General features: G+C 36.3%; 7 protein-coding genes and 2 long non-coding RNA genes across 14 annotated transcripts; 1 reads left to right on the forward strand and 8 right to left on the reverse strand.

Moving 5' to 3' along the window:
* Positions 1-2,638: 2,638 nt before the first annotated feature.
* On the reverse strand, positions 2,639-6,606 carry LOC133861725 (F-box protein CPR1-like). Its single transcript, XM_062297523.1, has 2 exons — positions 6,010-6,606; positions 2,639-2,963 (listed from the first exon to the last, which is right to left on the reverse strand). The coding sequence occupies exons 1-2, from the start codon at positions 6,423-6,425 to the stop codon at positions 2,738-2,740; spliced, it is 642 nt and encodes a 213-aa protein (XP_062153507.1). The 5' UTR covers positions 6,426-6,606; the 3' UTR covers positions 2,639-2,737.
* A 2,101-nt stretch (positions 6,607-8,707) lies between these two features.
* On the reverse strand, positions 8,708-12,351 carry LOC133860071 (receptor-like protein Cf-9). Of its 2 annotated transcripts, none has more exons than XM_062295717.1 (2): positions 10,473-12,351; positions 8,708-10,400 (listed from the first exon to the last, which is right to left on the reverse strand). In XM_062295717.1, the coding sequence occupies exons 1-2, from the start codon at positions 12,130-12,132 to the stop codon at positions 8,875-8,877; spliced, it is 3,186 nt and encodes a 1,061-aa protein (XP_062151701.1). In that variant the 5' UTR covers positions 12,133-12,351; the 3' UTR covers positions 8,708-8,874. The 2 variants fall into 2 exon arrangements, with proteins under 2 accessions (XP_062151701.1, XP_062151702.1); XM_062295718.1 differs by having other exon boundaries at positions 8,708-9,305; positions 9,399-12,351.
* A 1,946-nt stretch (positions 12,352-14,297) lies between these two features.
* Positions 14,298-16,972, reverse strand: LOC133859547 (uncharacterized). The gene is made up of 2 exons (XR_009898771.1): positions 15,364-16,972; positions 14,298-14,657 (listed from the first exon to the last, which is right to left on the reverse strand). It is a non-coding gene; the product is annotated as an uncharacterized LOC133859547 (long non-coding RNA).
* Positions 16,973-26,056: 9,084 nt separating this feature from the next.
* Positions 26,057-27,369, reverse strand: LOC133861181 (F-box protein At3g07870-like). The gene has a single exon (XM_062296903.1). It carries the CDS (start codon positions 27,242-27,244, stop codon positions 26,072-26,074), a length of 1,173 nt encoding a protein of 390 aa, XP_062152887.1. The 5' UTR covers positions 27,245-27,369; the 3' UTR covers positions 26,057-26,071.
* Positions 27,370-32,715: 5,346 nt separating this feature from the next.
* On the reverse strand, positions 32,716-33,888 carry LOC133861950 (F-box protein At3g07870-like). The gene has a single exon (XM_062297782.1). It carries the CDS (start codon positions 33,886-33,888, stop codon positions 32,716-32,718), a length of 1,173 nt encoding a protein of 390 aa, XP_062153766.1.
* An 18,806-nt stretch (positions 33,889-52,694) lies between these two features.
* LOC133861154 (uncharacterized) lies at positions 52,695-56,105 on the forward strand. 5 transcript variants are annotated; one of them, XR_009898965.1, is made up of 6 exons: positions 52,695-52,968; positions 53,147-53,172; positions 54,128-54,253; positions 54,372-54,427; positions 54,509-54,660; positions 55,307-55,664. XR_009898965.1 is itself a non-coding variant. In XM_062296872.1 (5 exons), the coding sequence occupies exons 2-5, from the start codon at positions 54,217-54,219 to the stop codon at positions 55,750-55,752; spliced, it is 318 nt and encodes a 105-aa protein (XP_062152856.1). In that variant the 5' UTR covers positions 53,143-53,172; positions 54,128-54,216; the 3' UTR covers positions 55,753-56,103. The 5 variants fall into 5 exon arrangements, 3 of the variants coding, with proteins under 3 accessions (XP_062152856.1, XP_062152855.1, XP_062152857.1); XM_062296872.1 differs by lacking the exons at positions 52,695-52,968; positions 55,307-55,664 and adding an exon at positions 55,680-56,103 and having other exon boundaries at positions 53,143-53,172; XR_009898964.1 differs by lacking the exons at positions 52,695-52,968; positions 53,147-53,172 and adding an exon at positions 55,680-56,105 and having other exon boundaries at positions 53,595-54,253; positions 55,307-55,383.
* Positions 56,106-56,687: 582 nt separating this feature from the next.
* Positions 56,688-58,160, reverse strand: LOC133861965 (receptor-like protein 35). The gene has a single exon (XM_062297798.1). It carries the CDS (start codon positions 58,158-58,160, stop codon positions 56,688-56,690), a length of 1,473 nt encoding a protein of 490 aa, XP_062153782.1.
* Positions 58,161-58,213: 53 nt separating this feature from the next.
* Positions 58,214-59,848, reverse strand: LOC133861970 (receptor-like protein 6). The gene has a single exon (XM_062297801.1). It carries the CDS (start codon positions 59,846-59,848, stop codon positions 58,214-58,216), a length of 1,635 nt encoding a protein of 544 aa, XP_062153785.1.
* Positions 59,849-61,956: 2,108 nt separating this feature from the next.
* LOC133861419 (uncharacterized) lies at positions 61,957-64,081 on the reverse strand. The gene is made up of 2 exons (XR_009899010.1): positions 62,635-64,081; positions 61,957-62,319 (listed from the first exon to the last, which is right to left on the reverse strand). It is a non-coding gene; the product is annotated as an uncharacterized LOC133861419 (long non-coding RNA).
* Between the last annotated feature and the right edge of the window lie 3,345 nt (positions 64,082-67,426).

The raw sequence follows: 67,426 nt of genomic DNA on the forward strand, positions 1-67,426 counted from the left end.
ACTCATTGTATTCAAATCATTCAATAAAAGAGCATAATGTAGCCCTTTGGGCTTTATCTTGTGGATGTAGGTCATAGACCGAACCACGTAAATCTCTTGTCTCTTTTATTTTATTATTCCGCATTTTATTTCTTTTAAATTAAGATTTCTTACAGTCAAGTCACTAGCAAATAAAATCGTCGAGTCAACTCAGTTAGAAAATAACACACTACAAAAATAATAATCTCAATTATTTTTCCTTCCAAACTTAAATTTATACCTTGAGTTTGAGAGGATATTAAAATCCAAAAGATTTGCTTGCCGTATTTATATGTATCAAATATCAATATCCGTAGATCTCCTTACATTTCTTAGCACACACTTCACTTACGACCCATCATACACTAAAGAGATACGTTAACTGCACAATTGTTTTGCACGACAATGTTAATGTGTTTAGCATTTTTATTTTCATTTAAAAATAAAAAATAAAAAAATACTGTACACATCAGCATTGTTGTGTAAGAGTTGTGCAGCTAACATATCTCTGCACTAAATATCACATGAAACACAATTATACACAAATCATATAATCATAATATAGCTACGTCAAAAGTTGAGAAATATGCATGGAAACTCCTAGATCAGTTGTGTCGTTGAAGCACCATTTTGGGACTTCAATGATCAATTGGTTGGACCTAGTCGCAAAGATCATGAAATCCAAATTTTATGAGAATACTATAATATAATAGTTATGTTCTTGAGATTTGTTAGATGTAATCTTTCTTTAAGGTGTAATACGATGGAAATTCTCACAACAACAAAAAAGACTTTCAGCAATGACAAATATTTTCACTAAAATCCTTCAATGGCCAACAAATTTTGCCGCCATGTTATCGACATATGTCCATTGCAATTCACAGATGGGCAACATTAAGTAATAAAAATATCGTTAAAAGAGCACAAAGGCATAACCCAGGTAGAAAAAAAAATATGTCAGAACAAGAAAGAATATCAAAGAAATCATGAAAATTAAGCATATTAAGATCATGTAAAACAACTATCCAATGGTGAAGAGAATTGACGAAGAAAGAATTTATTTTCACCACTGTCATCTCATAACCTTTGTTCCAATTATGTGGGAACCACGTACGTCGTCAGACGTTACGTCTGCTCTTGTAACTCTTTTTTTATTGCTTCTGTTTTTTCCTTAAGCTGTTGTAACTCTGCTTCTACTTCTGTATCAAGCTCTCTAAATTCAAATACCAATTTTTCTATCAATTGTCTTTTTAAAAATCGGGCTAAATTATTTTTAAACTCATTTAAAATAGGCCATAATAGAGACCCAAAAAATGCTCAAAAGACTAAAATAGGCCCAAAAAGCTCATTATCTAATATGCAAATAGCAGATACTAACCGCATTTTATAGATACGACTACGGATATTACAAATAACCACATCCGCATGTACACTCATACCCAATATCACATACTGGGGAGTAATATTACTCTTCACACTATTTTGACAACGCTGATATGGCAAGTCCACCTAGGCATGCAACGTCAACCATTTAAAAAATTAAAAAAAAAAAAATTTGGGTGAAAGCAATTCGTCTTGAGAAACTACACTTCCCCCCACTGCACACCATCGGGTACGCCGCTGACGATTGGTAGGTGAACTCTCTCCATCCCGCATTGCCAATTTTTTGTTATATGAGTTATAGAATGTTAGAGATGAGGAGGAAATTCAGGAGGAGGCTTAAATCATATTCAATTTCTGTTTCTTTTCTGTTTCTGCTTGTTGCTATCATGTTGTGTTAATGTGTCTCTTTAATTTGCTATCATGCGACTATGAGGTGTAAATGATCAAATCGTAATTGCATGTCTTTTTGCCTGAGGATTATGGCATGTTAATTTCACAACTCAGCTAGGGCAGTCTATCTACTTGTGACTTTTCCTCAGACTAATTATCTTAATATAATGGTGATGAAAAACTATGATATTAAAGAGTTTACTCCTTGAAATTTGAACTATGGAAAGGAGTCAATAATTATTAATTGTTCATTTCCTTGAATTAGCTGCATTACTTTTATTGACTCTGGCAGAAACAACCATTTTCATGTATTGAAGGTGGGCTGTTGATATATTCCTATGTGCAATTGATAATTATTGAGCAACAAGCCTGGATGTCCCACTAAAAGAAAAAAGAAATTAAATCTGCTGGAATATAAATCCAGTGGATTTTCTTGCTGCCCTATTCTTTTATCTTGTTCATTTTGACATCATTAGCAAGGACTCAATCAGATAAGTAGAGCTTGCTACCCTGCAATTAGTCCAACCTCGATCTGTTTGATGAATCCAACTTTTAGAAAATTCTAGTCTTATCTCCTTCTCTTTGTCAAGAACCCGAGGAAACCAGTTTGCATCCACATATTCATTGGAAAATGATTCAATTGATTTGGGTTGAATTCGTTCACAATGCCTTGGGGAATATAAGCTGCTACTGTGATTGTCAAAATACATTTTCACCCACAAATTAAGCATATTAAGATCATGTAAAACAACTATCCAATGGTCAAAGAGTATTGACGAAGAAAAATTTTAGTTCCACTACTGTCATCTCATAACCTTTGTTCCAATGATGCGGGAACTGCGTCATAAGACGATAGATATGCTTTTGTAACTCTTTTATTATTGCTTCTATTTTTTCCTCAAGCTCTTGTAACTCTGCTTCTACTTCTGCATGAAGCTCTCTTAATTCAAATTCCAATTTTTCTATCAGTTGTCTTTGTGGGGAATCCATTTCCATTTGAGAGTGAAATTGTCTTGCTATGGATGTCACTTCTTCCCTCAACTGTTCCTGCCTCTTTTGTTTCCGTTTTATATCCTCCAACTGGCGGTATATTTTTTTCCTTCAACTGTTTTTGCCTGAAAATCTCTCTTTTAGCCTCCTCGCTTTTCCGTTTCATCTCCTTCAACTCACAGCTGAACTCGCTCACCCAGATTGATGATAATGAAGATCACAAAAACTGAAAGAGTTAGTATTTTATATAATTATATTATTCGAAAGGGCAATTATGATTAGTACAAACAAAGAATGAAAACATTAATAGCGATTCGCTTACACGATGTGCTACTCTAGATAGGTATTTGATGCATTCACAAAAAGAAAAAGACTTCCAAATATTGAGCAAAAAAAAAGGTTAACATGTATTTTTTGTTACAAAAAGTGGGTGATTTTTTAACCATTAGCAATGACATGAGATTTGCTTCATTGCAAATATTATCGTAGCTAAAACACAATAATATTTTTATTTTTTGTTAGTGCCTTTTAATGCTTGAGAAAAAATTTCCATGATAAATAAACGAAGTTCATTAAAAGCGCAAGGGGCACAACTTAAATACACAGAAAGTATATATAAAAAAAAAAATTAAAAAAAAAAAAAAAAAAAAAAAAAAAAATCAATAGATCAAGAGAGAAAAAAAAGAGTATCTACAAAGTAAAAATTAACAACAGTAAGGTATATACCTAACTAGATTCAAGCATGTACAACATGTATCTTAAAGTAAAATTTTATATCATGAAAATAAGATTTAGACACTTTTTTTTTTTTGGATAAGTAAGAAAATTTTATTAATAACGCAAAAATAAGATTTAGACACTTATACTGGGAAAGAACAAGTAAAGAGTAAATGTATCATTATGAAATCAAGAACAAGTAAAGAGTAGATGTATCATTATGAAATCAATCAACTACCTGGATTCATAAGAATATAATATACCAAGTCTGAACACTTCAAATAGACAATATGTAACCACAAGCATCCACAAATATGCTTTATCAGAAGCAATATATCTACTACAACACAAAGCTTATAGTGCAGTCGCTGATAGTATAACGGCAATAAAGATGTGTAAAAAGGAGTGGCGCTAATAAAAAAAATATATATAAATTCGAAAATCATTGAAAGGAGAAATTTGATAAGATAATACATGGATAGCTCATGGAATCATAAGCTAGTCTTTTTACTCAGAAACATATTACAGTTGTAAAGGAGTCAGGATGCACATCAATAACACTATTTCAACCCTTTTTTCCCTTTAAGTTTACCAATGGCACCCCACTACTTCACTGCAACAAAGAGTGAGCCCCACTTATGTAGGAAGTAACCTCAAAGACTCAATGAGCAAACATTATATTTAAATATATTAGAATATTCTAATTTTAAGGGTAGTTTAGTAATTTTACAGAATTGTGACAGTTTTAAAATTAGAAGTTATTCGGTTATTTTGGTAATTTGAGGAGTGTACACATGTCCGAGGTTTACCTGACAGAGATGGATACATGAAGTGACCCTACCCTTGAGGGGTTCCTAGTCGTCAAAAAAAAAAAAAAAAAATTGAGGAGTGTGTAGCTTATTCTATTCTTGTTTGGGCAACGTCTGAATATTATTTTGTTATTTAAGAAATGCTTTCCTTCTCTAACTAGGAAGTTTTATGGTGCGTTTGGGTATTGAATTTTGAGAATTAGAATTGAATTCTAATTCTTTTTACAAATATCGAGGTAAAAAATTGTGTTTGGATGTTGAATTTTGAGATTGAAAAATATTATCTAAGGACTTCACTGCAATACATATATCTGTCTTCTCATGTTATTTTGACAGCAAAACCTCCATAATAGTTAACACTATTCTTCAAAAGCAAAAACCCTTCAAATCTAAAGCCTTTTGGCCCACCTATATCGATCACGGGAAACCCAAATCTCCAAATAAAAGGTCTGTCCTACATCAAGTACAAATTACTGACCTCTTGCTAGAACAAAATGTACATCTGAATTAACAGAAGATCTCTATGCTTACACATAGAATGATTCAACAAAAAAACTGATTTTAGCCACCCAAGTAACAATGAGGAACTAGCATTTGCCATGGGTTTAGAAACAGAGAGAAACTGAATTACAGAATTAAAACAGCTAGATCTTGAGCAGAAGGAAAACTTATCAAACCATGTAAATTCTGGCCATGTATCCTGTTTTGTTATCAATAGATTTGAAATGAGTTAACAAATTTACAGTGTATTGTAAATTTCAACTTAACAAATAATTTTTTGATGTTTCAAGAACAAGTGAGACCAACGACAATTACAACCTAAAAGTTACTTATTTATTTATTTATTTATTTATTTTTATAAGTAAATAAAGTTTTATTGAAAGAGTAAGGCGTTCCTTAAGTACACTGAAAGTATACAAAAGGAAACACCTAAGTAAGCATAGAAAAACGGAAAAAAAAAAAAAAAAAAATCAGAATAGCTAATCGACAAGGGTGACAAAAAGGCTACCGTCCAAAGTTACAGCGTATGAAAAAACGAAGTTACTTTAAATTTTATATCATTGAAAGATTCTTAAGAAGCATATAGATGTTACAACTCAGAATGTTGCAGGAAGCAGCCATTGAAAACTTGAAAAAGGCAAGGAAAACCCAAAGGTTAGCATCGGTTATTGTCGGATGACCTCTCCTGCCACCCTTTTGTTACATGGGGTGGAGGTGCCATCAACCCTAAGGTTATCTTTGTCTTCTTCTTCCCTACTATAATCACAGATCTTATCTGCAGCCTAGAGCAAGCAAGACCTTATAACTGGAAAAATATACAAAACCCATAAATTGCTAATCCGTTTCCACCAATCCTAACCACAAATTCTCCACTAAATAGCACCTAAATTAACTATAGGACCAATTTAACACACCATTAGTAAACCTTTTTTATTTTTTTACAACGAAACAGACCCAAGTAAATCAAAAGTAGTGCCAAAAATAAAGACATTAAGATCATTAAAGCTCAACTAAATGAAGGCAGTTTTTTTACCTAAAGTTGTTACTGTTATCCGTTGAATCCCACGCTCAATGAAACGTATTATAGTTAATCAATCAAAACCCATTAAACACACACACATTTCCTAGTATAAAGCATAAATAAGATAGAATTGACTAAGAGCATCTGATGCTAAGACTTTGAGGTGAATTACGCTTTTACCTATTTTTCCTCTTCTTGGTCACCCTACGTCTGGAAACTAAATTCGCTTGGTTGAGTAAGACAAGGTTCTCCCTGTATGTGTCAACACAAAATGTGTGCATATTCTTCTGCATTTCCAATTTTGTAGCTTGTTGGCTTTCAGGGTCGTACGAGAAGAGCTCCCAATAATAAACTTCTTTCCTAATCTCCAATATTATATGACCATTCTTCCTGAAACCTTGCACATTTTTCTCAATTCCTCCGACTATATCAATAGTGAACTGTTTCACCCAAGAATCAACCACACCATACTCTTTCATCACCCATATGGAACAAGAAAACCTTTTCTCATCATAACATAACAAAGCTAGTGATCCGCTAAATACACAAGTAACAATATCGGTGTGCGAGCGGGTCATATTATGTTGAAAGATCATCTCGCGAAACACTTCATCACGCAGATCAAACGACAATACAAATCCAATCCCAGTCCCATTCCGCTGACCGAGTGCTGCAAAATGGACAGAGCCTTTTAAGCAAGCTTTGGGTTTCCTCCAATCAGTAAAATTAGTCGAAGGCGTTAAAGAGGCACTGCTTAATCTCCAGGAGCATGTGCTAACAGAGCTTCCTCAACCGGAGCTTCCTTGGTCGAATGATGAATTACAATTCTCACCACCTTATGATCGTTGGTCCGCGGATCAAATCCGAAGGCTTCGTGACAAGTAGAGCCACTGTGCTTCCTGGCCGTAATGCAGGGTTTTGGAAGATTCCAACATTTTCGAATCGACGGGTTCCAAAGAACATAGCGCTCTTGTTCTGAAAGACATATCAAACCATTCTCAGATGCAATTAACCGAAAATGTTTAAGACTACGGCTCTTTGTTGGGAAATCAAATTCCGCACACTCCTCGAATGCTTCATTATCGTAGAACAATTTGTAGTGCTCTTTATCGAGAGCTCTATTGGCGCTAGAAGAGCAGTGTCTGACTATTAAGAGATTGTTGTTGTTTGGGATCGATTGATTGAGATGGGAATGAACAAAGGCAGGACTTGTGATGAGAGAGTTCCATGATTTGGAAACACACCTGAATCGGATTAGGGATTTCACGGGGAGTCTCTGGAGGATGTCGACCACCACTTCGTCTGGAACATACTCCGACATTGCTCTCCTTCTTCCTCTTGGCTGCTGCTGTGACTGTCAGTGACTCTGGCAGTTAAAAGCCACCGGCCCTAATTTTGTTTTTCCCTCTCTATCAATGCGGTTTGTGATCTTCCCCCCACCCCACCCCCACCCACTTTTTTTTTTTTTTTTTTTTTTTAAGGGTCTGGGTTTACGATTTAAAAATAGTGATTTTAAACTGTACGATTTAAAAAAAAATGATTTTTAAAAATATAATTAAGCGTTTGGCAAAATCGCAGTTTGATCTTTAATATCTTCGGTTAGCCGTTTAAAATACTGCGTTTTCAAAAAAACACCTAATTGCCTACGATTTGAACAAGCACTTTTCTGCGTTTTCAAATCGCAATTTTTTAAAAAAGCAGATTCCAAACGGTTTATTTTTTGTGATTTGGTTAAAATCGCACTTTTTCTCTACGAAATCGCAATCTCAAACGCACCTTTGTCCTATGCGGTTCATTTCCTATCTTACCTCGTTTATGTTTATGGTACGTCGGTTCAGCTTCTCGTCTAAAAATTAATTGAAATTAATTCAACACTTTTAAAAAGTAGACGTATTTTATGTTTAATTAAAAATAAAAATTTTAAGTAATAAAAGTTGAAATAAAATAAAAACTTAAAGTAATAAGGAAATCAATTTAAAATTTAGGCAAAATTTAAAAATATTATTTTTAAAATTAAAAATCTAATAATTAAATTTAAATCAGATAAAAATTTAGAAACTAAATATGATTTTTTTGAGAAATAACATAAAGGGGAAAAGGAGGAGGATGTTTAATATTTTTAGGCAGTGGATTTGTGAGTCATGGGCTCCATGAATTAGTGACCTCCGTTTTATGAAGCGTGATCCCTAGCCAATTGAGCTACCCCTTAAAATTAATTGAAATTAAGTCAACACTTTTAAAAAGTAGACGTATTATATGTTTAATTAAAAATAAAAATTTTAAGTAATAAAAGTTGAAATAAAATAAAAACTTAAAGTAATAAGGAAATCAATTTAAAAATTCGGCAAAATTTAAAAATATTATTTTTAAAATTAAAATTCTAATAATTAACTTTAAATCAGATAAAAATTTAGAAACTAAATATGATTTTTTTGAGAAATAACATAAAGGGGAAAAGGCGGAGGATGTTCAATATTTTTAGGCAGTGGATTTGTGAGTCATAGGCTCCACGAATTAGTGATCTCCGTTTTATGAAGCGTGATCCCTAGCCAATTGAGCTACCCTTTAAAGACGTGAACTAGTATATATCTAATGCATGGTAAATAGCACACGATGGAATATGGATCAGCAACATTTTGCTTATGATCAACTAAAAAGCTTAGGCATTGAAGCATGAAACCATATAAAGAAGTTAAAGAAACTATAAATAATGCATTTAAGACAACTAATAATTAATGTAAAGAAAGAAAAAAGTTTCCAAGTAGAGATCAATTATTAACTTTTAAAGCCACAGATAATACTCTTACATAAAAGGGTGAGATAAAATGGATTTTCCGACCATTATTAACTTACAAAAACAATATAGAAAGAGTATATATATAAAAGATCTTACCAAAGCATTTTACATACAACATCGTAATGGTACGCTAATTCAAAATACACAAAACAACACAGAAAAATAAGATTACAAGCAAAAAAACACACGGGTATAATAATAATATATTGCTTTGGGAAGGCATCATGTCCAGAATGTTCTATTTAATTTCAGCGTCTCCTCCTACTCAATGGCCTTATTCGGAAGGTCTTCATTAACCAATTATGCTTCCTTGCGATCACAATGTGCCCAATTATTACTCCAACAACAAATCCAAATCCATATCCAATTGCAACTATTTTCCAACCAAATTCAAATAGTGATTTAGAGTCGTGACTTTCTTGAGAGATGGAAGGTTGAGAAGGCATCTCATCAGAATTCTCACATTTCTTTGTCAATGGTATTCCACACAATCCTGGATTCCCTTCAAATGAATTGTTTTGAAATGTATCAAATTGTTTCCCTCGTGGTATAAGTCCTGTGAGCATATTATGAGAAACATTGAAGAATTCTAAGAAAGTAAGCTGTGTTAGCTGTTGTGGAATCTCCCCCGACAACATGTTTTGAGAAAGGTCCAATGCTTGAAGCTCCGTAAGGCTCCCTAAAGATGGTGGGATGTGGCCGGTAAGAGCATTATTAGAAAGATTGAGCAAATGAAACCCCCTTAAATTTTCAATAAATTTTGAAATCTCACCGACAAATCTATTTCTTGAGATATCAACAACCATTAATAATTCTTGGACCTTCTCATAGAACATAATCTCGCCTTTGTTTGTCACTGTCATGGAGTAATCATACTCATAAGTCGAGTAAGCAGTCATTGAGTATACGTGAATATATGTCAAATAATTTGCAGTCTCGGATGTTTTTGCATTACAGTTGCCAAAAAGTTTTAGTGGTAGCTTTCCAACAAAATTGTTGTGAGAGAGGTCAATGATTCGCAACTTTGGGAACATGTATTCACTCTTAGAAGTCCTTATTGGGCCATGGAATTTGTTTGACCGCAAATTGAGAACCTGTAAATTCGGAAGATTTTCCAACCAAGAGGGAAATCTGTCATTGAATTCATTATTGCTTAGATCTAGGACCTTGAGCATCGTACACTTGGCCAACGATCTCAATAAATTCCCTTGGAATTTGTTTTGACTTAAATTTATTATCTCCAATTGGCCCCCTCTAATCCAAGTTTTTGGAATGCTTCCTTGAAATTTGTTCCTTTGCAAATCAAGTACTGATAGAAAAGCACCAAAGTTGTCCAAGCATCGAGGAAGTGAACCGCTTAAGTTGTTACTAGCCAAATCAAGAACTTCAAGAGAACTCAGATTGCAAAACGATTCTTGTATATTTCCGGTCAATGAGTTGTTTGAAATAAAAAAATGTGAAGTACTGATTGGTAGAATAGGAAGTGATCCTTGGAGCGAATTGGATGTGAGATCAAGAAATTGTAGATGAGTCCATGGAAGAAAAGTTGGTTGTTGACCAAAGCTTGTGAACAAGTTGTTAGAAAGATCCAGATATTGTAGAGTTGTAAGCCCAAAAGTAAGTATTGGGCCACTTAACCGATTGTTGTTCAGTATAAGGATCTCCAATCGTTTCCCGTTCATAAGCTCATGATGCATTTCACCGTGCAAAAGATTATAGCTAAGATCAACAAACAACAGTTGTGGTAAGTTTAAAACCTCAAAAGGGACTGGACCTGTCAATTGATTGTGGGAAATGTCTAAAGAAGATAGTTGAACAAGGTTTCCAAGAATTAAAGGGACTGGACCTGTCAATTGATTGTGGGAAATGGATAAATAAAATAGTTGAACAAGGTTTCCAAGAATTAAAGGGAATGGACCTGTTAATTGATTGTAGGAAATGTCTAAAGAAGATAGTTCAACAAGGTTTCCAAGTGAATGCGGAATATTACCCACGAAATAGTTAAAGGAAAGGTAAAGATGAGTGAGTTTAGTGAGGTTACCAAGTGAAGATGGAATGGACCGCGAAAAATTGCAACCCGGCATACTCAAGGAAGTCAGGAAGCTAAAGTTTCCTGTGGAAGCGGGTAGCTCACCTGAGAAACTCGTGTATCCCACATCCAATGTCTCAAGCGGACTACTCCATGTAAAGTCAGGCAAATAACCGGTGAGGCCTTCATTGTCATTTACATCAAGATGCTGTAAATTTGGTAGCTTAAAGATGCCTTTTGGAAATTCCCCGTACAAACCACAATCGCCAAGAATGAGGGACGTTAAAGAAGACAAATTTGCCAAAATATTAGGCACCGTAGAGCTCATGTTCACCTCACTCAAATCAAGCTTTTGTAGGCTGGTCAAATTTGCAACTAGGCTTCTGAGGATGGGCTCTTTGAGTTCCAAAGTGATCTGGTGGTCAAAAGAGTACATATAATTGTAGGACAGGTCGAGAGATGACAAGTGCGACAATTGTGAAATTTCTGATGGGATTTGACCAGAAAAACCACATCTACTGAGACCGAGGTGCGTTAAAGAAGACAAATTTGCCAAAATATTAGGCACCGTAGAGCTCATGTTCACATAACTCAAATCAAGCTTTTGTAGGCTGGTCAAATTTGTAACTAGGCTTCTGAGGATGGGCTCTTTGAGTTCCAAAGTGATCTGGTGGTCAAAAGAGTACATATAATTGTAGGACAGGTCGAGAGATAACAAGTGCGACAATTGTGAAATTTCTGATGGGATTTGACCAGAAAAACCACATCTACTGAGACCGAGGTGCGTTAAAGAAGACAAATTTGCCAAAATATTAGGCACCGTAGAGCTCATGTTCACATAACTCAAATCAAGCTTTTGTAGGCTGGTCAAATTTGCAACTAGGCTTCTGAGGATGGGCTCTTTGAGTTCCAACTTTATCAAGAGGTCAAAAGAGTACATATAATTGTAGGACAGGTCGAGAGATGACAAGTGCGATAATTGTGAAATTTCTAACGGGATTTGACCAACAAAATGAGACCTATGGAGATCGAGATCTATTAGTTTTGAAAGATCACGTACCTGGGATGGGATATGAGAGCCGTTAAAGTGATTGTAGGAAAGGTTAAGGCTTTGGAGGTGAACAAGGCGAAAAAGGCTGCTGTTGGAGTTAATAGAACCTTGCAGACAGCTGTTACTGAGGTTGAGGCCAATTACATGACCAGTGTCCTCATTGCACTCTACCCCATCCCATGAGCAGCAATCATTTTTGTCCCCTTCTACTGTCCAAGACGCAACATTTTTTTCACAATAAGGAGGTACAAAAGGAGAAGCAGACTTGTTTATGACAAGGCTTTCCTTGAATTGCAACAAGGCGGAGCTGTCGTCGTGATGGCACAGGGGTTGCAGAAAAGGAGAAGAATGGGTGAGTACAAGATGCAACAGTGAAAGCACGAAAAGGAAGGGCATGAAAATGAAGAGAGAAAGAGGTAAACCCATAATTAATGTTGTACTACTGTTTTTCTATTTGGTCTTAGATATGCTTGGAAGTGAAGGTAGGAGATGGAGCTTTAATTTATAGGCTGCACAGAAGTTTTGTGCACTTACTATGAAACTTGGGCAGTGGGAAGCTTTACTCTATTGAAGTCAAGAGTCATCTGCGTGTGTTATAAGTCTCAATTGAAGTCAAGTCGTTTGCGTGTGTGAGGGGATCTTAGATCGATCACAAGTAACGAGCAATCTCATTATAAGATGGTGTTACCGTTTGTCCTCACCGTCCAATACTTTGAGATATTTGTTATGAATTGAAAGACGATCAGATGTCCAAATGGAACATACGGTTGGAGGGACGAGAGATGAATCATTTATGTGGTGTTTCACACTCAAGTAGAACTCCTCCTCTGCCAATACAAGCATGGTCCAAATGACTCCTCAGTCCTCATCCACGAAAATATCATGGAAAATAAGGTAAGATGATGGCCCATGTGTTTATTCAACATATATGACTTTATTTATCAAAAAAAAAAACATATATGACTTTATGTATTTGCAGAATTGGGACCATGCATGTAAGAGCCCAAAAAAAAAAAAAAAAAAAAAAAAAAAAAAAAAAAGACCCATTCAACTATCATATCAACAACGTGTTCTTCGCACTCTTCTGAGCCATACGATTAAATTTGACTCAATCTTTATCGTTGGTTTTACTTTCATTTCATTTAATGCCTCCAACCAATTTTCCTCATGTCCCTAGCATGTCCCTAGCTTGCTCCACTTTTGCGCCTTCCAAACGTTTTCCTATGACTTTTTTAAGCCGTCCAATTCTTGCTAGCTGTCAAACTCTAGTCTTTTAAGCATTTCAATTTCAGTCGTTAGATTGAACCTTTTAATCATAAACCTCCGAACCTTATCATTCAGCATTTAATTTTACTCCCATTTTATTAAAACTAGCGCGTAACCCGTGCTATGCGCGGAATTCTTCCTTCTAATTTAGTTTCATAATAATAAAAAAAAAAATGGAAGAAGAGAAGCATAGAAAATATAAATAAAAAATGAAAACTAAAAAACACTAATATAATATAATGAGGACAAAAATTTCTTTAATAAATCAAAAGACTTTTTCTTCTCAAAGCTTTTTAATAATGTAAAGCGTGTGTTATAGTCTCAATTGAAGTCAAGTCGTTTGCGTGTGTGAGGGGATCTTAGATCGATCACAAATAACGAACAATCTCATTATAAGATGGTGTTACCATTTGTCCTCACCGTCCAATACTTTGAGATATTTTTTATGAATTGAAAGACGATCAGATATGGTGCCTCCAATGAGCCTTCCATTATGTCCTAGTGGGTAGTTTTAAATAGTATTTATAGTATTTATTTTCCAATAATATGTTTGTTTATAGTTATCTTTTTCCTACCACTCCAGCTATTATTAGATTTACATACAAATATAAAGTATAGAAGAGATTCGAATTTTTTTTATATATATATATATATATATATATATATAAGAGACACACCTAATCAGAACAAGGAAAAAAAAAACATTCTTTTCTTTCAAAAATGCTATACTGATTCACTATGAACAGGGGTATACAATCGCAACTGCGGTATCTAATTATTTCCATTTAAATAACCGCAGAGACCAGTTGCGGTTATTACCAACCGCCGATTATTCGATTATTAACCAAATAATCGGTTTTCATACATTGATATTTTTTTCAGTTTTTTTTTTTTTAAATCCAATATCCAACCATTCAATATTCAATGCTAAATAATAAATATTACTGGACGTGCATACTTTCATCTACCATTCACCATTAATTCATCTCAATGAGCTCACAATCAAGTCCATAATCAAACAAACAAATATTATAAAATAAAATGACAATTGTATTGTAATTAAAATATGATGACAATTCAATAAAATACCAAACATTCATATTAAAAGCTTAAGATGATTCATTCCTTGAATTTAAAGGTTAAGTTTGAGGCTATTTACAGTATATATATATATATATATATATAAACAGGTTACTGGTTACCCGGTTATTAACCAATTTTCTAAAACACTATAACCGGTAACTCCATCCGGATTACCCGTTTATCTAATTGCGGTTATTTTTTACTCCCGCTTGTACACCCCTAACTATGAAGATTGCCACTCATTATAAGAAATTGTTTTCATTATATTTGATGTGCATATTGTTCAATTTTTATAAGAAACAGATTCATCTATAAAATGAAAAACGTTTAGAAACAAGTGTATCTTTGTTCCTACACGATGGTGGAACTATTTCCTACGACGATGGATCTGCTCTTGGAACTCTTGGACTTCTTGGAACTCTTGTTCTAATGCTGTTAGTTCTACCTGAAGCTCTCTGACTTCAGATACCATGTTTTCCCCCAACTGTGTTTGGGATGAGTCCATTTCCATTTGAAACTGTCTTACTTTATATTCCACTTTTTCCCTCAACAGTTTAATCTTTCTTCGAATCTCCTCCATCTTGCCACTGAGCTCGCTCGCCCTGATTGATGATAATGAAATTTCCACAAAAATTAAAAGAGTAAGTATTTTTTTTTTATAGATTTATATTATATTTGAAAGCAACTACGATTAATACAAACAAAAAATGAAAACAACATTAATAACAACTAAAGACACACGAAGTATTTGATGCATCCAAAAAAATAAATTAAAAAAAAAAAAGACTAGCAAATATTGACTTTATGTGTTGCCAATACATATTGGGAGCTATTTGAAAACCAGAAACTATAGCAAAAAGAGGAAGTGCAAGTGGCCAAGGCCACATGGTATATGTCATTGCTAAAATGAAACGACATGTTATTCATCGCTAACATAACCAAAACTCAATTTTGATGTAGTGTCATTTAATGCTTAAGAATTTTTTTTTTTTTTTTTTTTTTTTTTTTATAAGTAAACAAAGTTCATTAAAAGTGAAGGGACATAACCCAAGTACATATGAAAAAAAAAAAAAAAAAAAAACCCTAACAAATCAAGAGCATGAAAAAAGAATACAAAAATCTACAAAGTTAGAGACATGGAAAAGAGTGTTAGCAGTGAAAAAATAAGGTTTTTTTTTTTTTTTTTTTCCTTCCTACTTTTTTCTCTTTAAATTCACAAATCCTTGAAATGAAAAATTTGATGAGATAATACATGGACAAGCTCAAGGAATCATAAGCTAGTCTTTAATTTGGTCTGAAACATAGTACCTGAGCTGCAGCAGTTGCTGGAGTTTCTCAAGGCAAAGGATCGGTCTCTAATACCCGTGGTGTCCGCTCCGGAGGGTAAACAGAAGCGGGTGGTACTCTCATCCAGTCGCTCTTTCGCGGAAGTCCTACACTCGGCAGCTAGCGTTGATGGGAAGGTTGTGGGTTTGAGGTCTTAGTCGGTGATCCCTCTTGATATACTACCGAATGTTTCTTGTAATGAGTTGGCAAATGGTGGAGAGGAGGTGAGATCGGCGGTTGAATTGTTTTGAGTTTGAGTCTTGGTCCTCTGGGTCGTTGGCGGTAGCTTCCAGCGCAACAGTGAAGAAGACGAAGGGTAGTTTTGTAAATCGTTGGTTGAAGAAGCTTCTAGGGCTTTGTCGATTTGGGTTAGACCAGGTTAGAAGTTGTATGGGTCGTTTAGTTGGGTTGGGTTTTAAGGCTGGCAGCAAGAAGCCCATTCTCCAGCTTAAACCAGTTTGCAAGTCGTCGGACAGGAGTTCAAGCTCATTTTCAGGCCTTCCTTGCAGCCCAAAGGTCCTAGACGTGGTTTTTCGGGTCGGGAAGAAGCCTGCGAAGCCGCTGATTTGATTTCTTCGCCGGAGGTCTTGACGGAGGAAGGTTTTGGGGTTGACCCGGTGAGTAATGTTATCATCAAGTTCGGGGGGTGCTTGCGTTTTTTCTCCGGTGGCAGACTCGGTGATGGGGTTGCCGGGGGTTGGGTCTGAGGTTTTTTCGAAGGTTCAACGAGATAGGCTCGACCCGGTGAGCACTCTTCCTGATTTTTTGGCACTTCAGCCCAGTTCCATCATGATGCTTGCGCCAGATTCAGTTAAGTCAGAGTGGTCTTCCTCGGCTACGATTAGTTCCGTGACTGGGTTTGTTACTTTTGGTGCGTCTCGTTCAGGGGTGATTTCTTCGGGTGGCAAAGAGGATTCTCGGATGGATGTGATCCCTCCGTTGGACGTGGTGCATAGGCCGTAGTTTGCGAAGAAGCCCCAAGTTTTGCCAATTATTTAGTCCTCTCCGTCAAGTCCTGTTGTCGATGGTCTGGCCACTTCGCTGGACGAGATTCACAGGTCATAGTCTGTTAAGAAGACCCAAACCCCGACAATTGTTGATGTGGATTTTCTCCGGTGGAGTTTTCTAAAGTCAAGGCCCTTTATGTCTCAGGGATGTTCTTCTCCAACAGCTATCAGAGGTTTCTTCGGCACAAGTCAGTGATCAAGAGGGTTTTGTGGATGGTCCTCACTTGCCTGTAGTGACGGTTGTTTCTCCCACCTATTTGGGTTGTACCTCCTCAAGCATTCCCGCCGATGACAAGAATGGGGTGTCGAATGGTGATGAGGTTGAGAATCCCTCTTTGAAGTTTCAGGATGCCATTGAAGAGGACCTTCTTCGGTTTGTAAAACTTGCGTGTTAAAAGAAGAAAGGTAGGAGGGAGGTGTTGAACCTAAATAGCTCTATTAACTACAGCGATCCAAGCGTGTCTTCTTGTTGAGGGAAAGGCAAGGCTCATGTGATGTAACATGTATGCTCCATGTGGGTTCTGGGTTAGAGAGTCTTAGGATGGAGGGTTTATTTGGGTTTTTTCTTGTGAACAATTTTGTTTGTTCGTATGTATACTTTCTGTGTATAAAGTCGCCGTAAGTTATTTTTTATAAAATTTATTGCTTATCAAAACAAATGTATATATTACTTTTGTTAGGGATTCCGGGTTATTCACATCAATAACACTATTTCAACCCTTTTTCCCCTTTAAGTTTATCAATGGCCCCCTACTACTTCACAGCAACAAAGAGTGAGCAGCACTTATGTTGAAGGTAACCTCAAAGATTCACAGAGCCAACATTATATTTGCAAATATATTCCGAAAAAGTCCTACATATTATAATATTCTACATTTAAGAGTAGTTTAGTAATTTTACAGAACTGCGACAGTATTTAAATTAGTTCTTTGGTTATTTTGGTAACTCAAGGAGTGTGCTTTTTTGCTTGGGGTCGATCTGAGTATTCTTTTGTTATTAGACATGATAATTAGGTTATCTTTTTTCTCCCTACTTTTTTCTCTTTAATTTCCAACAATATCATCTCTCTTCAAACCGTGACGTTCCTAAAAACTAAAACCATAAATCATGCTTCCATCAATAAGCACCTAAAATTTCCTTAAAAGTCTAAATTACTAATCCCAGGGTACACTTCAAAGCCTCATTTTTGATAAGTAGTTCAAAGCCTCATAACAGTTGCCCAAACATGACTTTTCCTTTTTGTTTCTCCTCTAAACCTTACCCTCTCCGTTATCCACTTAAAAACCCTAAATCCCCTAATTCTAACATGCCTTTACCACCACAAACCCGGACCTTGACTCTTATAAACATGCAGCATTCATTTTGCATAAACAGGGTTAGGGTTGGGTAGAAATGATCATCATCATCATCATCATCCTCTCATCGTTGTGGTCATCGTCAACACCATTATTATATTTGCCACTGTCTCTGGCTTTCAGCCCACAGTTGACACCACTACTCCATGGAACAAAATCAAATAGGGCTCAACTTATAACCAGGCATGCAACTATAATTATAACTCAACTCATTTAATTAAACCGATCAAATCCTTCAACCATTATTCGCTAATTTTGTAATATTAGATTTGTGTCGATTTCACGTGTCGTATAAGAAATTATCAGCCCTATAGCCAACTTCTTTTAGCTTCGTTTTCCGTTGTTTGGAATATTTGTTTAGTTGGAACAAAAAATAGAAAACAAACGGGTGACCGAAAAGCAAAAAAAAATTGTGACTAACGTTCAAGTAATTGGCTGGAAAAATGTTTGGGCTGGGTACAATAATTTTCTTATAAATTGTGATGTCCCGATTATTATCGGGCAAATTTGGGAATAAAATTTGCTAGGATAGACAGTTGTAATTAACTAGACGACTAGAAAAATACAATGGGACGCCCAGATAGTGTTTATGGACCAAAGATTAGGTTATAAAAGGAGAAAATGTGTGAGAATGAAGAAGAAAATGAATATATGCAAAAAAAAAAAAAAAAAGGGCTTAAATAATTTGAATTAATGTGGCACGTCCGAACGGCTCGACAGGCCCGTCCGGACGGTACCTTATCACCATGTGGCGGACGCCTTATTTCATGCGCGTCCGAACGTTCACTTTATAGCGTCCGGACAGATCGCAACAAGCAGTGCTCAGTCTTCTTCAATGACGCGCGTCTGGACGGTAGTCGGCGTTCGTCCGAACGGTCTGCTGTGCGGCGCACGTCTTCTTAAATGGTGCGCGTCCGAACGGTGATTGATGCCCGTCCGGACGGTCTGTCTAAACTGGCGAGCGTCCGGACGATTTGTGATGCCCGTCTGGACGGGATTCCATTTAAAAAGGGCAGTATGCCCGTTTCTTCCTTTTCCTCCGGTTTTCTTTGCTAATTCTCCACGGTTTTTCACTCAAAAACTGTGATATCTTGAAATCTAGCCGTCCAAATTTAGATCTGACTTCGATAACGTAATCCTTGAAGCCCGATCTACGTTATGACCGAACGTTTTGGGGTAAATAGTTAAACTCATATCGTTTAGAGGTTTTTGTTGAATTTTATAGAAATGAGTTTAATTTGGTGTTTTCTTTAGGTTTGGTGTGGTTTGGAGTTGCCAGGAGCATCCCGAGCATTTGGTCACTGCTTGGTGAATTTGTGGTAAGTTTTCCATAGACAATAGTTTTGGGTATTTTATTAAAGTGATATATTATTGTGGTTAACCCTAAGTTAAGCTTGTGGGTTCACAATGTTAGGATTAATAGAATGCTTAGGAACGTTAGAGTTGTACGGGTAAATTAGTAAAATGGCTTTTGAGCGATTCAAAATGCCACCAGGTGTAATTACTAGTTGTAATACTAATTAATGCAATGTAATGTGTTTTAGCAGCACATTGCGGTTGAGCTTAGAGTTGTCTGGATAATTGGGAATACAAGCGATCCAAGGTGGGTATTCCACTCACTGAGAAAATATATATTTTTATATGTATTGATTTGGTAAAAATATATATATTGTTTATAAAATCGAACCAACCATATGATTAATTATATGCTTTGAGATGATTTGATTAGTTTCGAGTATGTTTAAATTATATCAATGATATTTATGAAATAGTATAAGAGTGAAAAGCATTGAATTGTTTTTAAAGGGTTATATTCTGTGGCTGAGATTTAAATTATGCAAATTGTTGAGAACATGTCATGTTGAAACTGTTTATGTTTTATGAACTTATGTTTTGAGTTTGAGAGCATGTCATGTTGAAACTGTTTAGATTTTATGAAGAAATTATGTTTTGAATGATTTCAAAGTGTTGCATAAAATGTTGGATTTGTTTAGTTTTAAAGGGATGTGATTTAACAACTGCATGATTTCAGCATGATACAGTAGTGAAATATATACTGGTCAAGCACGGAACATTAAGCATGTAGTATAGAGCATACATTCCCCACCAGTGACAGAACCAGCAACAGTAGTGGTATCAAAAGGGTAACAAGAACAGCAGCACAATGAGTTATGATGAGCCATGGTCATGCATATCATGTATAGCATTGTGTTTATGATAGATGTTTTATGATATGAGTAGTTTTGCTAGACGTAGTAGTATGTATAAGAGTCTTCATGGAAAAGATCTTATGTATATTTCTATCGGATGGTCCATGTGTTAATAGCATACATTAAACTTGAAAGTACGTGGATACATGACTGCCCAGGCACGAGTAATAGCATGTCTATGAGTAAAACGGTTGAATGTTATTGTTCCTCAGGAAAGTCATGTTAGCATGGTTGAGTTTATCTCTAGTGCTCTCATGATCTACTGACGTTCAAAGCATGAAACTGAATACGATTAGAGATGATGTTGCAAGTGTTTTATTGAGGATGTTATCCTAGTATGGAAGAGTAAGATGCCATGTTCTTTGCTTAAGACTTGTGTGTATAAGTGATATCTGTGATGGAGTGATCTTGTGCACATATGTCTGAGCGACCAATGAAAAGTATTAATATAGAGGGGTTAGTATGTGGAAACTTCCAAGGAGAGATGACCGGAACTTCTGCATATTTTCCCAGCTATTTAGTAGGTTTTAAATGTTTTCAGAATAGTTGGTGTTTGCTGTATTAGCTGTTGGTAAATTGTGGCTAATATAGTGCTCGCACGACTAAAAATAAAATAAAGGTTGGGTTCTTTGTGAAAACTCAGTTAGTCTTATACCACTGAGGTCTTAATATGGTTTATGCTAAGGCGGTGAACTCATCATTTCACCTATGTGGATGTGGATACCACCACAACCGTGTAGATGATATTCCTGTGATTGCAGGCACTCCTGAGACGGACGACGATCCGGTAGCACACTACTTGGGTTACTACGATTGATGTACCTAGCGACGATCGTAGTGAGATAGGACTACAGTGTCCTTATTTTTGGGTATTATTGTGTATGGCTTGATGTGTGGGTCACACCATGTTTTGTATCAATCATACCTATGTAGTTATATGTATTAAACTTTAAACAAATAGATTGTATTATGGCTCGCACATGTTTAGATAACTAGTGTGTTTATAGTTATGCTTTCCCGCTTTATTGATGTTATCATAAAGTCTTCCGCTGTAGATGTAACTCTGTATATCAGGTGCATGTTATGGGCATGTACCTATGTTGGCTGAGCGAATATAGTCGTGCCACTGCGATGACTCGTTTTACGTTTTGTTAAAAAAAAAAAAAAAAAACGTAAATTCACGTGACTTTCTACATTTTATGAAAATGAGTATCAGAAGAATTATCATTTTAGTGACTGATATATATGGTAAGTGGTAGGAGGACTTCTACGTCAATTTGTAAACATAATAAATGCCACGTGGAGGTAGCAACTTGCATTTTAGTAGTTGGCACGGTAAAACCACGTATATTGTCACGTCATGTAAACGGAAAAAGTGCCACGTGGCTGTCCATATATTTGCGTCTAAAATGATAACTGTCATATGAACCACGTCAATGTTTTATAAAATTATAATAAAAACTTTAGTACTCCTGACCACACTCAAAATGCTAATTACCATTCAAGGAAGTTCCATATTTTGTTTCAAAAAATTAAACAAGTTGATTTATTAGAAACTCCTTGTTATCTGCTTAGCTATTATCTCTAGAATAATATGGGTAATTAAAGTAATTGTCTATGAAATTAAATTGTGAGAAATAACTTTAATAATGACCCCATTTTTTGGGGGATTTTGTCCTTGCTTGTCTATGTTATGTTTCTCATAGATGCATGTAGTGTGTGGACCTTTATCTTCATCAATCATCCTACTTAATTGTATTATCTGTAGCTCATAGGAATACACTATAATCGTTAGTGCAGCACCAAAGACCCATGATTACAGTTATAATTAAAAGTGTATTATCTCCTCAATATATCATTATTATCTTTAGAAAAATGGCCATAGGAGCAAGTCAAAAGTCAACATTCTTTGAATCGGATTAAGTCAAATACGTGCCACTATAGGGAGCTTGATTAAATTATAAAGAGGGTGGAATTATTTAATTGTAAAATTAGCCAAATTTGGAGCCACGCATGAGAGTGTTGCTAAGGCCCCAACTTTGTAGGCACCCATAAATGGATAGTAGCCTTTGTTTATTTGTGTATTGGTCTAGACGCGTTAAGTTGGTCTTAATTAAGTGATGGCACTATTGTTAAAGCATTCAATTGTGGATCATACATTCGACAATTATCTTTTCGCTTAAATTATTAGCAATTCGAATAAATAATTGTAAAAGATATTCTTATAAAGTTTACCTATCCGAATAAGTCTTAGACTGCCAAGTGAACGTACCCCAAAAAAGCCTTATCATAATTATTTGCAATTCGAACATATTGTTACAGGAATCTCAATTCTTCAATTGTGCAAATATGCACAATCATGTCAAATTTGTAAGTGCTACAACTTAACATACATCAAAGGTGTCCAAATTGGGTTGGAGAAGATTCTTCTAACACAACCTATTAAATTAACATTTTCTCCTGTATATTTAAGTGTTATCTAATATATTTCATTCTTGTGCTTGAGACTCCATCCTTGACCTTTTAGGGCACTTTTGTTGATCATTAGAACAATCATTGCTTGGTCCTGCCTCATTGTCATCTCGACCCTCTTAGCAGACTCGACTCATATCCATACTTTCATATCCATCTCTTACATTTAAGTCGTCAAATAGTAAATGAATTTCACATGTACTTGTTCACTTCAATGGGTTCTCCAAATCTCAAATCTTAATTCCGCCCCTAAATGTAACCCTAAGGTCATTCATTTAGAGTGATAAATGCATATAAGTGTCTAATATCAAACTATCCGTAATTCTTCGTCTCTCTTTTTTCTATCTATTTTTATTCTTGTATTTTAAATTTTTACACAAAACTCAACACCATCTCACGTTTCATATATTATTATTACCAATTCTCATGTTTCACGGCATGTTCTGTGCATTAATTAGATCATCAATCTGAGTTTACAAGTTGTCCACAAAATAATTATACCAATATTGCTTATAGTTTACACGATAATATAAACTTTGAGTACTTGTCTTTGAGGTCTACGATGATCTCTTTATCACTCTCAAAGCAAAACCAGAATTAGCCTATAAGATTTTAGGCTTTTACTTTGCGCATCTTTCAGTTGTTCTCATGGCTTTACTTTCTCAGTTTCCTCTTTCTTCAATTATTTATTACAAATTGATTGATTGACCTGTCAATGAATATCTATCTGTATGATTTTGAGGATCAAAGGGAAAGACATTTTTCTTTTGCTGGTAAACAGAAAGTAGCCGAGATAATTAATGGGTTTATCTAATGTGTTATAAGTCTCAATTGAAGTCAAGTCGTTTGCGTGTGTCAGGGGATCTTAGATCGATCACAAGTAACGAGCAATCTCAATATAAGATGGTGTTACCGTTTGTCCTCACCGTCCAATACTATGAGATATTTGTCATGAATTGAAAGACGATCAGATGTCCAAATGGAACATACGGTTGGAGGGATGAGAGATGAATCATTTATGTGGTGTTTCACACTCAAGTAGAACTCCTACTCTGCCAATACAAGCATGGTCCAAATGACTCCTCAGTCCTCATCCACGAAAATATCATGGAAAATAAGGTCAGATGATGGCTCATGTGTTTATTCAACATATATGACTTTATATATTTGCAGAATTTGGACCATGCATTTAATAGCCCAGGAAAAAAAAATTAAACAAAGACTCATTCAACCATCTTATCAGCAACGTGTTCTTCGCACTCTTCTGAGCCATACGATTAAATTTAACTCAATCTTTGTCGTTGGTTTTACTTTCATTTCATTTAATGCCTCCAACTAGTTTTCCTCATGTCCCTAGCATGTCCCTAACTTGCTCCACTTTTGCGCCTTCCAAACGTTTTCCCATGACTTTTTTAAGCCGTCCAATTCTTGACAGCTGTCAAACTCTAGTCTTTTAAGCATTTCAATTTCAGTCGTTAGATTAGACCTTTTAATCATAAACCTCTGATCCTTATCATTCAGCATTCAATTTTACTCCAATTTTATTAAAACTAGTTCGTAATCCGTGCTATGCGCGGGATTCTTCCTTATAATTTATTTTCATAATAATAATTAAAAAAAAATGAAAGAAGAAAAGCATAAAAAATATAAATAAAAAATAAAAACTGAAAAACACTAATATAATATAACAAGGACAAAAATTTCTTTAATAAATCAAAAACATTTTTTTCTCAAAGCTTTTTTAATAATGTAAAGCGTGTGTTATAAGTCTCAATTGAAGTCAAGTCGTTTGCGTGTGTCAGGGTATCTTAGATCGATCACAAGTAACGAGCAATCTCATTATAAGATGGTGTTACCGTTTGTCCTCACCGTCCAATACTTTGAGATATTTGTTATGAATTGAAAGACGAATAAATGTCCAAATGGAACATACGGTTGGAGGGATGAGAGATGAATCATTTATGTGGTGTTTCACACTCAAGTAGAACTCCTCCTTTGCCAATACAAGCATGGTCCAAATGACTCCTCAGTCCTCATCCACAAAAATATCATGGAAAATAAGGTAAGATGATGGCCCATGTGTTTATTCAACATATATGACTTTATATATTTGCAAAATTTGGACCATGCATTTAATAGCCCAGGAAAAAAAAATTAAACAAAGATCCATTCAACCATCTTATCAGCAACGTGTTCTTCGCACTCTTCTGAGCCATACGATTAAATTTAACTCAATCTTTGTCGTTGGTTTTACTTTCATTTCATTTAATGCCTCCAACTAGTTTTCCTCATGTCCCTAGCATGTCCCTAGCTTGCTCCACTTTTGCGCCTTCCAAACGTTTTCCCATGACTTTTTTAAGCCGTCCAATTCTTGACAGCTGTCAAACTCTAGTCTTTTAAGCATTTCAATTTCAGTCGTTAGATTAGACCTTTTAATCATAAACCTCTGATCCTTATCATTCAGCATTCAATTTTACTCCAATTTTATTAAAACTAGTTCCTAACCCGTGCTATGCGCGGGATTCTTCCTTATAATTTAGTTTCATAATAATAATAATAATAAATGAAAGAAGAAAAGCATAAAAAATATAAATAAAAAATAAAAACTGAAAAACACTAATATAATATAACAAGGACAAAAATTTCTTTAATAAATCAAAAACATTTTTTTCTCAAAGCTTTTTAATAATGTAAAGCGTGTGTTATAAGTCTCAATTGAAGTCAAGTCGCTTGCGTATGTCAGGGTATCTTAGATCGATCACAAGTAACGAGCAATCTTATTATAAGATGGTGTTACCGTTTGTCCTCACCGTCCAATACTTTGAAATATTTGTTATGAATTGAAAGATGATCAGATGTCCAAATGGAACATACGGTTGGAGGGATGAGAGATGAATCATTTATGTGGTGTTTCACACTCAAGTAGAACTCCTCCTTTGCCAATACAAGCATGGTCCAAATGACTCCTCAGTCCTCATCCACGAAAATATCATGGAAAATAATGTAAGATGATGGCCCATGTGTTTATTCAACATATATGACTTTATATATTTGTAGAATTTGGACCATGCATTTAATAGCCCAGGAAAAAAAAAATTAAACAAAGACCCATTCAACTATCTTATCAGCAACGTGTTCTTCGCACTCTTCTGAGCCATACGATTAAATTTAACTCAATCTTTGTCGTTGATTTTACTTTCATTTCATTTAATGCCTCCAACCAATTTTCCTCAGGTCCCTAGCTTGTTCAACTTTTGCGCCTTCCAAACGTTTTTCCCATGACTTTTTTAAGCCGTCTAATTCTTGTTAGCTGTCAAACTCTAGTCTTTTAAGCATTTACTTAAACTAGTAAACTATTGTTTTAACGTTTAGAAAATGTCACGGGTCACATGCGGACCACAAATTACGTGAACATGTGTAAAAAAGCTGATGGGGCCTGGAAAACGGACTCTTGAGTAGAGGACTACTCTGGCATTCTGACAAACAGGTCGGCTCCACAAAAATTTAGGCCTAAAGTTAAAAATGACTTCTTTGTAATTTTAACCCATTAAAACACACACACACACACATTTCCTAGTATAAAGCATAAATAAGATAGAATTGACTGAGAGCATCTGATGATAAAACTTTGAGGTGAATTACGCTTTTACCTATTTTTCCTCTTCTTGGTTTTTCCTCTTCTGGAAACTACATTCGCTTGGTTGAGTAGGACAAGGTTCTCCCTGTATGTGTCAACACCAAATGTGTGCATATTCTTCTGTATTTCCAATTTTGTAGCTTGTTGGCATACAGGGTCGTACGAGAAGAGCTCCCAATAATTAACTTCTTTCATAATCTCCAATATTATATGACCATTCTTCCTGAAACCTAGCACATTTTTCTCAATTCCTCCGGCTATATCAATAGTGAACTGTTTCACCCAAGAATCAACCACACCATACTCTTTCATCACCCATATGGAACAAAAGAACTTTTTCTTATCATAACATAACAAAGCAAGTGATCCGCTAAACACACAAGTAACAATATCAGTGTGCGAGCGGGTCATATGATGTGGAAAGATCATCTCGTGAAACACTTCATCACGCAGATCAAACGCCAATACAAATCCAATCCCAGTCCCATTCCGCTGACGACGTGCTGCAAAATGGACAGAGCCTTTTAAGCAAGCTTTGGGTTGCCTCCAATCAGTAAAATTAGTCGAAGGCGTTAAAGAGGCACTGCTTAATCTCCAGGAGCATGTGCTAACAGAGTAAATCTCAACCAGAGCTTCCTCAACCGGAGCTTCCTTGGTCGAATGATGAATTACAATTCTCACCACCTTATAATCGTTGGTCCGCGGATCAAATCCGAAGGCTTCGTGACAAGTAGAGCCACTGTGCTTCCTGGCCGTAATGCAAGGTTTTGGAAGATTCCAACATTTTCGAATCGACGGGTTCCAAAGAACATAGCGCTCTTGTTCTGAAAGACATATCAAACCATTCTCAGATGCAATTAACCTAAAATGTTTAAGACTACGGCTTTTTGTTGGGAAATCAAATTCCGCACACTCCTCGAATGCTTCATTATCGTAGAACAATTTGTAGTGCTCTTTATCGAGAGCTCTATGGACACTAGAAAAGCAGTGTCTGACTATTAAGAGTGGGTGTGGGAGATTGTTGTTGTTTGGAATCGATTGATTGAGATGGGAATGAACAAAGGCAGGGCTGGCGACGAGAGACTTCCATGATTTGGAAACGCACCTGAATCGGATTAGGGATTTCACTGGGAGTCTCTGGAGGATGCCGACCACCACTTCGTCGGGAAGATAGTCCGACATTGCTCTCCTTCCTCTTGGCTGCTGCTGTGACTCTGAGTGACTCTGGAAGTTAAAGCCTCAATCCCTAATTAAATTTGTTTTTCCCTCTCTCTCTCTCTCTCTCTCTGCGGTTTTTGTTCTTCCCAGTTCCCTCTCCCTTTTTAGTAAACAAACCAATTACCCTCATTACAATTCCGAAAATTACATTTTTATCTAAAATTATCCTACAGGGTTAGATTAGTATGAAGCACTGTTTTGGTGTTAAGGGCATATTTGTCATTTCACCTTGATGTGGACAATTTTATCCTTTTATTTGAACCAACAGTCTCTACTCATGTTGATTTCAACCAGAGATAATCCAAATGTAAATGTGGTGCACGGAGCAGTGAAAAAGGTGTAAGACTTCTTTTTATATGCGTGTTTCGCTTTAGTATGGGACCGATTATAATTATTTGTTTGAAGTATAGGCGATTCGAACACATAATTGTAAGAAATTACTTATAGAATTTACGTAATAAAATAAAAATTGAGTTATCATACTGTGGTCTGTAGAATTTACGTAATAAAATAAAAATTGAGTTATCATACTGTGGTCTGTTTGGGTGTTGAATCTGAATATTATTCAAATTAACTGCGTGTTACGAATTTTGACTTTGTTAAATAAAATTTGAAAAAATTTGAAAAAGTTGAAAAATATGATTTTTTTTTAAAAAAAATTGAATATTATTCTGAATAATATTCAAAAAAACACACATAATTCTTTATCATATTAGGTAAATCTCATAAGTAGTTTCTTATAATTACCTTTCTAAATCATCTATATTTCAAACAAATAATTATAAACTATGCTAATTCTGCATAATCAATCTTTTGTGTTCTAACTTGTGCTCTAACATGCTGTCAATGTTTATTGCGGGTTTTAATGGAATTTTTTTTCTGATTTGAGTTAAAATTATATATGTACACTCCTCGAGCAGTCATGTCATTAAAGCACTATTTTGGGACTTCGAAAATTTGGGGAACAGGGGAAGCTTATGTCTTCCATTAATTTGTCCGTCATATGATAATATCTTAGGTGTGGTTTGGTGAGCGAGAAAATATGGGATTATGATTTTTTTTAAATATTTGTTCTAATTTTAGAGAATTTTAAAAGTGATTGTGATAAACTATTTATGGGACTCACATAATCAAATAAAATTTAGACCGCTTAATTACTTATTAAAAATTATAAATTTCTGAAAAAAAAATAAAAAAATAAAAAAAATGAGAGAATGCTGATCCGAAAACATGAGCTTTTAAGTTTTTGTAAGTGTGACACTGAAGAAACGAGATTCATGTCTATTAAGATTTTGGGTTAATTTGAATAGCTGAGATTTAGGTGAGATGATTGATCCAAGGGTTGAAAATGAGAATAAGGGATTTGATTAGGGTGTTGGTCTAGGTGCGTGTTAGCTAACTTAGCTGGCAGGAGAGTGGTAAAAATTGAATGCAAAGGATGAGGAAGTAATGGCTATGATTGACTTGGGGAAATCAAACGGTGGACGAGAGAATAACGTATGGGGGAAAAAATTTGCTGGAATATAATAAATCCAGTGGATTTTCTTGCGGCTCTATTCTTTTATCTTGTTCAATTTTTGACGTCATTAATTAGCAGGAATCAATCAGATAAGTAAAGCTTGCTACCCTGCAAATGGCCCAACCTCGATCTGTTTGATGAATCCAACTTTAGAAAATTATAGTCTTTTATCTCCTCCTTCTCCTCTTTGTCATGAAGCGGAGGAAACCAGTTTGCATCCACATCTATATTCATTGGAAAATGATTCAATTGATTTGGGTTGAATTCGTTCATAATGCCTTGGGGGAATATAAGCTGCTACTGTGTTTGTCAAAAGACATTTTCATCCACAGATTAAGCATATTAAGATCATGTAAAACTACTATCCAGTGGGGAAGAGTATTGACGAGAAAGATTTAGTTCCACCGCCGTCGCCTCGTAAGCTTTGTTCCGATGATGCGGAAATCACGTCATAAAACGTTAGATATTCGCTTGTAACTCTTTTGTTATTGCTTCCGTTTTTTTCTTGAGCTCTTGTAACTCTGCTTCTACTTTTGCATGAAGCTCTCTGAATTCAAATACCAATTTTTCTATCAGTTGTCTTTGCGGGGAATCCATTTCCATTTGAAAGTGAAACTGTCTTGCTATGGATGTCACTTCTTCCCTCAACTGTTCATGCCTCTCTTGCTTCCGTTTTATATCCTCCAACTGGCGGTCTATTTTTTCCTTCAACTGTTTTTACCTTAAAATCTCTCTTTTAGCCTCCTCGCTTTTCTGTTTCATCTCCTTCAACTCACAGCTGAACTCGCTCACCCAGATTGATGATAATGAAGATCACAAAAACTGAAAGAGTTAGTATTTTATATAATTATATTATTCGAAAGGCCAATTATGATTAGTACAAACAAAGAATGAAAACATTAATAGCGATTCGCTTACACGATGTGCTACTCTAGATAGGTATTTGATGCATTCACAAAAAGAAAAAGACTTCCAAATATTGAGCAAAAAAAAAGGTTAACATGTATTTTTTGTTACAAAAAGTGGGTGATTTTTTAACCATTAGCAATGACATGAGATTTGCTTCATTGCAAATATTATCATAGCTAAAACACAATAATATTTTTATTTTTTGTTTGTGCCTTTTAATGCTTGAGAAAAAATTTCCATGATAAATAAACGAAGTTCATTAAAAGCGCAAGGGGCACAACTCAAATACACAGAAAGTATATATAAAAAAAAAAAAAAATCAACAGATCAAGAGAGAAAAAAAAAAAAGAGTATCTACAAAGTAAAAATTAACAACAGTAAGGTATATACCTAACTAGATTCAAGCATGTACAACATGTATCTTAAAGTAAAATTTTATACCATGAAAATAAGATTTAGACACTTTTTTTTTTTTTTGATAAGTAAGAAAATTGTATTAATAACGCAAAAATAAGATTTAGACACTTATACTGGGAAAGAACAAGTAAAGAGTAGATGTATCATTATGAAATCAAGAACAAGTAAAGAGTAGATGTATCATTATGAAATCAATCAACTACCTGGATTCATAAGAATATAACATACCAAGTCTGAACACTTCAAATAGACAATATGTAACCACAAGCATCCACAAATATGCTTTATCAGAAGCAATATATCTACTACAACACAAAGCTTATAGTGCAGTCGCTGATAGTATAACGGCAATAAAGATGTGTAAAAAGGAGTGGCGCTAATAAAAAAAATATATATAAATTCGAAAATCATTGAAAGGAGAAATTTGATAAGATAATACATGGATAGGCTCATGGAATCATAAGCTAGTCTTTTTACTCAGAAACATATTACAGTTGTAAAGGAGTCAGGATTATGCACATCAATAACACTATTTCAACCCTTTTTTCCCTTTAAGTTTACCAATGGCACCCCACTACTTCACTGCAACAAAGAGTGAGCCCCACTTATGTAGAAAGTAACCTCAAAGACTCAATGAGCAAACATTATATTTAAATATATTAGAATATTCTAATTTTAAGGGTAGTTTAGTAATTTTACAGAATTGTGACAGTTTTAAAATTAGAAGTTATTCGGTTATTTTGGTAATTTGAGGAGTGTACACATGTCCGAGGTTTACCTGACAGAGATGGATACATGAAGTAACCCTACCCTTGAGGGGTTCCTAGTCATCAAAAAAAAAAAAAAATTTGAGGAGTGTGTAGCTTATTCTATTCTTGTTTGGGCAACGTCTGAATATTATTTTGTTATTAAGAAATGCTTTCCTTCTCTAACTAGGAAGTTTTAGCTTTTCCATATTATCTAAGGACTTCACTGCAATACATGTAACCAAGCAAACCTTGTGAACTTGTAAACAATTAGAGAGAACTTGATTAATAAAATTTCAGCAAAATTTAATCTCTTCTTTTTCTTTTTCTTTTTCTTGGTAAGTAATTTGCTCTCTTCTAATTGCGATACTCCATTAAAACTCTTCTAGGTGAGACTAAATCCTATTCACAGCCCCTGGGCCGCATGTTTGATTTTCTGTCTTCTCATGTTATTTTGACTGCAAAACCTCCATAATACTTAACACTATTCTTCAAAAGCAAAAACCCTTTAAACCTAAAGCCTTTTGGCCCACATATATCGATCACGGGAAACCCAAATCTCCAAATCAAAGGTCTGTCCTACATCAAGTACAAATTACTAACCTCTTGCTAGAACAAAATGTACATCTGAATTAACAGAAGATCTCTATGCTTACACATAGAATGATTCAACAAAAAAACTGATTTTAGCCACCCAAGTAACAATGAGGAACTAGCATTTGCCATGGGTTTAGAAACAGAGAGAAACTGAATTACAGAATTAAAACAGCTAGATCTTGAGCAGAAGGAAAACTTATCAAACCATGTAAATTCTGGCCATGTATCCTGTTTTGTTATCAATAGATTTGAAATGAGTTAACAAATTTACAGTGTATTGTAAATTTCAACTTAACAAATAATTTTTTGATGTTTCAAGAACAAGTGAGACCAACGACAATTACAACCTAAAAGTTACTTATTTATTTATTTATTTATTTTTATAAGTAAATAAAGTTTTATTGAAAGAGTAAGGCGTTCCTTAAGTACACTGAAAGTATACAAAAGGAAACACCTAAGTAAGCATAGAAAAACGGAAAAAAAAAAAAAAAAAAAAAAAAAAAAAATCAGAATAGTTAATCGACAAGGGTGACAAAAAGGTTACCGTCCAAAGTTACAGCGTATGAAAAAACGAAGTTACTTTAAATTTTATATCATTGAAAGATTCTTAAGAAGCATATAGATGTTACAACTCAGAATGTTGCAGGAAGCAGCCATTGAAAACTTGAAAAAGGCAAGGAAAACCCAAAGGTTAGCATCGGTTATTGTCGGATGACCTCTCCTGCCACCCTTTTGTTACATGGGGTGGAGGTGCCATCAACCCTAAGGTTATCTTTGTCTTCTTCCCTACTATAATCACAGATCTTATCTGCAGCCTAGAGCAAGCAAGACCTTATAACTGGGAAAATATACAAAACCCATAAATTGCTAATCCGTTTCCACCAATCCTAACCACAAATTCTCCACTAAATAGCACCTAAATTAACTATAGGACCAATTTAACACACCATTAGTAAACCTTTTTCATTTTTTTACAATGAAACACACCCAAGTAAATCAAAAGTAGTGCCAAAAATAAAGACATTAAGATCATTAAAGCTCAACTAAATGAAGGCAGTTTCTTTTACCTAAAGTTGTTACTGTTATCCGTTGAATCCCACGCTCAATGAAACGTATTATAGTTAATCAATCAAAACCCATTAAAAACACGCGTGAGCACACACACACACATTTCCTAGTATAAAGCATAAATAAGATAGAATTGACTAAGAGCATTTGATGCTAAGACTTTGAGGTGAATTACGTTTTTACCTATTTTTCCTCTTCTTGGCCACCCTACGTCTGGAAACTAAATTCGCTTGGTTGAGTAAGGCAAGGTTCTCCCTGTATGTGTCAACACAAAATGTGTGCATATTCTTCTGCATTTCCAATTTTGTAGCTTGTTGGCTTTCAGGGTCGTACAAGAAGAGCTCCCAATAATAAACTTGTTTCCTAATCTCCAATATTATATGACCATTCTTCCTGAAACCTAGCACATTTTTCTCAATTCCTCCGGCTATATCAATAGTGAACTGTTTCACCCAAGAATCAACCACACCACACTCTTTCATCACCCATATGGAACAAGAAAATCTTTTCTCATCATAACATAACAAAGCAAGTGATCCGCTAAATACACAAGTAACAATATCGGTGTGCAAGCGGGTCATATTATGTGGAAAGATCATCTCGCGAAACACTTCATCACGCAGATCAAACGACAATACAAATCCAATCCCAATCCCATTCCGCTGACCGAGTGCTGCAAAATGGACAGAGCCTTTTAAGCAAGCTTTGGGTTTCCTCCAATCAGTAAAATTAGTCGAAGGCGTTAAAGAGGCACTGCTTAATCTCCAGGAGCATGTGCTAACAGAGTAAACCTCAACCGGAGCTTCCTCAACCGGAGCTTCCTTGGTCGAATGATGAATTACAATTCTCACCACCTTATGATCGTTGGTCCGCGGATCAAATCCGAAGGCTTCGTGACAAGTAGAGCCACTGTGCTTCCTGGCCGTAATGCAGGGTTTTGGAAGGTTCCAACATTTTCGAATCGACGGGTTCCAAAGAACATAGCGCTCTTGTTCTGAAAGACATATCAAACCATTCTCAGATGCAATTAACCGAAAATGTTTAAGACTACGGCTCTTTGTTGGGAAATCAAATTCCGCACACTCCTCGAATGCTTCATTATCGTAGAACAATTTGTAGTGCTCTTTATCGAGCGCTCTATTGGCGCTAGAAGAGCAGTGTCTGACTATTGAGAGTGGGTGTGGGAGATTGTTGTTGTTTGGGATCGATTGATTGAGATGGGAATGAACAAAGGCAGAACTTGTGATGAGAGAGTTCCATGATTTGGAAACACACCTGGATCGGATTAGGGATTTCACGGGGAGTCTCTGGAGGATGTCGACCACCACTTCGTCTGGAACATACTCCGACATTGCTCTCCTGGCCTTCTTCCTCTTGGCTGCTGCTGTGACTGTCAGTGACTCTGGAAGTTAAAAGCCTCCGGCCCTAATTTTGTTTTTCCCTCTCTATCAATGCGGTTTGTGATCTTTTCTTCTTTTTTTTTTTTCTTTTTTTTTTTTTAAGGGTATGGGTTTGCGATTTAAAAATAGTAATTTTAAAATGTGCGATTTAAAAAAAAAAAAAATTTTAAAACGCAGTTAAACGTTTGACAAAATCGCAGTTTGATCTTTAATATCTTATGTTAGCCTTTTAAAATACCGTGTTTTCAAAAAAACACCTAATTACCTACGATTTGAATAAGCACTTTTTTGCGTTTTCAAATCGCAATTTTTAAAAAACGCAGATTCCAAACGGTTCATTTTTTGTGATTTGGTTTAAAATCGTACTTTTTCTCTACGAAATCGCAATCTCACGCCCCCGTTTTGGGATATAAGGGGAACGCGAACTTGAACTATAAAACATCTCTATAAATTAAAACATGTACACATTTTCACATGGCTATATTTCATTATATGAATATATATAGTAGTTCTTTAGTTATTACATCATATTTCCAGGAATTTTAAAAAAATATACAAAATACAAAAGTTAGGTCGGTCTTTATCGATCTATGGCTCTTAGGGGTGGGGTCTATGCCATCCATAAAGAAAAGACTCCGGTTTACAGTGTCATCTGAGTAAAAAAAGCACAACAAACAAGAGCATGATATTTTTTCAAAAATTCCAAATAGAGCTCAAATAATTTAGCAAGTAAAGAAATAGTTAAATGGCAATTATATCAAATGTAGAATGAATGGTGCATGAATCATTTATGCAGCGTGTAAGTTTTAACCTCTCTTAAAACCAGGATAGAATTCAAGATAAAAATCAGATAGAGAGAATGCAATTAAATCAAATGTACAACAATTCAATGTGTAAGTTTTATTCACCCTTTGTTCAATATCCTCTAATTAATCATGAGTGGCGGACGTTTGGCTCGTCTCAAAAGACGACTATGAGCCCATCCTGTCGTCATAGGGGAGAGCCGTACCGGGTTGGGAACTTCCCTAGGTAAAGGCCACCCTGGCTGGTAGCACACACTTTCGTCCTTCGTATGTTTGCCATGCTACCCTATGAAACTATGAAACTGTGGAATCTGGATATCTATGACATGGCGCCGCGGGGGTAAAACTGTGTGCACGTGAAACATGTACTATGATATCAACCTTTGCTCATATGTAACATATGCCTTTGAAAACTATGATTTTATAACATATACTATGATGCCTGTTGGGGATAAAATTAACACCAAAGACATGTGGGCCTAAGGTAGTATCGGGGGCCGAGCCTATCAGGTCGGCCCAACAAGATTAGACCCAATTTATAAGACCATTCGTTATCTCCAAAAAGACGTATATCTCGAGTATATCAAGATAGACTTTTATCCCATCCAATATGGGATAAGGTACCTAATAGAATGACATTAGCTAAAGAGAGTGTCATATCCAGTTTGGACTCTACTACCCAATTTGAATTCTATGAAGATAAGACTTAAGACCATGTGATCTAGGACTCAGACTCCTAATCAGAAAGATAAAATTAAAGACTATGTGATCTAGGACTCAGACTCCTAATCAGATTATGCTCCAAGTATTTTAGCAGTTTTATAACTGTGAGCCTATAAATAAGACTACTACGCCAGGTATTAAAACAGATTCTCTGAACTATTGAGATTACTGATATTCTCCGGAAAATAAGTTTGAACTGACTTAGGCATCGGAGTGGGGGTCCGGTCGGCACCCCCGACGAGCCGTTTGTTATTTTGCAGATTACGAGGAGAACGAACATCGAGGAAGGTAACGAATCACAAGGCAACACGTCACCGTACCGGAAACTGTACCAACAGTTTGGCGCCGTCTGTGGGAAACGACGAATCGTTTCTTGCAAAAAAAAAATATCCGCAACGGTGACTACGCGATAAATCATGGCTGAAACTGGCCTGTGGTTTCTTCCTTCAAAGATCATCACTAGACCAAGACAGATCTATATAGATCTACAGTCATACATAGTAGATCACGTTCAACTATGACGTATCAGTATTCAATTGGCATCGAATCAGTGCTCGCCTTCGTCAGAAAAACAAGATAAGTCCATACTTTTCTTTTCATTTCGATTTGTTAAATTGCGGAAAGAAATTCATAGTGTGGATGACTATTTGTACTATTATGAAATCCAATGATAAGAAATTTTGGAGTGTCAGATCTGAAACTCTCTTTAGACAAAGATCAATAATTATTGTGCCCTTGTACGTTTACAAGTGCTTCGTTAAAAAACATGAAGCCTTTCAACTATACTATGAGTTTTGGTTGGAATGGTGCTTCTCTTCTAATCCTTGTTGATTTTTGATATTTTTTATTGGCACTACAAGACAGATAATTGGGTTTATAAAAGAAGAAAAAGATTATTGTGATGATAGATTGGAATTTAATCACACCAAATCGGTGTTAAGAATATACTAGATCTACGCACAGACATAACGAATTTACATAAATTCGTATGACTTGCTTCATGATGGGTTTGATTTGTTTCAGAAAAACAAGGTTAGAAAAAGTGGCTACATCAACAAGAAGATATTCGGGCCCCTTCTTTCTGGACTGTAAAGTCCAGACCCAACTCAAATGGACCAGCAACCTGACAGCATTCTGGAACCGAGCTCTAGCTGTGACCCGCCGAAGCCTGAACCAGATCTGGAACCGAGCTCTAGCTGTGACCCGCCGAAGCCTGAACCAGATCTGGAACCGGGCACCATAGACAACCGGGCTTTGATCGCAACCCGCCAGAATCTGAAACCAGATCCAGTTCCTGGCTTCTTCTCCGGATCTCCACCAAAGAGGAGAAGACCAGATGGAGACCCTCGGCTCATCTCAATTCAAGTTCAGACCCTCGCCGGTGATGCCGAGTCAGGTGAAGAAGGATCTGCCACCGCAAAGGTCCAGCTCTAGATCCACTACCACTACCACCGACTCCGAAACCATCAAGAGCCCCAGTGACGCGAACCACATGATGCCAAAGATCGCGGCCCTTGTCTTTCCAGGCTACTGAGCCGTAGCTCCTGACCTCCAAGGCAGCGGCGACACAGTGTAATCTAAGACTCCACTCAGAATCCACCGAGTCGTGTTTTCTATGCGTGAAGATCAGAGAAATTGAAGGTGGCCAGTGCCCAAAAACTCAGTTTATGAGGGTCGGATTGGACCGGAATGGCCCAATCGGGGCAGTCCCAAGACCTGCAATCGCAATCGGAGATCAAGATCTGCGTGGACTATGCCTAAAAGAGCCCGCAGTGGGCATCGGCGTCTCCATGTGCTCAGAGCGCTCCGGAAAGTGCCGCGGCCTCGATGTCCTCCTTCATCCAATATGTGGTCGTGGACTCATGGTTCAAAATAAAAAAAAAATAGTGAAAATTCTTCTCTGCAGCACATACATTCTATACAAAGAAGAAGAAAAGAAAGTTTCAGGTCAATTGGCTTAGGCTTGGGAAATTGGGCCTAGTCCAATTCATTCCAATGAGTTGGCCCAAACAAACAAAGAGAAGCTGCTATAGACTGACGTGGAATCCACGCTGCTGGAGGGTCTCCCAACACAGAGAAGGCCTACCCAACCATTCTCCACTTCAATGGGTTCCGGAGCTCCACCTTGCTTCTCCAACAAATTGTTCGGCCAGTAAATCACCGATCAAAGGCAGAGGCCAGAAACGCCCGACACCGAGCCACCACAAACGCCGAGTGTCTCGCCATCTAGCTGAGGAACGGATTGTCAGTCCAGGTAGTTCTCCAAGATCTACACGTTATCAACATGAAACCAAGCCTGTGGGTTGTTTGTTCCGAAGGCTTCATCAAACGCCACCAAGTCAACGGCCCAAAGAAAAAAGAAAAGACCAAGAGATTTATAAGACTCCAGATCCGTACCACATCTCACTATTAGTAGCTTTCTTGGAGCTGATCTCTTCCTTATGGGACGTTACAAACATAAACAGATTTGCTGATCTGCACCCACGCTCCATAGATCGCGTTCAACTGACATATTTGTTTTTAGTTGGCACCGAATCGGTACTCATTTTTGAAATACGGAGGTCTGCAAATACTCACTTGAGCTCCATCTGGGTAAAGCTCCGGCCTCTTGATCCGCACAAAATTGGAGTTCTCTTATGTATAAGGACGGTCTAACATGAGCAAACGGAGGCAAAGTTGTGGGTCATGACCACAAGAACGAGCCTCCAAACAACACCGGGTTCAAACCCACGGTTTTCTCGAAGCTGATCCAGACCAAACCAGATCCGATTATTTCAGCAGATTGGTGTTTGTCTTCATTAAAAAAGTTTCTGTACAAGTCCTTTTTGCAAACAGGAATCAGGACCCCCGTGCTCTAGTTTTCGCGGCTTAGAAACCGTGAACCTCCGAGACTCACCCAGAAGGTTCTAAACCTCCGAGGCAGACCTAGACTTCAAAGGCTTCTGGAACTCAGCCCAAGCTCCAAAGGAAGGTCCGGGCCGGCTCATCTCGGGTCGATTTTAGATACTGCCGATGATTCCGAGTCAGTCGACAGAGGATCTGTCACCACGCAGGATTGACGATGGCCTTTACTGGCTAAACGAATGCACAACAAGATATTCAGTTTCTGGCCGATGATGATCGTTGGTAGGAGATCAAGCCCGATCCAAGAAGATAACCGGGCTTCGACGGCGACACGCTGAAGTGCCTTTCTTACCCACCGAGCCATGGTTATCGAGGATGCACAGAGATGCGATTATCGGTGTAATACCGAGCTCGCATCCGGACACTCCAATAAGTTCCAGAAACCTCCTCCACGAAGCCCTCTCATCTGCAGAGCACCACGTCGAGTTCGGGTCTGGTAGGTGTGACGTCTAAGAGCGTGGTGTCGTCTCCGATTTTTGGGTCTTTGCATGGGCTTCCGATGACTAGTTCAACTCGTAGGAAGAAGATGGAGACACGGTGCTGTGGACACAAGGCGCTGTGCAAGGAATGGTTTTGGCCGAAATCTTGAGCCATAACACTGATGGGCCAGAACTTCAGCGACTTGCTGTTCAACTACATGCCGAGGCTCGACTCGGTCAAATTCTCCCTTGTCTACCAAGCCGTGGCTCAGAACCTCCGTGGTACCAAAGACAATCAGAATTAGAAGGATGCCCCGATTGTTTGCAAGGTCTCGGCAGTTAGGATGGTATACTTGACCACCGAAGCTATTATCACCAAAGGCCCCACGCTATCCTCCGGATCAAATTCACCTCGTGTAGTGCCCCGTTGCCAGGTCGGGATGTGTAAGTCATAAATCGAGTCCACGCAAGGTGACTGCTGATGAGCAGCTTGAAGATCGGAGGACTCACTGTAACATGTTCAATAAATTGCCTTACAGGGATGAGGTTACGTGGATAAAAAAAAAAAGATCCGAAGGGTGTGGAGGAAAAAGGGTATACCCCGAGAAAGTTAAATCCGAGGTGATTTATTGAGGCTGAAAGTTAAATCCGAGGTGATTTATTGAGGCTGAAAGTTAAATCCGAGGTGATTTATTGAGGCTGAAAGTTAGATCCGAGGTGATTTATTGAGGCTGAAAGTTAAATCCGAGGTGTTTTATTGAGGCTGAAAGTTAAATCCGAGGTGATTTATTGAGGCTGAAAGTTAAATCCGAGGTGATTTATTGAGGCTGAAAGTTAAATCCGAGGTGATTTATTGAGGCTGAAAGTTAGATCCGAGGTGATTTATTGAGGCTGAAAGTTAAATCCGAGGTGTTTTATTGAGGCTGAAAGTTAAATCCGAGGTGATTTATTGAGGCTGAAAGTTAGATCCGAGGTGTTTTATTGAGGCTGAAAGTTAAACCCGAGGTGATTTATTGAGGATAAAAGTTAGATCCGAGATGATTTATTGTGGTGAAAAGTTAAATCCGAGGTGATTTATTGAGGCTGAAAGTTAGATCCGAGGTGTTTTATTGAGGCTGAAAGTTAAACCCGAGGTGATTTATTGAGGATAAAAGTTAGATCCGAGATGATTTATTGTGGTGAAAAGTTAAATCCGAGGTGATTTATTGAGGCTGAAAGTTAGATCCGAGGTGTTTTATTGAGGCTGAAAGTTAAATCCGAGGTGATTTATTGAGGATAAAAGTTAGATCTGAGATGATTTATTGTGGTGAAAAGTTAAATCCGAGGTGATTTATTGAGGCTGAAAGTTAAATCCGAGGTGATTTATTGAGGCTGAAAGTTAAATCCGAGGTGATTTATTGAGGATAAAAGTTAGATCCGAGATGATTTATTGTGGTGAAAAGTTAATCCGAGGTGATTTATTGAGGCTGAAAGTTAAATCCGAGGTGATTTATTGAGGCTGAAAGTTAAATCCGAGGTGATTTATTGAGGCTGAAAGTTAGATCCGAGGTGATTTATTGAGGCTGAAAGTTAAATCCGAGGTGTTTTATTGAGGCTGAAAGTTAAATCCGAGGTGATTTATTGAGGCTGAAAGTTAGATCCGAGGTGATTTATTGAGGCTGAAAGTTAGATCCGAGGTGTTTTACCGAGGCGAAAAGTTAAATCCGAGTTGATATACCGAGAAGAAAGTATAATCCGAGAGTATTATTCCGAGGGTACTATCCTGAGGAGACTATGCCCGAGCTCCTAGTTCCAAATAGCACACTTTGAGGACCCCTCCAAATTTGCCATCCTCCGAAGTGCACAGTCACATGCCGAGGAATCAATCCGAACCGAAGGTCCAGCTTGAGGAACTCTCCCAAAGAGCCCCATATCGAGTGGCGTGCAAGATAAGGAACTCCAAGAAAATATATATATGAATGCACTTGTACGATTTGCCAAAATATATATATTTTGATAAAATAGACTCATGTGTTGAGGTTTCACTCCTGTCGTGAGTGAAAGGATCACAAAATCATCCCGACGGATAAAAAGAATATATGGTGCTACTGTGCATTCTGCTATTTTTAGTATATGCAGTGCTTCGTTAACCCTTTTTGCAGAAAAGATACGGGGAGACAACCCCTACAACAAATTAAACAAGGAAAGTCTCTCGGTCAGTCCAACACCGAGAGCCAAGGAGACAACCTTGCAGAGAAAACAAGGAAAGTCTCTCGGTCTATCCAACACCGAGAGCAGGAAAAGTCTCTCGGTCAGTCAACACCGAGAGCAGGAAAAGTCTCTCGGTCAGTCAACACCGAGAGCAGGAAAAGTCTCTCGGTCTATCCAACACCGAGAGCAGGAAAAGTCTCTCGGTCAGTCAACACCGAGAGCAGGAAAAGTCTCTCGGTCAGTCAACACCGAGAGCAGGAAAAGTCTCTCGGTCATTCAACACCGAGAGCAGGAAAAGTCTCTCGGTCAGTCAACACCGAGAGCAGGAAAAGTCTCTCGGTCATTTAACACCGAGAGCAGGAAAAGTCTCTCGGTCAGTCAACACCGAGAGCAGGAAAAGTCTCTCGGTCATTCAACACCGAGAGCAGGAAAAGTCTCTCGGTCATTCAACACCGAGAGCAGGAAAAGTCTCTCGGTCATTCAACACCGAGAGCAGGAAAAGTCTCTCGGTTAGTCCAACACCGAGAGCAGAAAAAGAAAAAGCCTCTCGGTTAGTCCAACACCGAGAGCAGGAAAAGCCTCTCGGTTAGTCCAACACCGAGAGCAGAAAAAGAAAAAGCCTCTCGGTTAGTCCAACACCGAAAGCAAGAAAAACCTAACGGTTAGTCCAACAAAGGATACAACGGCAGGATTGCAGGTTTCCGGAAGGACAAGAACATCCAAGATAGAATTGGCCCGAGTCCTTTCCTCGAACAACCCGAACTGGTTATGGAAAGGACACCAAGACAAGAAAACCTCTCGGTTGGAGGTCTCCAGACGTTAAAAGATTGGAGCGTTCGGAGATAAAGAAATTAAAAGGGTACAAAGATTTCCGAAAAGAAAGGTAAAGCTCAGCGACCTGACTACCCACCTCGAACGACTTAACCTGCTGTCGCAGACTAAAGTTATGGGGGGGTAGCTCATTAAGACAAACAGGAAGGTAAAGGTTTAGAAAGACAGAGTTTCAGGAATGAAAAGCTTCAGGAAGGTATGAGGATAAAACCTCTTTATTAAAAAATCATCAATTCAAGTATTTACAGGTTGAAAGCCCTGAGACTCACTCCGAACTCCGAGATCTCTTTTACACCATCGTCCAGGATACTAAGAGGACTTGACTATCCGCCTCGAACGACTTAGCCCGCGGTCGCGGACTAAAGTTATGGGGGGTAGCTCAACAAAGTTAAAGCTTCTACAAAGGCAAAATCACCGAAGCTACACCAAACTCTCAAATTAAGATCTCTCAGGAGCAACTCGAACAAAGATACGGGGAGACAACCCCTATAACAAACCATACGGGGATATCACCTCTACAAAAAATAACCAAGTAAGTTCAACACTTCTAAAAGATTTTTTCATATCCTCCTCGGTCATAACTTACACAAACCGATTGTTTGTTTAAGTTAAGGAGGATAACTCAAAGTAAGATTTTTCTCTCCTAGTCACGGAGTTCAAAACAAAAGATTTTTCCCTCTTTAGCTCAGAGGTTGAAACAAAAGATTTTTCCCTCTTTAGCTCAGAGGTTGAAACAAAAGATTTTTCTTACCCTCCTCGGAGTTAACTTACGCAAACCGATTGTTTGTTCAAGTTATTAGAGGATAAGTGAGAATTGATTTGTCATGGAAAGTTTTTCCATAACAAAGAATTCAAACATTACAAAGTTCGAAAATAAAGATATTCACAGGTGAGACCAACCTAGATGGTATTCAGATTAGAAGTCTTCAGACAAAACCTTGATCTCAGGAAAGTCGTACGCAAAGTGTTATCTCAGAGTGGCATGTCACCACAATCTTGGTGAAATCAACTACATCAGTCCGATTCATCTCCTACCGAGAGTAGAAGATCATCTTCACAACTTTGGCCCGACCGACAATATTATGTGGAGGCATTTATGAAGAAGATATTTATGAGAAGTTGCTATTATTACTATGGCAGATCACAAGTTGGATCCACTCAACCCGATCCAAGGAGGAGATAAACATTTAGCAACTACTTCAGGGAAATCAGGATAGGACTTATGGTCCAATCAGATAAGAAGAAGGATCAGATCAGAAGTCTAAGAAGATATCAGATTAGAAGTCTAATAAAGGATCAGAGTCCAATTAGAACTCTGACATCAATTCTAGAGCTCGATTAGAACTCTGACAGCAATTCTAGATCGACAAGGAGCAGGAATTCTAATCCTTCCAGAGATTTGACGCATTATTCGTCATAATTACATTGAAAGAGGCGGCAATTGTCAGATACAGATTATGGAAGATCCAGATTCAGAAATTGAGGTATTTAATTCTCTTACATTCTAAATTCAAATAAGAGAATTAGGGGGGTAACTGTTGGGGATAAAATTAACACCAAAGACATGTGGGCCTAAGGTAGTATCGGGGGCCGAGCCCATCAGGTCGGCCCAACAAGATTAGACCCAATTTATAAGACCATTCGTTATCTCCAAAAAGACGTATATCTCGAGTATATCAAGATAGACTTTTATCCCATCCAATATGGGATAAGGTACCTAATAGAATGACATTAGCTAAAGAGAGTGTCATATCCAGTTTGGACTCTACTACCCAATTTGAATTCTATGAAGATAAGACTTAAGACCATGTGATCTAGGACTCAGACTCCTAATCAGAAAGATAAAATTAAAGACTATGTGATCTAGGACTCAGACTCCTAATCAGATTATGCTCCAAGTATTTTAGCAGTTTTATAACTGTGAGCCTATAAATAAGACTACTACGCCAGGTATTAAAACAGATTCTCTGAACTATTGAGATTACTGATATTCTCCGGAAAATAAGTTTGAACTGACTTAGGCATCGGAGTGGGGGTCCGGTCGGCACCCCCGACGAGCCGTTTGTTATTTTGCAGATTACGAGGAGAACGAACATCGAGGAAGGTAACGAATCACAAGGCAACACGTCACCGTACCGGAAACTGTACCAACAATGCCATTCTTTACTCATATGTAACAAATATAAGCTATGTATAATCACATGAGATTCTAATCACATTATATAATAAGAGTATTTTCATGACGAAAATATAAGTAGTATCAAAGCATGAAAGAGTTTTAGAAAATCCCCGACTTTTCTCTTGAAAAATTTTATTAAAATTTTGCCGGGGTTTTGAGGTAGTGTTTCTCTTACCTGGTATTTTCTCAGCAGTATTTTCACTATCTTCTCCTAAATAAATAGCAAGAAAAAGTTTAGAGAAATATTATGAGATTTGAAGCCTAAAACTTAAACTAAGGTATCCTCTCCTTATATATTTTTTTTATCTTATCTTTTCCTCTTCTACTTTTTTTCTTTAATAAATATATATAAAACAACTAAACCAAAAAGGTAAGATGATGAAGGAGAGAAGTGTGTCCATTTTTATTTATTTATTTTTTTACTGTCTTCCTTTTTCTTTTTCCTTATCCGGTCCCTTCTTTCCCTATTCTTCTTCTTTTATTTTTCATTCTTTATTTATCTCCTCCTTTCTAATCTTCTTTTCTTTTCTACCTTTCTTCTTGCTTTTCCTTTTTCTTTTCTGTTACACAGACACACACACAGCACACAGGACAGAGAGCTTGAAAGAGAGAGAGACTTTGAGAGGATCCTTTTCTATTTTCTTTTTCTTTTTCTTTTTCTTTTCAGTAACTCAAAAGATCAAACCAACAAAAGAGGAAGAAGAGAGAACTTACACACCCTGATGCTGACCCGAGAGTGAAGAGACAAAGAAGAAGTTTCTCTCTTCTGTGTTACTGGCTGTAAAATAATCAAAGGGAGAGGGACTGCTGTTTCTGCAGAAAACAGGGAAGAAACAGAAAAAAAAAAAAAAAAAAAAAAAAAAAAAAAAAAACTGAAGAAGAAAGAAGAAAAGTGAGGCGTGAAGATTGAACGTGAAATGCCTCTCCATGTATAGAAGCTTGGACGGCCAAGATTGATCAGTTTTGATCTCATCTAATGGCTGGAGTTCAGCTTGGGGAGCAAGAAAGATCAAAGGCTGGAATTGAATTCCTTGGGTAGCAAGTTTGATGGAAGCTAATCCAAAAATCTGCATCTTGTCTCTATCTAACTACTTAGTTCATTTCTAACTAAAATAAAACTTACTCCTCATCAAGACTTACTTAATGACTAAGGTTGGGATTCAACGGTGCTGGGGTGAATTGTTGATGGGCTGGGCTAGTTCCACTTGGGCTGGGCTGGTTTCATGTAAGAATAAAATGGGCCCACAAATTATATATCAATTTTCGTCCAAAACAGATGCAATAGATTTCGCAGGTGTTTTCGTACCCTTAACGAAGTCTAAAAAATATGAAATTTTGAGGGTAGCTAGAGGACTTTGAGACGAGCGTTTTGACTTTTGAATCGACCAAAACGGAGTTCGTTTGACCCTATTTTCAATATTTTAAAGTTTAAGATCCATTTAAACTTTTATTAAACTATAACTATAAAGGCTCCTTAATAAATGAATATTTATTTTCATAAATATTCATATTTATTCTTTTACCTTATTATTAGGTCTCAAATAATATTTAAGATATTTTATTCAATATCTTAAAATATGGGGTGTTACACCATGCCCCCCCCCCCCCCTTCGCCCCCAAATTTCCTAAAAACAAAATTTATTAGGTGGAATTTTTTTTTTCTAAAAAATTAAAGAATATAAGGTAAAAAAAAAAAAAAAAAAAAAAAATTTTAACCATTGACCCCTGCCCATAAAAACTTCTGGCTCCGTCCCTGTATAATAGGTATCACACAAAGATTCCTACTAATTTTGTATTAATGCTTTGATATTTAGATTAAACTATGTATTTTTCTTGATATTTTTTTTTTCTTTATACTTTTCATTTTAAACCATGTATATCTATGTGAACAAATATTTAAACATGTTTTAATATATATAGATTAAACTAAAATAAAGACTTTTATGTTTTCTAGATTTTATTTTATTATTATTATTATTATTATTTTCATTTATGTGATTCACTCCATTTTTAGCCATTTTTTGAAAGTGTTTTTATGTTTGTGAACAAAACAAGGCAAATATTTATTTGATTGTTGTGCATAAAAGGAATATAAATGAGAAATGTTGAGGTATCCACCAACATCCCACAAGAAACCCACCAAGCCTACATGGCTTTCATTGTTTAGGGTCCGTTTGGGTTTGCGATTTCAAAAAGTGCGATTTAAAATAACGATTTTAAAATGTGCGATTTGAAAAAAGTGATTTTTAAAAATGCAGTTAAGCGTTTGGCAAAATCACAGTTTAGTCTTTAAAATCGCGAATTTACCTTTTAAAATTCTGCGTTTTCAAAAAAGCACCATCTTATCTGCGATTTGAAAAGGCAGATTTTCTGCGTTTTCAAATCGCGATTTTTAAAAACGCAGTTTCCAAACGATCTATGTTCTGCGATTTCGTTTAAAATCGCACTTATTGTATATGAAATCGCAATCCCAAACGCATCCTTAAATGTAAAGAAATGAAAGCCACGTAGGCTTGGTGGGATGCTGGTGGATACCCCAGCATTTCCCAATATAAATACTTTTGAAACACCAAAGAGATATTAAGCATTAAACATGATATGATGATTTATTAGATTGCATTAAATGTTTAATGAAATATTTTGTTTAATTTGTTCAATATTTTGTTTAAATGTTTATAATTACTTTAGTTTTATTTGTATTTAAATATAATAGGTATCATACTAACAAAATCATAAATTCCTGCTAATTTTTTATTAATGTTTTGATAATTAGATTAAACCATATTTTTTTTCTTGCTATTTGTTTTTTTTTTCTTTATACTTCTTTTTGTTATAAACTATTCATATGGACACAAAGATTTTAACATGTTTTAATTTATATGAATTAAACTAAAATTAAGTGTCTTATTTTTTAGTTCATTTGAATATTTTTGTTTTCGTTTTTATGATTTACTCAATTTTCAGTCATTTTGTTTAATTTGTTATGCACTTTTTTTTTTAGAATGTTCAGAATCATATGGGTTTTATTTGTATTGAAATGTAATATATATCACACTAATAATAATCAAGACTCCGGCTAATTTTTTTTATTAATGCTTTGATAATAATAATCTACAAGTTTTTTTTTCCTTTATACTTCTTTTTATTTGAAGCTATTGATATGAGAACAAAGATTTTAACATGTTTTAATTTATATAAATTAAAAGAAAACTAAGTGTCATATTTTTTAATATATTTGAATGTTTAATAGTTTTTTTTTTTCCAGATTTTGAAAGCAAAATATGGCAAAAATTTATTTGATTAAGCATTGAACTGATGTGAAAGGATTTATTTGATTGCATTAAATGTTGAGTGAAATTATTTGTTTTATTTTGTAGGATTTGGTTTAGGTGCTGTAAAAAAAAAATTACAGCAGCATCTTGACCATTGAAAAAACTGTAGCACCTATGCTGTAATATTTGAAATTTAGATTTTCTTTTTGCTATTATTATTATTTTTTTATACTTATTTTCATTATAAACTACAACTACGTGAACAAATATTTTAAAAAGTTTTACTTTTTTTGGGTTATAATAAAATTAAGGATTTTAACCTTTATTGTCTTTTTATTAAAAGATGTGTGATAATTTTTTTGACAAGTATTTTTTAACCTATAATAAAATGTAAGATGAAGATGTATTTAAATTCTGAAATTAAATTATAATGAAGAATCTCGCACATAGCGCGGGTTATGAGCTAGTATCTATCTTTTTTCTTTTTCTTTTTTTATATGTCCACACAAGAGGGAGATGATAGATTCGAAGTAATGATCTTCACTTCATAAAGTGTAGTTCCTATCCAATTGAGCTACCCTTTGAAAACATGAGCTAGTATATATCTAATGCACGGTAAATAGCACATGATGAAATATGGATCAGCAACATTTTGCTCATGATCAACAAAAAAGCTTAGGCATTGAATCATGAAACCATAAAAAGAATGTAAAGAAACTAGGGCTGAGCATGGGGGGGGGGGGGGGGGGGGGGGCGGGGATGGGATGGGGATTTTTTGACCCCGCCCCGCAGAGGTGCGGGTTCCCCAAAGTGAACCCGCACCCCCCAAAAAACCCCATGCACCCGCACGGGGTGGGTGTGGATGGGGCGGGGTTGCGGGGTGGGGATCCCCGCGGGTTTTTATTACTTACACCAGGCATACTTTCTGAATTTCTACATAAACAAATGATATGCTAGAAACACACTCCTTTTAACTTTCAAGGAAAAGCACTATACTGTTGAGATAACACTATAAATTTTGTTTACCCTGCACAAAACAATCAACCAACATTTCCCATTTTGCATATGAGATTTGTCAAGATACTGATACGGTGATACCCTGCACAAAACAATCAGCCATTCTGGTCCTGACCTTTTGGCTGCCAAACCGAGAACACAAGCTTCATGGATTCTTAAGTAATCCTCTTCTTTTGTTTTCAGTTTTTAACACAATAATCGTTGCCATCCTTGTTTCAAAATGTAAGGGGAAAAAAACTTAAAAAGAAGAAAGAAAGCATTTTTGCTTGCAATGTTTTCAATCACTTAGTGCAAAAAAAATTGAAAAAAAAAAAAAAAAAAAACAGATTACAAAGCAAAAACATAATATTACAAATATTACACATAACTGTTAATTACGAATAGAAATTTAATCCCATAGATGAACAAATTACTGACAAAGCACAAAACATAATATTACAAGATGAAGAAAACCCAAATATTAAATGTTCCAAAGCATCAAGCATCTCCCAATCGGATTGAATCTTCACTTCACTAATCCTCCTCAAGCAAAAGATTGATGTTCTTCAAATTGATTTCTACAAAGATTGGAACCGATAATTAGAAATTTAGAATATTTAAATGGCAAAATAAATTAAGAAGTGAATAATAGAAAGCTAAAAGCCTAAAAGATTACCTGACTCGAGCTTATAACTTTCAGGATCGTCAATCATCTCTGTGTCATTACCATTGATGGGTTTTGATCTTAACCAGTTTTGTGTACACACCAATGCTTCAACCGTTATTGGGGCCAATGAACTTCGAAAAGGATCCAACACACACCCTCCAGTGCTAAATGCCGACTCTGAAGCAACTGTAGTAATGGGAATGGCCAACACAATACGTGCTATTTGGGCTAGTACTGGGAATTTGGTTGAATTCACCTTCCACAAATTTAAAATATCGAAGTTCTCATTCGGTTTTTCAATATCCTCCGTCAAATACCGATCTAACTCCGATTTATATTGAACATCACTATTAGAAGTCATGAGGTTTTTGTACCTATTCATCAATGTATAGGTACGTTTCCCAGTTTCTCCCGAGGAACCTTGAGGAAATGCACCACTATGTTCACCTTGAGAGTTTTCTCCAGTGTTGAAGTGATCAAACAATTTCTTAAGGTAGTTCTTCAATTTTAATATCATATCATTGCATTGCTCAGCATCAAGAATATCATTGAATCAACATTCCAATGATCCCAACTTGGTCCGTGGATCAAGAATAATAGCAACAAACAACAACACATTAACCTTATCAAAATCCCCCCAATACTTTTTATACTTCAACATCATTTTCTCCGCCATAGAACTCAATATATAATCATCACTGTCACAATATTCTTGTAAATGCAGTTGAATGGCAGAAACTTCTTCAATGTACATATTACATGTCACATACAAAGACCCCGAAAGTCGCATTGTGGCTTCATAAAAAATTTCAAGGAACTTGAGAAAAACCCTAATACGAGCCCAATCATCACAATTAGGAGGTCCTAAACCGTTTTTGCTATCCAACAACTTAGGACCATAATATCCATCCAACTCTTCCATAAGTTCAAAAGCACTTTGACATTTTTCTGCACCTTCCAACATCTTAAATGTAGAGTTCCATCTAGTTGGAACATCCAAACACAACAACCTCTTGAAATTAATGTTTTCTCTTTCCAAACAAATCTTAAAATTCTCAAATCTTGCAGGAGAAGACTTCACATATTTAACCGCACTTCTAACCCTCATAATGGATTCATCAACCTCTTTCAACCCCTCAGTCACAATAAGATTTAAGATGTGTGCACAACACCTCACATGCGTAAACCGATTTTCTAATACGGCACTAGGCTTATGAGCACTTCTCTTCCTCAAGTACTCCAAAGTAGCATCATTGGAAGAAGCATTATCAACCGTGATAGTGAAAATGCTACCAATGCCCCATTCATGCATACACGACTCAATCTTTCCCCCAATGGTCTCACCTTTGTGATTAGGAATTAAACAAAAGTTTAAAATTCTTTTGTGTAAGTTCCATTCATTATCAATAAAATGACCAGTAATGCACATGTAATTAAGGTTCTGTATTGAAGTCCAACAATCAGTGGTAAGACAAACCCGAACACCAGATGTCAAGAACATTCCCCTCAACTTTTCTTTCTCAGACATAAAGAACTTAAAACAATCCCTCATCATAGTAAAACGGGAAGGAATTGAAAACCTAGGTTCAACTGTTTTCATAAAGTCCTTAAACCCTTCACCTTCCACAAATCTAAATGGTAACTCATCCACTATGATCATCCTAGAAAGTGTTGCCCTTATTTTTGAAGCATTAAACTTAGCAAGCACAAGGTTACCACTAGATCCTTCACCCATTGCTGCTTGCCCTTCCCTCTAGCCTCAAAGCTCAACTTCGATTGTGTCTTATCAAACCTATCAGGAAATTTTTTACAGCTTTTCCTGATATGTTGTAGCATAGATGAAGTACTATGGCTTATAGGGTGACAATTAAACTCCCTCTTACAATAATTGCACTGTGATTTATGATCATCGGAGTCAGTCGATTCTAACTTGGTAAAATGTTCCCAAACCGATGATGTTTGCTCATTTTTTTTAGGTTTTGGTGGGAGAGCTGCACTAGGATTTTGAGGGCCCATAGTTGAAGAACTAGAACCCATATTGGTATCCAAAAGACTAGGCCTAGATGAAGCAGAACTAGAACCAATAGGTCCAACAGTAGCACTAGTTGAATCGTCCATGACTTGATTCTACAATTTAAGTGGAAAAAAAAAACATAAAAATTAAATCTCTTATTAAATCATTGTGTCAAAAACAACTACAATCAATTGAAAAATCAGTTAAATTTTAGTTAAGAATCAATTAAGCATAAATTAAATCCAAAACATTCTTTCTTTTTCATTTTTTTTTTCCTGTTTTCATAAATTAAATCAAAGGCTTCAACTTTTTTAATGATCACATTGAATTACTAAATGCCCCCTTGATGATTTTGATGAGAACACACAGTAACTAATTAACTATAAAATAAATAGATAAAATGAGATTGTTATTGCATTTCTGATTGTCTAATTCTTGTAGCTTAACTAGTAGTAAATATATAGTATGAATTGATTTGTGGTTCTACAAAGCATTAATAGGAAACTATTAATGATTTTATTTAACCCATATGCAAATCTAGAAAATTGTCCAATTTCTTCTCATGTTTAGCTGCATCAAGAATTAAAGTCCCATTTGATTACTGTGACCAAAAATTGTCCAATTTCTTCTCTGTTCATGGTATTACTGTGACCAAATATTGGTTCTTAAGTAGAAAACAACCACAACAATTTAAAAATCTCATTTACATTTCTACTAAAAGCCCAACCACAACAATTTAATAATCAGAAACTAAAAATCATAATAAACCTAACCAAATACCACAAAAATCATTTACAGATTCAAATCAAACTCATAAAAAACAAAAAGGAAAACCCTCACTAATCAACAACGACATAAGGGCATAATTATATTTTTCTTTTTTATATTCATTCCTGTTATTTATTTAACAGGAATATCAAGTTATCAACGGAAGGCGGAAGCATCAGATTTAAAATAAGGGAAAATTGTACCGTATATTAGTCCCGGCCTTGTGATTTAACTCAGCTTCTCTCTTTTCTTCTCAGTCTCGATTTCCCCTTCTCTGCATCAAGCTGCTGTGGCCTGCGGCTGCAGGTGTGTCTGTACCGGACCGTGCGTGCGGGGAGGTGAGGGCGGGTGACTGGTGAGCCGATGACTAGCGAGGCGACTGGCGGAGCCACGAAGTGATGTGGGCTTACTGGGCAATGTGGGCTGCGGCGCAAGTGCTTAGGGAGTTAGAGAATAGAGAAGGTAAAGACTAAAGTTAGGAACTTAGGGTTAGCCGGTTAGGTTAGAAAGCTTTCTTCTTCTTTTTTTTTTTTTTTTTAAATATGCGGGGCGGGTGCGGGGCGGGTTAGGGGCCCGAGAAAATTTAAGGGTCCCCCCGCAACCCGCCCCGCACCGCGCGGGGGGGCCAAAAACAGCCCCATGCCCCACACCATGGGTGCGGGTTTTGGGCTCTGCGGGGAGGGTTGGGGCGGTTTCTGTGGGGCGGGGCGGGTTTTGAGGGGATTTGCTCACTCCTAAAAGAAACTATAAATAATGCATTTAAGACAGTTGATAATTAATATAAAGAAAGAAAAAAGTTTCCAAGTAAATATCAATTTTATATATATATATATAAACTGAGTTTTGCTTTAGTGGTGCGTAGAATTGTTCCACGTGGCATGAACCGGCAATTTGTTAAATACTGAACCGTGCGTGCATGTTTGCTGAACCGTAAAAATTACTCCCAATAAAAGCAAACCGTCAAAAAAGAAGAAGCAAAACCGTCACTCCCTGCTCTGTCTAATTCACAGACGGACGTTCTCTCCCTTTCCCTCTCCTTCTCCCTCTCCCTCTTTATTCTCTCCCTTTTTTCTTCTTCTCTACTATTCTCTCTTCATTTTTCCTTTGTTTTCCTTTTCACTCTCTAACGTACATATTCTTCTCCTCTCTCTCTCTGCGATTACGGTTTTTTCCATTTCCCCTCTCTCTCACTCTCACTCTCATCGAGTTCCTATTTCTCTCCCGTCGTAGCCTCCTCTCGATTTTCTCTGGGACTCTATCTTCCAGGTTTTTGTGCCTTTTTTTTTTTATTTTTATTTTTTATTTTTGTTCGAATTTTTGAATGATGGCTTGGTTGGGACTGATCTAGTTTTTTTCTCTGTTTTTCTTGATTTTTCTATTTTCTATTTAATTTTCTTGATTTGTTTGTTTGTTTGCTATTTTCATTGGAGAAATCCTGTATCAGAGCGACAGTCCAAATTGGGGCTTTCGGTATGTATATTCTTCTCCTCTCTCTTTGTCTCTCTACAATTAGGTTTTTCTTTTTTTCTCACTCGCTCACTCTCAGAAGATTTTCTCAAATCTTCCGTATTACGCGGAACATGGTTATGGGTATCATTCTGATTCTTCAAGCTTTTTCTTTTTTGTTATTCAATTGCATATCCTATGATGCTTTTTGTTTGCATTGAAAATGTAGGAAATAAAAGAATGTAGAATATTGAGGGAACTAGATTTTTTTTCTTACCCTTATTTGCGACCTGGGAGAAAATGGGCGTTACGTTTCTTTTGGATATTGCCTAATGAATATTGTTAAATGTTGTTTGATTGGAGAGAACGTATTGGGAAAGAAAAATGTAAATAGAATATCGGAACTTTGTTATGTTATGTAGATTTGGCTTGGGTGCTTTAAAAAAAAAAAAAAAAACTACAATAGTTCTTTGTTCAGATTTAATTTCACTTTCTTTATTTCTCATGGAAAACTTGGAATAAATTTCAACCATTGAAAAATTGAAAGATTTGGGTTTATTTGACTGATGGGTGCTAATTGAATTTGATTGTGATTGTTGTTGATGAATTTTTGTGAGATATAATTGAGTTTGTAGCTTGCAGGTTTATGATCCTGAGGAGTTTTGGATTTGAATTCGTCGCATCTACTCTGATATATATCATATTAAATCATGTGGTATCCTAAAAGTTTAAGCTGGTTGGAAATTGTGAATTTAATTAGTTAATATTCTAATAGTTTTTACATACTTCTTTTGAAATAAGTAGATGTCCAAGACCTGTACCACTAATTATTTCCTAAATCTGCTTTATAGTTGTTTTCCCCTATGCCTTTCTTTTTCTTTCTCACCCCCCTCCCCGCTTCATCTTCTGGGATTACTCATAAGAAGGAAATATATTAGATGGTTAAAAATTTGCACTTTACGTACATGGACTATTGAAGGAAAGTGCAGATGGTATAAAGCATTGGGCATATGGAGGTGACTTTGTGGGGATATTCCTAATGATTTGAATTTCTGTTTGAATGGGATTATGTGGCCAGATCGAACTCCTCATCCTGCAATACATGGTAACTTGATGTTTTGTGTCATACTTAAACTTAAGAACGTGCTCAGAGTTTTTCAACACAATAACTGTGTCACTTACCGGTTTGTATGATGGCTCATGGCTATAATTATTATTTTCAGAAGTTAAGTATCTCTATCAACCGATCAAGGTTTCATTAGAGAAGGGAACACTTAAGGTGCTTACATACTTCACTCACCTTCAACTTATCTTTTAGTGGAACCTATTCTTTATGTTTGGTTGGAATTTTATATTGCAGATAACAAACACCCAATTTTTTGAAACAATAGAAGGATTGGAATTCAGCTGGCCTGCTAATGGGGATGGATGTGAACTTGGAACTGGAGTTTTATCTCTTTCACTGATAGAGCCACAGAGCAGTTTTGGTATTGGATGGAAGTCGGGTCCATGGTATTCTCTATGAGATTCATAGAAATTAAGCCCAACTAGATTCAAATTCATTTTGCAACTTTATTTTCTGAATGCACTCAAAACTGGAATCAATTTCAAAACATTTTCAACTTTAAGTATTTGAATCTCTCTCCGTCATACCAACAAAGTGAACATGATTTTTAGCATGCTAAACATTTTGCACCGTAATTCCATAAATTACTCTCAGGTTTAAAATTATTGATGTTACCACCATCCTCTAGAGCCTTCTCACTAATAATATTGTATTAATTATGACATTGTGAACAATGGTTTTACACCAATTCTTTTTGCATATGATTTTATCGTATTTTGTTATTGTCCATAAGACCTTATTACCTCGAGGGAAATATTCCTCTTGTGCTGCTAATGGTAGATATTTTTGAGATTTCAAATTAAAAATAATTGAAGTTATTGTGTGCTGCACACATGACCTGAGGGACCCACCTCACAGCATGGCTTAAATCACACCCTCATATGTTAGAATCTGAATCCTAACATGTAATTCTTTGAAGTTCTAAGGGGTTTTTTTTTTTTCTTCAACCACACCCCAGAGCTTTCTTTCTTTTATTTTGTGTTTTTTTTTTCCCTCCCTTTTGGAGATATAATGGATTATAATCTATTGCAGATCAAAATTGTGCATCTTGTGAGATTGAGATTATAAAGAATGCATTGCAGATCAAAACCCGGCCCGTTGACAAGAATGTATTGCATTCTTTCAATAAATTTGGTTCTTTCTCTGATAGATTTGTTTGTCTTCTCTAGATGAAAATTACAATCATTATGTTAGGTTTTTTCATGTGAGATCTTGATTAGTGTTTCTGTCAGTTAGGGACCCGAAATAATGATGTGTCCTATAATGTTCATGTTTGAGTAATAAACAGCAGACAGGAAAACTAAAGAAAATTATTCTTATTATGTTGGTGTCTATTTACTTTTTGTGAAGCATGTGATTAAGGCCGTATGAAACTTTTCCTTTTTTTTTTTTTTTTTTTTGGCAGTATGGTGTGCTTTTACCAGCTTCATAAATTTTTTGCCGAATTCCATGTTTGTCAAATTGTGCATGGCCTTTGATGACCATGCGAAATTAGCCACAATATACAAGTCGGAGAAGAGCAACGAGATGGTAAAAGAGGGATATCGGATTCTTATTTCTTTAGTATTTCGAAACCGTTTTAATTCTTTTTTTGTACAACCGTTTTTATTATTTTTTTTATTATTATTCAAATGGTTTATTTTTCTTTTTGTAAATTTTACACTGAATTCATAGAAATAATGGTGAGATAGAGTTTCTTATCATTAATTTTGGTGGAAGGTATGACGATTGTTCAGGTTACGCTGTAATTGAGTGAGTATTTTTTTTTTTTTTTTGTAAACATTCTTAATTGATGGCTGACATTAGCCTTCAAGGTTTTATAATGGATTATGATTTGTTTTTATAGTTTTTTTTTTTATGGGATTTTATATTATCCTTTATTCAATTTATAAGGATTAAACTTTATATGAATTTTTAAATTTATTTGATGTGTGTTTATACTATTGAGTAAAAAACTTTTGTTCAAAATGATTTTATAAACAATATATATATATATATATATATATATATATTTGGTAGCAATTAGTTAAATGAGTGAGAAAAGAAAATTGATTACTTTTTGAATAAATTATAATAAAAAAATTAAAAGCCCGCTCATAGAGCGGGTTATAAGCTAGTTAACTTTTAAAGTCACATATAATACTCTTATACAAAGGGTGAGCTAAAAAGGATTTTTCGACCATTATTAACTTGCGAAAACAATATAGAAAGAGCATATATATAAAAGATCTTACCAAAGCATTTTACATACAACATCGTAACGCTATGCTAATTCAAAATACACAAAACAATAATGAAAACAGAAAGAAACACATTACACAGAAAATTAAGATTACAAGTAAAAAAACACACGGGTATAATAACAAATATATTACTTTGGGAAGACATCATGTCCAGAATGTTCTATTTGATTTCAGCGTCTCCTACTCAATGGCCTTATTCGGAAGGTCTTCATTAACCAATCATGCTTCCTTGCGATCACAATGGGCCCAATTATTACTCCAACAACAAATCCAAATCCATATCCAATAACAATTATTTTCCAACCAAATTCAAATGGTGATCCAGAATTTTGACTTTCTTCAAAGATTGAAGGTTGAGAAGTCGGCTCATTAGAATTCCTGCATGTCTTTGTCAATGGTCTCCCACACAACCCTGGATTCCCTTCAAATGAATTGTTCTCAAATGTACCGAATTGTTTCCCTTGTGGTATAGGTCCCGTGAGATTATTATGAGAAACATCGAAGAATCCTAAGAAAGTAAGTTGTGTTAGTTGTTGTGGAATCTCCCCTGACAACTTGTTTTGAGAAAGGTCCAACGCTTCCAAAGCTAGAAGGTTCCCTAAAGATGGTGGGATGGGACCGTTAAGATAGTTATTGGAAAGATTGAGCAACTGAACTCCCTTCAAATTTTCAATAGATTTCGGAACCTCACCAACAAATTTGTTGCTTGAGAAGTCAATGGCTATGAACAATTCAAGGACCTTCTCGTAGAACATATTCATGCCTTTGTTTGTCAAATTCATGGAGTAAGTATACGTCTTAGAATAATAGGTATAGCCTCCACCACTAGTTTGTATTTTGGTTGATGGATCTTCATAAATATATGGTAACAAACCCACATTCTCAATTTGTCTAGCCTTCCAATTCTCAAGAAGTCTTAATGGCAGCATTCCCATAAAATTATTGTTGGAGATGTCAAAGATTCGTATTCTGGGGAACTTAAAATAAGTTTGAACTGTCCCCATTGAACCGTTGAATTTATTTGACCGTAAAATGAGGACCTCTAAATTTGGAAGACGTCCCAACCAAAATGGAAATCCACCATTGAATTGGTTATCACTAAGATCAATGACCTTTAGCATCGTACACTTGGCCAACGATCTCGGTAAATTCCCTTGAAATTTGTTTTGACTAAACTTGATTATCTTCAATTGGCCTCCTTTTATCCAATTTTTTGGAATGCTTCCTTCAAATTTGTTCCTTTGCAAATCAAGTATTAATAGAGAATCACCAAAGTTGCCAGAGCATCGAGGAAGTGAACCACTTAAGTTGTTACTAGCCAAATCAAGGACTTCGAGAGATCTCAGATTGCAAAATAATTCTGGTATATTTCCAGTCAATGAGTTGTTTGAAATATAAAAATGTGAAGTATTGATTGGCAAAATAGGAAGTGATCCTTTGAGCGAATTGGATCTGAGATCAAGAAATTTTAGATGAGTCCATGGAAGAAAAGTTGGATGTTGACCAAAGCTTGTGAACAAGTTATTAGAAAGATCCAGATATTGTAGAGTTGTAGGCCCAAAAGTAAGTAGTGGGCCACTTAACCGATTGTTGTTCAGTTTAAGGAAGGCCAATCGTGTCCCGTTCATAAGCTCAGGATGCATTTCATCGTGCAAAAGATTATAGCTAAGATCAACAGACCACAGTTGTGGTAAGTTTAAAACTCAAAAGGGATTGGACCTGTCAATTGATTGTGGGAAATGTATAAAGAAGATAGTTGAACAAGGTTTCCAAGAATTGAAGGGACTGGACCTGTCAATTGATTGTAGGAAATGTCTAAAGAAGATAGTTCAACAAGGTTTCCAAGTGAATGCGGAACATTACCCACGAAATAGTTCAAGGAAAGGTAAAGATGAGTGAGTTTAGTGAGGTTACCAAGTGAAGATGGAATGGACCGCGAAAAATTGCAACCCGACATACTCAAGTAAGTCAGGAAGCTAAAGTTTCCTGTGGAAGCGGGTAGCTCACCTGAGAAACTCGTGTATCCCACAGCCAATGTCTCAAGCGGACTACTCCATGTAAAGTCAGGCAAATAACCGGTGAGGCCTTCATTACCATATACATCAAGATACCGTAACTTTGATAGCTTAAAGATGCCTTTTGGAAATTCCCCGTGCAAACCACAACTTTCGAGACTGAGGTGCGTTAAAGAAGACAAATTTGCCAAAATATTAGGTACCGTACAGCTCATGTTCACATAACTCAAATCAAGCTTTTGTAGGCTGGTCAAATTTGCAACTAGGCTTCTGAGGATGGGCTCTTTGAGTTCCAAATCAAAGTTAAAAGACAAATCGAGGGATGACAAGTGCGACAATTGTGAAATTTCTGACAGGATTTGACCAGAAAAACCACATCCACTGAGACCGAGGTGCGTTAAAGAAGACAAATTTGCCAAAATATTAGGCACCGTAGAGCTCATGTTCACATAACTCAAATCAAGCTTTTGTAGGCTGGTCAAATTTGCAACTAGGCTTCTGAGGATGGGCTCTTTGAGTTCCAAATCAAAGTTATAAGACAAATCGAGGGATGACAAGTGCGACAATTGTGAAATGTCTGACGGGATTTGACCAGAAAAACCACATTCACTAAGACCGAGGTGCGTTAAAGAAGACAAATTTGCCAAAATATTAGGCACCGTAGAGCTCATGTTCACATAACTCAAATCAAGCTTTTGTAGGCTGGTCAAATTTGCAACTAGGCTTTTGAGGATGGGCTCTTTGAGTTCCAACTTGATCAAGGGGTCAAAAGAGTACATATAATTGTAGGACAGGTCGAGAGATGACAAGTGCGACAATTGTGAAATTTCTAACGGGATTTGACCAACAAAATGAGACCGACTGAGATCGAAATCTATTAGCCTTGAAAGATCACGTACCTGGGATGGGATATGAGAGACGTTAAAGTGATTGTAGGAAAGGTTAAGGCTTTGGAGGTGAACAAGGCGAAAAAGGCTACTGTTGGAGTTAATAGAACCAAATAGACAGCTGTTACTGAGGTTGAGGCCAATTACATGACCAGTGTGTCCATCGCACTCCACCCCATCCCATGAGCAGCAATCACTTTTGTCCCCTTCTACTCTCCAAGACGCAACCTTATTTTGACAAGTAGGAGCTCGAACAAAAGAAATAAACTCTTTTATGACGAGGCTTTCCTTGAATTGGAACAAGGCAGAGCTGTCGTTGTGATGGCACAGGGGTTGCATAAAAGGAGAAGAATGGGTGAGTACAAGATGCAACAATGAAAGCACGATAAGGAAGGGCATGAAAATGAAGAGAGAAAGAGGTAAACCCATAATTAATGTTGTACTACTGTTTCTCTATTTGGTCTTAGATATGCTTGGAAGTGAAGGTAGGAGATGGAGCTTTAATTTATAGGCTGCACAGAAGTTTTGTGCACTTACTATGAAACTTCGGCAGTGACTATTGAAGTCAAGCGTCGTCTGCGTGTGTTATAAGTCTCAATTGAAGTCAAGTCGTTTGCGTGTGTGAGGGGATCTTAGATCGATCACAAGTAACGAGCAATCTCATTATAAGATGGTGTTACCGTTTGTCCTCACCGTCCAATACTTTGAGATATTTGTTATGAATTGAAAGACGATCAAATGTCCAAATGGAACATACGGTTGGAGGGATGAGAGATGAATCATTTATGTGGTGTTTCACACTCAAGTAGAACTCCTCCTCTGCCAATACAAGCATGGTCCAAATGACTCATCAGTCCTCATCAACGAAAATATCATGGAAAATAAGGTAAGATGATGGCCCATGTGTTTATTCAACATATATGACTATATATTTGCAGAATTCGGACCATGCATTTAATAGCCCAGGAAAAAAAAAATTAAACAAAGACTCATTCAACCATCTTATCAGCAACGTATTCTTCGCACTCTTCTGAGTCATACGATTAAATTTAACTCAATCTTTGTCGTTAGTTTTACTTTCATTTCATTTAATGCCTCCAACCAGTTTTCCTCATGTCCCTAGCTTGCTCCACTTTTGCGCCTTCCAAACGTTTTCCCATGACTTTTTTAAGCCGTCCAATTCTTGCTAGCTGTCAAACTCTAGTCTTTTAAGCATTTCAATTTCAGTCGTTAGATTGAACCTTCTAATCATAAATCTTCGATCCTTATCATTCAGCATTTAATTTTACTCTAATTTTATTAAAACTAGCTCGTAACCTGTGTTATGCGCGAGATTCTTCCTTATAATTTAGTTTCATAATAATAATAAAAAGAAAATGGAAGAAGAGAAGCATAGAAAATATAAATAAAAAATGAAAACTGAAAAACACTAATATAATATAATGGGGACAAAAATTTCTTTAATAAATCAAAAGACTTTTTTTTTTTTTTTTTTTTTCTCAAAGCTTTTTAATAATGTAAAGCGTGTGTTATAAGTCTCAATTGAAGTCAAGTCGTTTGCGTGTGTGAGGGGATCTTAGATCGATCACAAGTAACGAGCAATCTCATTATAAGATGGTGTTACCGTTTGTCCTCACCGTCCAATACTTTGAGATATTTGTTATGAATTGAAAGACGATCAGATATGGCGCCTCCAATGAGCCTTCCATTATGTCCTAGTGGGTAGTTTTAAATAGTATTTATAGTATTTATTTTCCAATAATATGTTTGTTTATAATTATCTTTTTCCTACCACTCCAGCTATTATTAGATTTACATACAAATATAAAGTATGGAAGAGATTCGAATTTTTTTTTTTCTAAAAAAAAAAAAAAAAGTATATAAGAGACACACCTAATCAGAACAAAGAAAAAAAAAAAAAACATTTCTTTTCTTTCAAAAACACTATATTGATTCACTATGAACAGGGGTATATAATCGCAACTGCGGTATCCGGTTATTTCCATTTAAATAACCGCAAAGACCGGTTGCGGTTATTACCAACCGCCGGTTATTCGATTATTAACCAGATAATCGGTTTTCATACATTGATATTTTTTTCAGTTTCTTTTTTTTTTTAAAATCCAATATCCAACCATTTAATATTCAATGCTAAATAATAAATATTACTGGACGTGCATAATTTCATTTACCATTCACCATTAATTCATCTCAATGAGCTCACAATCAAGTCCATAATCAAACAAACAAATATTATAAAATATAATGACAATTGTATTGTAATTAAAATATGATGACAATTCAAAAAAAATACCAAACCTTCATATTAAAAACTTAAGATGATTCATTCCTTGAATTTAAATATTAAGTTTGAGGCTATTTACAGGATGTAGATATATAAACCGGTTACTGGTTACCCGGTTATTAACCAATTTTCTAAAACCCTATAACAGGTAACTCCATCCGGATTACCCGTTTATATAATTGCGGTTATTTTTTATTCCCGCTTATACACCCCTAACTATGAAGATTGCCACTCATTATAAGAAATTGTTTTCATTATATTTGATGTGCATTTTGTTCAATTTTTATAAGAAACAGATTCATCTAAAATGAAAAATGTTTAGAAACAAAAAAGTGTATCTTTGTTCCTACGATCGTGGAACTATTTCCTACGACGATGGATCTGCTCTTGGAACTCTTGGACTTCTTGGAACTCTTGTTCTAATGCTGTGAGTTCTGCCTGAAGCTCTCTGACTTCAGATACCATGTTTTCCTCCAACTGTGTTTGGGATGAGTCCATTTCCATTTGAAACTGTCTTACTTTATATTCCACTTTTTCCTTCAACAATTTAATCTTTCTTCGAATCTCCTCCATCTCGCCAATGAGCTCGCTCGCCCTGATTGATGATAATGAAATTACCACAAAAATTAAAAGAGTAAGTATTTTTTTTTATAGATTTATATTATATTTGAAAGCAACTACGATTAATATAAACAAAAAATGAAAACAACATTAATAACAACTAAAGACACACGAAGTATTTGATGCATCCAAAAAAAAAAAAAAAAAGACACGATAATTAGATTATCTTTTTCCTTCCTACTTTTTTCTCTTTAAATTCACAAATCCTTGAATTGAAAAATTTGATGAGATAATACATGGACAAGCTCAAGGAATCATAAGCTAGTCTTTTTGGTCTGAAACATTGTACCTGAGCTGCAGCAGTTGCTGGAGTTTCTCAAGGCAAAGGATCGGTCTCTAATACCCGTGGTGTCCGCTCCGGAGGGTAAACAGAAGCGGGTGGTACTCTCATCCAGTCGCTCTTTCGCGGAAGTCCTACACTCGAAAGCTAGCGTTGATGGGAAGGTTGTGGGTTTGAGGTCTTAGTCGGTGATCCCTCTTGATATACTACCGAATGTTTCTTGTAATGAGGTGGAGAGGAGGTGAGATCGGCGGTTGAATTGTTTTGAGTTTGAGTCTTGGTCCTCTGGGTCGTTGGCGGTAGCTTCCAGCGCAACGGTGAAGAAGACGAAGCGTAGTTTTGTAAATCGTTGGTTGAAGAAGCTTCTAGGGCTTTGTCGATTTGGGTTAGACCAGGTTAGAAGTTGTATGAGTCGTTTAGTTGGGTTGGGTTTTAAGGCTGGCAGCAAGAAGCCCATTCTCCAGCTTAAACCAGTTTGCAAGTCGTCGGACAGGAGTTCAAGCTCATTTTCAGGCCTTCCTTGCAGCCCAAAGGTCCTAGACGTGGTTTTTCGGGTCGGGAAGGAGCCTGCGAAGCCGCTGATTTGATTTCTTCGCCGGAGGTCTTGACGGAGGAAGGTCTTGGGGTTAACACGGTGAGTAATGCTATCATCAAGTTCGGGGGGTGCTTGCGTTTTTTCTCCGGTGGCAGACTCGGTGATGGGGTTGCCGGAGGTTGGGTCTGAGGTTTTTTCAAAGGTTCAACGAGATAGGCTTGACCCGGGGAGCACTCTTCCTGATTTTTTGGCACTTCAGCCCAGTTCCATCATGATGCTTGCGCCAGATTCAGTTAAGTCAGAGTGGTCTTCTTCGGCTACGGTAAGTTCCGTGACTGGGTTTGTTACTTTTGGTGAGTCTCGTTCAGGGGTGATTTCTTTGGGTAGCAAAGAGGATTCTCGGATGGATGTGATCCCTCCGTTGGACATGGTGCATAGGCCGTAGTCTGCGAAGAAGCCCCAAGTTTTGCCAATTATTTAGTCCTCTCTGTCAAGTGCTGTTGTCAATGGTCTGGCCCCTTCGCTGGACGAGATTCACAGGTCATAGTCTGTTAAGAAGACCCAAACCCCGACAATTGTTGATGTGGATTTTCTCCGGCGGAGTTTTCTAAAGTCAAGGCCCTTTATGTCTCAGGGATGTTCTTCTCCAACAGCTATGAGAGGTTTCTTCGGCACAAGTCAGTGATCAAGAGGGTTTTGTGGATGGTCCTCACTTGCCTGTAGTGACGGTTGTTTCTCCCACCTATTTGGGTTGTACCTCCTCAAGCATTCCCGCCGATGACAAGAATGGGGTGTCGAATGGTGATGAGGTTGAGAATCCCTCTTTGAAGTTTTAGGATGCCATTGAAGAGGACCTTCTTCGGTTTGTAAAACTTGCGCGTTAAAAGAACAAAGGTAGGAGGGAGGTGTTGAACTTAAATAGCTCTATTAACTACGGAGATGCAAGCGTGTCTTCTTGTTGAGGGAAAGGCAAGCCCCTGTGGCTTGTGGGTGGCCGCGCGCCACCCCCAGCCACTGGGGGTGGCTGCGCGCCACCCCCTACGGCCTCTGGGGGTGGCGCGCGGCCACCCCCCCAAATGGGTGGCCAAGCCACTGTTCAATTTTTTTTTTTTTAAAAAAAAATAAGTATTTTTATTTATTTTTTAAAAAATTCATATTTTTTTATTAAGATGGACACGTGTCGCTGACGTGCCATTTGACGGAATCTGTTAAAAAATTTGACAGAATTTGACGTCAGGGATCGATTTGTAATTATGGCATACCAAAAGGATCTCTCAGTAATTTTTTAAACCACAGGGAGTAAAAAATAATTATGGAATACCACAGGGACTAACGGTGCAATTTTCCCTTAATTTCCAACAATATCATCTCTCTTCAAACCCTGACGTTCCTAAAAACTAAAACCATAAATCATCCTTCCATCAATAAGCACCCAAAATTTCCTTAAAAGTCTAAATTACTAATCCCAGGGTATAGTTCAAAGCCTCATAACAGTTGCCCAAACATGACTTTTCCTTTTTGTTTCTCCTCTAAAAACCCTAAATCCCCTAATTCTAACATGCCTTTACCACCACAAACCCGGACCTTGACTCTTATTAAACCCCACAACAAGTTGTCCGAAAACTCCAACATAACATCTTAGAATCCTATGTTGTACTACCTCTAATTCAACTACGAAGTTTTAACACAACCAAAATTTGAAACAGTATGACAATGTCTTGCAATACTTTAGTTTGCAACATTTTCATGCTGTGCTAGTGTTCTTTCGGATACATTATTATTGAAAGCTAACCACAACTGGGTAGTATTTCCACAAGGGTTACTATCATTATTCATAGGCACCTGCTTTCATTTTCAAAGTATGCACTACCCATAGAAATAAACGACAGTAAAGCATATATCTACCTAGATTCAAGCATGTACAACATTGTAACTTATCAAATACAGAAACGGTTCAGAAAGACGCTAATGATTTTTTTTTATTAGTAATTGGCCTCAAGGAGAAGAAAATTCACATTAGTGACATCTACGACATAAGGCGTAGTCTCCATTTGATTGAGCTATCCTTTGAGAGTTGACGCTAATAAAATTTATTCCACAAAAATAATATATAGACACTTATACAAGGAAAGAACAAGCAAAGAGTAGATATATCAGTATGAAATCGATCAACCATCTGGCTCATAAGAATAAAACATACTAAAGTCTGAACACTTCTAATAGACGATATGTAACCACAAACATCCACAAATGTGCTTTATCAGAAGCAATATATCTACTACAACACAAAGCTCATACTGCTGTTGCTGATAGTATAATGGCAATAAAGATGTGTATAAAGGAACCTCTGCCACCTATAAAACATCTCAAAAGTAGTGGCACTAATAAAAAATATATATATATAAATTCACAAATCATTGAAAGGAGAAATTTGATGAGATAATACATGGATAAGCTCAAGGAATCATAAGCTAGTCTTTTTGCTCTGAAAAATATTATTTTTGTAAGGGATTCAGGGTTATTCACATCAATAACACTATTTCAACCCTTTTTCCCCTTTAAGTGTATCAATGGCCCCCTACTACTTCACTACAACAAAGAGTAAGCAGCACTTATGTGGAAGGTAACCTCAAAGATTCACAGAGCCAACATTGTATTTACAAATATATTCCGAAAAAGTCCTACATATTAGAATATTCTAAATGTAAGGGTAGTTTATTCATTTTACAGAACTGTGACAGTATTTAAATTAGAAGTGCTTTGGTTATTTTGGTAATTCAAGGTGTGTAACTTATTTGCTTGGGGATGGTCTGAGTATTCTTTTGTTATTAAGAAATTCTTTCCTTCTCTAGCTAGGAAGTTTTAGTTTTTCCATATTATCTTAGGACTTCACTGCTATGTATGTCACCAAGCAAACCTTGTGAACTTGTAAAAATACTTCTAGGTGAGACTCCTGTACACAGCCCATGGGCCGCACGTTTGATTCTTTGTTTTCTCATGTTATTTTGACTCCACATCCTTGATAATCCTCACACTAGTCTTCAAAACCAAAAGAAAGAAAAGAAAAAAAAAACCCTTAAAATCTAAAGCCTTTTGGCCCACCTATATCGATCACGGGAAACCCTAATCTCCAAATCAAAGGTCAAAATGCATAGGGACGTCGAGAAAAACCAGTTGCTCCTCCACCTGCTGCTGTTGCTGCTCAACCTACTCAGTTAGTACAGTAGATTGTGTTCCTCACATATTTGATTAGAGAATGTTTGTCAATGTGATCTAAGTATATTTCTTTCACTTGCAGGGCATCTAAGAAATCCAAGAAGTGAACCCTTTGTGAAGAGCACTGAAGGATGAATGACCCTTTGATGGTCCATGTGTCCTCGGATACATTATTGCTAGAGTAGTTTTGACAAGTGTGTTATTGATTGGTTTTGGAACTCAATAGTTAATATTCTAGATAAGAGGAGGGTTAATATTTTGGTACTTTGCTTAATTAATGCTTTCTTTTGTTAAAAAAAAAAATATTAAAGGTCTGTCCTACATGAAGTACAAATTACCAACCTCCCTAGCTAGAACAAAATGTACATCTAAATTAACATAAGATCTCTATGCTTAACATAGAATGACTCAACAAAATATAACTGATTTTAGCCACCCAAGGAAACAATGAGGAACTAGCATTTGTTGTGGATTTAGAAACAGATAGAAACTGAACTACAGAAATAAAACAACTAGAGATGCAGCAAAAGGAAAACTTATCAAACCACGTAAACTCTGTCCACATATCCTGTTTTCTTATGAATAGATTTTTTTCTTTTTTTAATAAGCATTTTGTTATCAACAGATTTGAAATGAGTGTATTGTGTAAATTTCAACTTAACAAATATTGTTTTTGATGTTTCAAGGACAAGTGAGACCAAGGACAATTACAACCTAAAAGTTACTTTAAATTTTATATCATTGAAAGATTCTTAAGAAGCATATATTATAACTCATAATGCTGCAGGAAGCAGCCATTGAAGACTTATAAGAGGCAAGGAAAACCCAAGGTTTGGCTTCAGAACATGAACCCATGACCTCTCCCGCCACCCTTTTGTTATATGGGGTGGAGGTGCCGTCACCCTGAGGTTGTCTTTTGTCTTCCTCTTCTTCTCCACTATAATCAAAGATCTTATCTGCAGCCTAGAGCAAAAAAGATCTTACAACAACTAGAAAAATGAATTCTAAACCCATAAAAGTGTTAATCCTTGTCCACCAACCCCAATCCGA

The sequence above is a fragment of the Alnus glutinosa genome, chromosome 2, assembly GCF_958979055.1.
Source record: "Alnus glutinosa chromosome 2, dhAlnGlut1.1, whole genome shotgun sequence".
Classification (NCBI taxonomy): domain Eukaryota; kingdom Viridiplantae; phylum Streptophyta; class Magnoliopsida; order Fagales; family Betulaceae; genus Alnus; species Alnus glutinosa.

Bases quoted from the DNA above. Each gene is read 5' to 3' on its own strand.
- LOC133861154 (XM_062296872.1), top strand. From the start codon at position 54,217: ATGTGGCCAGATCGAACTCCTCATCCTGCAATACATG. The intron at 54,254-54,371 runs GTAACTTGATGT...TATTATTTTCAG, and splicing joins TCCTCATCCTGCAATACATG to AAGTTAAGTATCTCTATCAA. The intron at 54,428-54,508 runs GTGCTTACATAC...TTTATATTGCAG, and splicing joins TAGAGAAGGGAACACTTAAG to ATAACAAACACCCAATTTTT.
- LOC133861181 (XM_062296903.1), bottom strand. From the start codon at position 27,244: ATGTCGGACTATCTTCCCGACGAAGTGGTGGTCGGCATCCTCCAGAGA.
- LOC133861965 (XM_062297798.1), bottom strand. From the start codon at position 58,160: ATGCATCCTGAGCTTATGAACGGGACACGATTGGCCTTCCTTAAACTG.
- LOC133860071 (XM_062295717.1), bottom strand. From the start codon at position 12,132: ATGGGTTTACCTCTTTCTCTCTTCATTTTCATGCCCTTCCTTTTCGTG. The intron at 10,401-10,472 runs GTCCAGTCCCTT...ATCAATTGACAG, and splicing joins TTCCCACAATCAATTGACAG to GTCCAGTCCCTTTTGAGGTT.
- LOC133861950 (XM_062297782.1), bottom strand. From the start codon at position 33,888: ATGTCGGAGTATGTTCCAGACGAAGTGGTGGTCGACATCCTCCAGAGA.
- LOC133861970 (XM_062297801.1), bottom strand. From the start codon at position 59,848: ATGGGTTTACCTCTTTCTCTCTTCATTTTCATGCCCTTCCTTATCGTG.
- LOC133861725 (XM_062297523.1), bottom strand. From the start codon at position 6,425: ATGATCTTTCAACATAATATGACCCGCTCGCACACCGATATTGTTACT. The intron at 2,964-6,009 runs GTAAAAGCGTAA...GAGCGAGTTCAG, and splicing joins ACCAAGAAGAGGAAAAATAG to CTGTGAGTTGAAGGAGATGA.